The sequence below is a fragment of the Bubalus bubalis genome, chromosome 13 (genome assembly GCF_019923935.1).
Source record: "Bubalus bubalis isolate 160015118507 breed Murrah chromosome 13, NDDB_SH_1, whole genome shotgun sequence".
In the NCBI taxonomy this organism is placed as follows: domain Eukaryota; kingdom Metazoa; phylum Chordata; class Mammalia; order Artiodactyla; family Bovidae; genus Bubalus; species Bubalus bubalis.
The window spans coordinates 27,096,040-27,168,128 of record NC_059169.1 but is presented as its reverse complement, the minus strand read 5'-3'; positions in this window follow the sequence as shown (position 1 = coordinate 27,168,128).

Below are 72,089 nucleotides of genomic sequence, written 5' to 3'. Positions count from 1 at the left end.
TGACTCATTGGAAAAGACTCTGATGCTGGGAGGGATTGGGGGCAGGAGGAGAAGGGGACGACAGAGGATGAGATGGCTGGATGGCATCACTGACTCGATGGACATGAGTCTGAGTGAACTCTGGGTGTTGGTGATGGACAGGGAGGCCTGGCGTGCTTCGATTCATGGGGTCGCAAAGAGTCGGACACGACTGAGCTACTGAACTGAACTGAACTGATATTTTCTATCAGCATAATCTTAAAAAATGACAGAATTTTTTTCCATTGGGATTAGCATGCTTATATTCTTTCTTAATGTTAGGTCTGTATATAATAAATGTGTTTCTGTATCATAAATATGTTTGCTTGATGATAATTTTAAGAAAAAAATAGCTTCAGTGTCCTTTATTATAAACAAACAAAACAGGGAAAATCTTCTAGTAAATTCATTATGGCCAAACTCCATTATCTCATGAGTACAAAATTAGAAATTAACTCTGACAAGTATGAATATTTTTCCAAATAGTCTAGCACAAATGCATTGACACTATTTGCACTGCTGCAAGGAGGTTAAAAATTCAATACTCAGATTCTAACTATTTACAGACAGGGCTTCTACAGATTAACATATTAAAGAAAAAAGGGTGTTTAGTGACACACACCTGTGGCTTGATTCTCATACAGTCCAAAGATATCTTATAAGCATATGCTGGTCCTTCAGTTAAAATAGTTTATTACTTAATAACTATAAGAAAGAAATTTTGAATACTGTACATAATTTTCAAGAAGGAGAGTATGGCACATTTTAAATGTGGATAGACAGACTTCTAGCAAACGGTAATTTTTCAAGAATCATCTTTTTAAAAATTAAAATTCTTACTTTACATGTTTTTTCCACCAAGTCACATGGGAAAATTAACCCTTCAATTCTCATGTAACCAGTGAGGAGGATATACTCAGAACAACATGCATTTTTTTAAAGCTTTCTAAATTAAGGCACATTCAAATATTTCCATTTACATGTTTACAGCAGTTTTCAAGGTGATTGTCAGATAGAGCAGGTTCACAGATAAATTAGTCTCAAATTAACTGTATACAATAAACATTTGAGCTGTTGATACTTTTCCTTTTATATTTTGCAAAATAAAGCAGTGCAGTTTAACTATCACGCTCACAGTTCTTATCTTCTTAAGACAGTAGAAAACCATGGCACTTTCAGGATGATATAAAATTTGAACTTTATAATGATCCATATGAAGTAACCTTTTTCCCTTTCTACTATCAGTCTATCCATCCATCCATCCATCCATTTACCTACCATAGGACATTTTCTACAATGGTTCCACAGATTTGGCCCCTATACCTGCAGTACACAATCCTGTATAATTTTGAGTGTGGGCAGCACCTGGTCACTAGGAGTCTTGCAAAAGCAGCTCTGGAAAGAACTGTTCTGACAGTTTTTAAAATGGAATTGAACCAAGGTTCCCAAGCAAGAGGCATAAAAAATTGAACACTCTTCTGTCATGCCAACCACAAATTTTGTGGCAGCTCCAGATTAAAAAAATAGTGACCTGGATAGGACCATAAGGATCTGCACCCCTCTTCTCTCCTTACTTGTAAATCTTTAATTCTATTTTATCTTAGGGAGTTACCTGATGTTCAGATTTTTCCTGATGTGTATCAACTGAATAAAAACTCCTACCTCTGAGTTACTTTTGTTTTCACTGATAGGATCTATATAACTAATTCTTATACTGAACAGTATAAAATGTAGGTTTGTGTATGGAAAGAGAATAAAAAACTTAAGAGTAGCAGGAAAAGGTTTTACAACTGAGAATTTCCAGACTACTGTTTCCTAATGTTCCATGATGTTTTCTCGAGTTATGTTTGGGTTTTGTATTCTTCATAGATCCTCAGTGAATAAAGAATGGAAAGACAACATTCCTGAGTAATTGAGAAATTCTAAGTAATTTCTTCCTATTACCTATGTTTCACAGAGCTGTTCATATCATGACAAGTAACGCTAAGTGCTTCTCTTAAGTAGGTGTCAGATCAGTGCCTTGGTTTCCATTATGGAAATAAGAGCCTAGTTTATGATTTTGTCTACAGTTTAAGTTTCATGAAAGTAGGGACTTTCTGTATGATTAGTAAATATAACAGCAGTCAGCACACAAAATATATTCAATGCATGACTATAGGATAATGAACACATAAACATATTACACACCCATACACACACAGCCATTTTTTAAAGAACTCCACATTATCACTAGATGGCAGTTTAGATAAAACTGTAAAGAACATAAATTCTAGACTTCTTTCTACAGAGGGTTAAAAATAAATGCTTTATAGATAATGAGTCCTATTACTGGCTAACTAAGTAGAGGATTTCAGTTCAGTTCAGTGGCTCAGTCGTGTCCGACTCTTTGCCACCCCATGAACCGCAGCACACCAGGCCTCCCTGTTCATCTTCATCTCCTGAAGTCCACCCAAACCCATGTCCATTGAGTTGGTGATGCCATCCAACCATCATATCCACTGTCATCCCCTTCTTCTCCTGCCCTCAATCTTTCCCAGCATCAGGGATTTTTTAAATGAGTCAGCTCTTCACATCATGTGGCCAAAGTACTAGAGTTTCAGCTTCAACAACAGTCCTACCAATGAACACCCAGGACTGATCTCCTTTAGGATGAACTGGTTGGATCTCCTTGCAGTCCAAGGGACTCTCAAGAGTCTTCTCCAACACCACAGGTCAGAAGCATCAATTCTTCGGCACTAAGCACTCTTTATTATCCAACTCTCACATCCATACATGACTACTGGAAAAACCATTGCCTTAACTAGATGGACCTTTGTTGACAAAGTAATGTCTCTGCTTTTTAATATGCTGTCTAGGTTGATTATAACTTTCCTTCCAAGGAGTAAGTGTCTTTTAATTTCATGGCGGCAATCACCATCTGCAGTGATTTTGGAGCACAGAAAAATAAAGCCAGCCACTGTGTCCCCATCTATTTCCCATGAAGTGATGGGACCAGATGCCATGATCTTAGTTTTCTGAATGTTGAGTTTTAAGCCAACTTTTTCACTCTCCTCTTTCACTTTCATCAAGAGGCTCGTTAGTTCTTCACTTTCTGTCATAAGGGTGGTGTCATCTGCATATCTGAGGTTATTGATATTTCTCCTGGCAATCTTGATTCCAGCTTGTGCTTCCTCCAGCCCAGCGTTTCTCATGATGTACTCTGCATAGAAGTTAAATAAGCAGGTTGACAATATACAGCCTTGACATACTCCTTTTCCTATTTGGAACCAGTCTGTTGTTCCATGTCCAGTTCTAACTGTTGCTTCCTGACCTGCATACAGTTTTCTCAAGAGGTAGGTCAGGTGGTCTGGTATTCCCATCTCTTTTAGAATTTTCCACAGTTTATTGTGATCCACAATAAAGGCTTTGGCATAGTCAATAAAGCAGAAATAGATGTTTTTCTGGAACGCTCTTGCTTTTTTGATGACCCAGCAGATGTTGACAATTTGATCTCTGGTTCCTCTACCTTTTCTAAAACCAGCTTGAACGTCTGAAGTTCATGGTTCATGTATTGCTGAAGCCTGGCTTGGAGAATTTTAAGCATTACTTTACTCGTGTGTGAGATGACTGCAATTGTGGGGTGGTTTGAGCCTTCTTTGGTATTGCCTTTCTTTGGCATTTGAATGAAAACTAACCTTGATTTAAGTCAACTTAAAAAATAATCAGAATTATTTTTTTACACTGACTGAAGATTTAAGAAAAAAAAAAAAAATCTTGCTTGGTATCCAAGGAAGAGATTTTCCCTTTACAATAAATTTTACTTCTAAAGTCATTCTATATTATAAAGTTCAATAACATTTTCTTGTAGAGTTTATGAGGGTGACCGAAAATGAATCATCTCTTCTTCCAATGAAGCAATGCTAAAGGAAATTTTATTCACACACATACACATACCTCTCAAAGAAAAGGAGGAAAGAGAAGAGCCATGTGGAGGACAGACATTAGGGGGAGATAAAGTAGATGAGAGTATATAATATATAAACCACAGCAAGAAAAATAGAACAAAAACTAACATTCTTAGTGTACCAAAGAAAGAATGGCTGTGGTATTAAGAACACGTTAAGAACCACGGCCATTCTTTCTTTGGTACACTAAGAATATCCAGTCTTGGAAATTTAGGGATAGGTTAGCAAGTGAAACAGAAGTTAGGTTGATTGTTTCAAGGAATGTTTATAGCTTTCAAAGGCAGTATTCTACTTTTATGTGACAAGCAAAATTTTAGCCCAATGAAAATAAAGAAGAAATTCAAAATATCCTAAAAGGTGGGAAAAAGCCTACCTATAATAAAATTACGTTGACAATCCAGGTTGCTTATTACAAATATTTACTTGACTTTATTTTTTTTAATTTTATTTTATTTTTAAACTTTACATAATTGTATTAGTTTTGCCAAATATCAAAATGAATCCGCCACAGGTATACATGTGTTCCCCATCCTGAACCCTCCTCCCTCCTCCCTCCCCATACCATCCCTCTGGGTCGTCCCAGTGCACTAGCCCCAAGCATCTAGTATCGTGCATCGACCCTGGACTAGAAAAGTGATTGAGAAATACCTTTAAACTTTTCAAGGTAAAATCATTTTTAACATGATTTTATTTCCAGTAAAACTATCAACTAGGTGTGGAAGCAAAACTAAGGACTGAATTTTTTTTTTAAATGACTGATTGAATATATTCTCCTTGCATGCCCACACTAAATATATTAATATATAATATTTACTGGACTTCCCAGGTGGCACAGTGGTAAAGAATCTGCCTGCCAGTTCAGGAGACACAGAGACATGGGTTTGATCCCTTAGTTCTGGAAGATGCCCTGGAGAAGGGAATGGCAATCCATTCCAGCATTTCTTGCCTGGGAATCCCATGGACAGAGGAGCCTGGAAGGCTACAGTCCCTGGGGTTGGATTGGAGGAACTGTTGCTGAAGTTCAAATACTTTGGCCACTTGATGTGAAGAGCTAACTCATTGGAAAAGACACTGATGCTGGAAAAGACTGAATGCAAAAGGAGAAGGGTGTGGCAGAGGATGAGATGGTTAGATAGGATCACTGACTCAATGGACATGAATGTGAGCAAATTCCCAGAGACAGTGAAGGACAGGGGAGCCTGGTGTGCTGCAGTCCATGGAGTTGCAAAGAGTTGGACACAACTTAGCCACTGTACAACAACAACAAAGCTATTAAAAATATATTTAATTCCATAATAATATAAAAAATTCCAACAGAATATCCAATGTTGATGCTTAATGAATCCTGGATTGTAATAAAAATGCCTAATACACATGAGTTATCATAAGAATAATTGTATATATCAGAAAACATGATTTTAATTTACCCAAGGTTAAATTCATCAAACTGATACATTCAGGAGCCAAATCCCTCACAAAATGCTTCCATAGTCCATATTCCTAAACAATTATTAAAAGATAATTAAATAGCTCTTCTAAATATAAGAGCCATTTAAAAATATGGCTGCTATTTCTTAGAACTATATTGATATGAAGCTATGCAAAAAACAGGATAGATGTTTTATTAGAAATATAAGCCCATGCTGCCATCATTTTCCTCACTCGATGTGTCCTATACATTTACCCATCAAAATTTTTTTCATTTGTACAAAAGCATGAACTCATTGGATAAGTTGGATGCATGTAAAGACTCTGGAGTCTTCCTTCATATGTAAATTATGTAGAAATTCTTCTAGCTATCACTTATATGGAACAATATGAACAGAAATTAAGAAAGATCAGACAGAAATTTTACTTCCTGAACTATTTCTGCAATATCATGAAAATTCAGAAAAAAAATATTAACAGAACTCCACTAGTAAGTTCTGGGAAGGAGAAAAATTACTCCACTCAGCAGCTAAGGGCTCAACCAGCAGCAGGTTTGGTTTGGTCTGGTGTGATTTCACGCTGAGAACCAGCAGCATCCATCAGGGCTGAACCTGTCCGACATTCCCGACACAAACAGTTTCTCCACACCTCCTCATTCCTGTGAATGTGGAAAACCACTGAAATTTGGGACATCAGTGCAGTTCAGTTCAGTTGCTCAGTCATGTCCGACTCTTTGTGACCTCATGGAATGCAGCGCGTTAGACCTCCTTTTAGGATGGACTGGTTGGATCTCCTTGCAGTCCAAGAGACTCTCAAGAGTCTTCTCCAACACCACAGTTCAAAAGCATCAATTCTTTGGCACTCAGCTTTCTTTATAGCCCAACTCTCACATCCATACAGGACTACTGGAAAAACCATAGCCTTGACTAGACAGACCTTTGTTGGCAAAGTAACATCTCTGCTTGTTAATATGCTGTCTAGGTTGGTCATAACTTTTCTCCCACAAAGTAAGTGTCTTTTAATTTGATGGCTGCAGTTACCATCTGCAGTGATTTTGGAGCCCCCAAATTTGGGACCTAATTGAATGTAAATATCAAATTGGATAAATAATCTGTATTGGCATTTAATGGCATTCAAACATTTAATTAAATGAATATTAGTACAATTAATATAAGTGAAAATAAATGGGACTCTATTTTTATTTTCTAAGTGTTCACATTTACCTTGCCCTTTTGATCATTAATGAAACACTGATTTTTGGCTTTTGACTTGTTTATTTCTGTCTATCTGTCTATGCTCATACATGGAATGAACAGAGAAAAAGTGAAATAAGATGGTAGAGAGAGAAAGGTCACAAAGAGAAGGAAAACTTGTCATGAGGTGAGTTTAGATGTATGAAGTGCATTGGGGACAAGAAACTAGCTATAAATAATGCTCAGATAATGAACATTTATAAAGTGGTGTTAACAGAAATGCGCCAGGCTCAGTTATGGGATGGTACATATGCAGTCCTTATTTAGTGGAGGATCTGGGGCAGGATAGACAGACATATGTAGCTTTTTCTTATCTCTGTGGTTGTAGGGAACAGGTTGATGCCAGAGTGGAAGGGTAAAAGGAGAGGGAAGACAGAAAACAATTTAATTTCTATACTGAAATACATGTGGAGTGTGAGGGGAAAGAATAGTAAACACATGACAATTTTACATTTATCTAAATACCTGTGCTTACTGAAAAGATGTGGGAGGCTGAGAAAGGGAAACAAACATTTATGATATTTAAATCAAATGGTTTATAACTGAGGAAAGCTCATGAGCTTTACATATTGTGTACTTCTTTTATATATTTTATTTGCATAAAATTGAGCTAATCCTATAGAAACTAAAGAGAATATGTTTTAAATAAGAAATTTACTACCTTCTAAAAATAATCTTGATAGTTCATAATTTTCTTTTTCCATGAGTGTGTGTTCCTACATCCTAAGTCACTTCAGTCATCTATGATTCTTTGCGATCCCATGGACCATAGCCCAATGGGCTCCTCTGTCCATGGGATTCTCCAGACAAGAATACTACAGTGGGTTGCCATGCCCTCCTCTCCAGTAGTGTATTTTTCCTAATTAAATATTTTTCAGAAAATTTATAGCACAAATGATACCTTAAGATCTATTTACACGATCTCCTAGTTCCTCTGAATACACATTCAAAGCCAAATGTTAAAAAGGTAACAGATATTATCACATAGCTGGATTAGGACTTTTTGACATGAAACCTTTTAAAACACCAGTGTTTCCAAGTCTGAAATACTAGTAGGCTCAGTTGTATGATACAAAGCTAAAAAGAATACCTACCACAAGGAGAGTGTTTTGCAAACTGGAACTGCTAATGAAAGAATAGTTCACGTAGGTATTATATTAATAATACCATTTCTTTTCAGCTTGAAATCTACCATGTGTTGCTCATATTCTTTGATACATAGGTTTGAGTTCCAACAACTGGGTCTCTCTTATCCCTTTGAGACAGTTAAATTGAATAGCAGGCAGTTTTCTCAATGGGTGTCTTCAAATGAGACCTTAATAACTCAGGACCTGCATTTTGACCATAAAAGTAGAATCTGGATTTATACACTCACTACATGAAGCATGCCACTATGTTGAGATTTGTATAATACCAAATGAAATTTAACAGTGATCTTTTTTACCCCCGTAGTGTCAGAATTACCAAAGGGGCATTGTGATACTGTATAAACATTATCTTGAATACCTGCCTCAATCACTGGCACAGCATACTCAATATGCTTATAAATAAAAAATAGATGTTAGCTTCACTCCATTTTATAATCATATACTAATCAAAAACAATTTATTTATTTGACTCTACTCTGTAGGAATTTTAACCTAAAGGGCAAATTCTCATACAGCTAGAATATTTTTACTGAAGCAAAGGGTATTCATAAAACACCAGGTAATGAGGAAAACAAATTATGCTTTTTTGCTCCCCAACAATGTTAGGATGCTAGGAATTCAGTAAAGTCACACAGTTAAATTGGAGGGTTGGTATTAGAATTAAAGATGGAGGAAAGAGTTTTGCTTCTTCAAGAGCAAAACAAAATTAATTTAGAAGAAAGTAGATAAATATGCATTTATAAACATTTCAGTTCTTCTCAAGGGTTTGAAAATGACTTGCATAATTATCTTTAATAACATAAACTAAAAAACAAAACTAATAGAATTTGAATAAAACATGCCAAAGAATATAATATTGTACCAGATGCAAATAAGTAGCATACATTTGCTAGTCAAGTTGAGCCTGAGGTTTACATGTAAATAAAAAAATCTCAAATTTTAACTAATCGAATTAACATTTATTTTCATTTGAAATGAAATATAAACTATTCATTATATCTATTATAAAATAATAAACTATTTATTATTTCCTAATACAAGAATGTTATACAATTACCCAAATTTGGGGATTATAGATGGATGCTGGATAGGGGTAGCTAAGAAAGAGGACCAAAGATCTCACTCTCTCTCTTATAGAAGTAAATAATTCTTGGATGTAAGTTTTAATGTGCCAATCATCATGTAGTTATTTACTAATAAATCCTTTCAATTGTTGTTTTTTGCATTTTAAATCAAAACTACTGACTGACATATTTTTGAACCAGTGTGAGTAATTTTCCTTATTCCACATCACTTTGTTCTATTGTGGCCAAAGGGATATATTTGCAAGGTGAAGAGCCGATTATGAGACACCATCTGTTACTTTACATAATATTCCTTTTGTTTGATGTGCTGTGTAAGGATCACACCCTCAAAGCTGACCTCATCAGCATCATGATCTAGATAATGGATCTAGTTAGCACCAATAACTCATTCATATTCTATTGCTGAACACACTGCAGTTTCAACTCATATTTGATTAAATTTCCATTAATCATTATTAAAGATTCCTCTGTGCAAATGAAATGGCATTTAGTTCATTTAACATGTAATTGAGTTCTAATTGAGCAGCAACTGTTTCATAGAATTGTTAAGTACTTTGAATGTAAAATAATACAGGTACCAATTTTGTCAGTAAAGTGTTATGTACCGCTCATTCTGTTTGCTCATTAACTTCCATTTCTAGAGACTGGACCAATAGTTATTGGTTTATCATTATTAATATTCTCCTTGTCACTAAACTCATTCTTCATCCAGTTATGGGGTATCAAGCTTTGAGGAAAATAAATTACACCTTTGGATATCTTTTTAAAATCACATATTTTCAGTTCTGTATGGAGAGATAAATATCCTTATTTATTGTAAAATAAAAGTAGACACAGGCTTTTCTGTCAGGGAAAATCTTTTTCTTAGAAGATGTTATCTCTGACTTGTGAGACTGTGAGACATGTCTTCAAACAGAAGAAAAAGATTGTATTTAACTTGCTCAAAATCATAAATCAAATGTTTCCTGCTCAATTTTTTACTATCCTTTCCCAGTTTGAAAATGGAAATGCCTGTACAAACAAGGTTGGGTTTTTGTTCTCCTATTTTTGTTTTTACATTTATATTCTGTAGATTTAACTCAATTTTATTTTCCTTAATTTCATTATCAACTAACCCTCATTATTCATGGATTCTTTATCCGTGAATTCAGCCACTTGCTAAAACTATGTGTAACCTCAAAATCAACACAAGATGCACCTTCATGGTCACCCATGGACGTGTGTCTAGTTGCAAAAAACTGAGTCACCTGTTGCACACATTCCCAGCTGAAGTCAAACAAGGCAAAGACCTACTTTCTTGTTTCAGTTCACTGTAAACAAATGCCCCTTTCATGATTCACTTCATGTCATATTTCTTACAATTTTATATTTTTTTGGTGATTTCACTGCTTAAAGTGGTCCAAAGCAGAGTGTTGATAAATTGTTTAGCTTCCCCAGTTGCACAATGCTGTGATGTGCTCCGTGAAGAAAATTGCCTGGTTTAGATGAGTGTCATTCAGGCATGTGTTTTAGGGCTGTTGCCTGTGAGATCAATGCTAATCAATCAACATGTTTAATTTATATTAAATAATGTGTCTTAAAACACACATAAAACAAGGTTATGTATTGACTATTTGATGAAAATGTTGTGACTGGGATCTTCATCTCTATTTTCCCTAGGAGTACTGGTTCAGTAGTTTAAAATCAGTGATCGTGATGAATTTGTAGAACATAACTAACGGACATAGTGAAAATCAACTCTACCAATAAAGACACTGAGAAAGTCAGAGAAATGAAGAAAATAGTTTAGAAGATGATCCATTAGAATCAGCATCAATAACAAATCTTTTTCTAGTTGTTGTCTGTGAAGTGTTCCAGGCAGACTCTCTGGATTTGAATTCTGACATGACCACCTGCCAGCCCTGTGATCATGATCATGTGATAAAAGTTCTTATGCCTCAGTATCTTCATTTGACAAACAAGGATAATAATGATTCTTACCATATGGGAAAAGTGGTATTGATTAAAGGAAATGATGTTTGCAGTACCTTAAAATTGTGCCTGGTAAATGAGAAATATCATGCAGATATTTTTAAATGATCCAACATTACTAAGGGGAAAATGTATCTAACCAAATATAAATACTTTTCCCCCTAAGTACTTATGAAGAATAGTTTGTAATTTTAGAGACCATCTCAATCAAAATGAATTAAAAAAAAATGCATACATGAGAGTAGCTAAGAGTGCCTGGAACTTAACATTTTATCCCGTGACTTCTAGTGTGAATCATCTCAGAGATGAAGGGGCCACACTGTAGGGCTTCTTCAGCTCACATTTGAGGTATGCTAAGTGTTAGTTGCTCAGTCGTGTCTGACACTTTGTGACCCCATGGACTGTAGCACGCCAGGTTCCTCTGTCCATTGGATTATCCAGGCAAGGATACTGGAGTGATTTGCCATTTCCTTCTCCAGGGGATCTTCCTGACCCAGGGATTGAACCCAGGTCTCCTGTGCTGCAGGCAGACTCTTCACCAACTGAGCTACCAGGGAAGCCCCAGGGTACGAAAAGCTGATTTTAAAGCTGTAATGGAAGAGAGCAAACAGTAACCTATGATGGACCAAAAAAAGAGAAATTCGGGATGGGGGATCGGTATAGCATTTTTAATAGTCTCACTATTTCTAAATCTCAAAGGCTGAGTTATTTAACATAATAAGACTATATTTAAAAAATAAGTTAACTAAAACTAGACTTCGCTTGCTGGCTCAGCTGGTGAAGAATCCACCTGCAATGTGAGAGACCTGGGTTCGATCCCTGGGTTGGGAAGATACCCTGGAGAAGGGAATGGCTACTCACTCCAGTATTCTGGCCTGGAGAATTCCACAGACTGTATAGTCCTGGGGTCACAAACAGCTGGACAGGACTGAGCGACATTCACTTTCACTTTTCATATTTAAGCCAGTTTGAGTGCTCCCTGTGTCAATCTCATTTCCTGACTGCTCACTATATGAGCATAATAGCTTGTATATGCCTCTAACATTTTCTTCTTTTCTACTTCTCAGTTATTTTCAGATGTGTCTTGTATATTATATGACATGCCAGTTTACTGCCTGCAGGTTGCAGAAGATACAGGGTGAACCTGGAAAGAATTCTGTTGTCTTGCTGAATTGTGGAAATGAGGGTACACGGTTCAGGAAGGCAAAGGTGACTAGCATTGTTGGGCAGAGTACCTGACAAGGGGAAGTTACATAGGGAAAAAAAAGGCTCTAGGTGTTTCCTGAGGTGTGTCTAGGTGTGTCCTGCCCATTAAGTCCTGCCTGCACACAGAGTTTCTTTTTTTTTTTTTAATAAGAAATATTTTTTTAATTTTTTAAATTTATTTTTATTTTTAAACTTTACAAAATTGTATTAGTTTTGCCAAATATCAAAATGAATCCGCCACAGGTATACATGTGTTCTGAGCTTCCCACAGAGAACTGATCTGCATCTGTGTGAGTAGAGACTCCCCAAGACAAGGGAAAGACACACCATGAGGCAACAGAGACCAACAATTCCTAGCCCTTTCACATGGCTGGGAATCATTTTGTGTGTCCATCAGCTACAGTAAAGAGACCTTGCACTATACAAGGCATTGAGAAGAGTTCTAGGAGAGTCATCTCTTAGTAGTGGGGTGGATTAGTGCCAAATAAGACAAGGTTGTTCTGGATATACTAAGCAAAAGGCTGAAAAAAAAAATCATGGCAAGACAAAGCAAAAGTAATCTGAAGTAACAGACCAAAGCATATTTCTGGGAATAAAGAGAGACATTGCATAATAAAAAAAGGGATAAATTCATTAAGAGGGCATGTGTGTTAGTTGCTTAGTCGTGTTCAACTCTTTGCTACCCCATAGACTATAGCCCACAAGGCCCCTCCGTCCATGGGATTCTCCAGGCAAGAACACTGGAGCGGGTTGCAATTTCCCTCTCCAAAAGGAGCTATAGAAAGAAAGTGAAGTCGTTCAATCGTGTCCAACTCTCTGCGACCCCATGGACTGCAGCCTATCAGGCTCCTCCATCCATGGAATTCCCCAGGCAAGAGTACCAGAGTGAGGTGCCATTTCCTTCTCCAGAAGAGGGCATAATAATCCTAAATTGCATGTATCTAATAACAGACCATAGACAAATATGAAGTAAATACTCACAGAAATAAAAGGAAAAAAAGACCCCATTTATTACAATTAACTTAATTGTAAATTATATTATGCATAATTTTTATTACCTCCTTTCCTCACATCTTAAAATAAGCATTCTGAGTGCATATATTTTGTCTGTTTTGTTCTCAATACATATTTATGAATAAAAAGAAATAGAATAGTATTCAATATTTTGAAGCGAAGTTTCCCCTCCAAATTTACCATTTCATTTTTGTTCTATCCTTAAAATCTTACTTAGAGTTTTTCCATATTTTTCTCATCGTACATATTTATTATTATTCTAAACTATTTCTACATTTTCAAGAATACTTTCAAACTTCCTGAACTTTCTTTTTCCCAAGTATCTATCTCAGAATTGTTGTTTTTTCAATTGAAATACAGTTGATATACAGTAATGTTATATAAGCTACAAGTACCTAATATAATGATTCACAATTTTGAATGTTCTACTCCATTTACAGCTATTATAAGATACTGGCTATATTTCCCATGCTGTGTAATATATCCTTGCAGCTTATTTTATATATAATAATTTATACCTTTTCATCCACACCTTTATACTTTCGCTCCTTCTACCTCTGGTGACCCCTTGTTTGCTCTCTGTACATGTGAGTCTACTTCTTTTTTGCTATATTCACTAATTTGTTATATTTCTGGATTCCACATATAAGTGATAGCATACAGTATTTGTCGTTGTCTGACTTACTTCACTTAGCATAATGCCCTCTAAGTTCATCCATGTTGTTGCAAATGGCAAAATTTCATTTTTTTTTTTTTATGGTTGATGCCTAGTACATAATAGACACACAGCAAATATTGTTCCTGAACTGTGCCCCTCTGTAAACTTAAGAGCTGCCCTTATAGGCACCCTTGGTCACATCTACCTCTCTTTTGTGGAACCATGTACATTTTTAATTAATGAATTGTTTTTAGTGTTTGTTGAGTGTCTGTCTTGATCTCGGGTACCAGACGGTTCCGGATTTGAATCCCAGCTCTATAACTTCCTTACTAACTGTGTGACTTTTCAAAAGCCCTTCCTCCACCTCTCTGAACCACAGCTTCCTCTGCTGAAGAGAGCATAAAATAACAGTACCTAACACAGAGTTAGGAGAAACAGAAGAGAGATGTGTGTAAAGCACTTAGTGTAGCATCTGGAGCACAGGATATGCCCAGGGAATGTGTGGTGTTATGACTCCTGCTGGACAGCAGTAGACTCAGAGGGCTGAGACTCGGGTCTTGCCTCCTACCATATTCCCGCCACTCCATACAGGGCTTGTTCCGTGCCCCGGGCTAACGCAGGTGTTGAATGACTGATCACTGGGTGGGAGGCTGGATAGCTTTAAGGACTGGTAGAATCTCCCCTCGGAGCAGCCAGGAGAGCTAAAGCCCAGAGAGGAAAGAAGATTCCCTGGGTGGTTAAGGGTTGGGATTCTGGCCCATGGCCAGGCCTGCCCTGACCACTGCCTTCCCCAGCATGTTTGGGATGTACATTCCGTTCCTGCAGCTGAACTGTGACCTCCGCAAGACAAACCTCTTCAGCCACATGGCCTCCATGGGTCCCCGGGAGGCGGTCAGTGGCCTGGCGCGGAGCCGGGACTACCTACTGACACTGCGGGAGACGTGGAAGCAGCACATGAAGCAGCTGTTTGGCCCCGATGCCATGCCCACCCACGCCTGCTGCCTGTCGCCCAGCCTCATCCGCAGCGAGGTGGAGTTCCTCAAGATGGACTTCCTCAAGATGGACTTCAACTGGCGCATGAAGGAGGTGCTGGTCAGCGCCATGCTGAGCGCCTATTACGTGGCCTTTGTGCCGGTCTTTGTACCGTAGCTTAGCACAGGGAGAGGAGGGGTCTGCCCGGGACCCCACCTGCTGCCTGTGCTCCAGGAGCCCTTCTGCTTGCAGAAACGAGGCTGCTGCTCTTGATGAGATTCCCATCTGTTCTCTCGAGGGCCAGAGTGACTAATGCCTCCCTTTTATTTATTTATATATATATTTAGACTTTTTCTCTTGTATTAGGGAGAAGGAAATGGCAACCCACTCCAGTATTTTTGCCTAGAGAATCCTGCGGACAGAGGAGCCTGGTGGGCTGCTGTCCATGGGGTCGCACAGAGTCGGACACGACTGAAGGGACTTAGCATGCATGCATGCATTGGAGAAGAAAATGGCAACCCACTCCAGTGTTCTTGCCTGGAGAATCCCAGGGACGGAGGAGCCTGGTAGGCTGCCGTCTATGGGGTCGCACAGAGTCAGACACGACTGAAGTGACTTAGCAGCAGCAGCAGTATTCTGTACTGCCATCTTCTTTATCCTTTCATCTACTGATGGACACTTAGGTTGCTTCCATATCTTGGCAGTTGTAAATAATGCTGCTATGAATACTGGAGGGCATCTATCTTTATGAACCAGCATTCAGAACCTGGGCTTTTTGAGTGTCTGACACACAGAATGGCTTCCTTCTCACATGTTATAGCTAACAGAAGAAAGTCAAGCTGAGGCTTCTTCTTGCCTAAATTATCAGTTCCACTTTTGCATCTACGTTCCATCTTCCAAAATGTATTATTATCTCTTCTTTCTTGATTACCCTATTTTTGTACATGTGGTTGGTTTAGATCTTCAGGACCATACATTTAACACAGTATCTTAAAAATGAAGGGTTAATATATGTGGTGAGGCAGCCAACAGAATTAGGAACCTTGCAAATGTGAATATATTTTCTATGTCAGCCTTCATTTCACATTTGAAAGGAAAATATAGAGCATTTTATTGGAAATCAGCTTTGAGCAACAATTTCAAAATTTGATAAATGTGTTTCTCCTTTTCTTAACTTTTTCTGTTTTTAAGTAATTATATATTCAAAGGGCATTGTAAAAATAGTACACCAGGCACCATGTACCCTTCCTCAACTGAAGAGGGTAAAAGCCATGTCTTCCCAGGCAGCCTTTTAAAACACCATCTCAGAGGGAAGCAGAGGGGTGCTCATTAGTGCCAGGTGGTTGGGGTCCAGACACCTCTTGTGCCCCTGCTGGGAGGGGTGAGGGTGGAGCGATAGAGCGTAGGGTTGCACTGCCGAGTGTTGGTGAAAGCTCTGGCTTTCCCTCGGTGTACTCTCACACCACCCCTGTGGGGAGGGGAAGATGGAAGTCTCTGCTTCACAAACAGCCTTTGTGAAGGTGTGTATAGGTCGACCACAGGTCTTTCCCAAGTTGTTTATTTGGAGTAGGGAAATCATATCCAACAGCTTTCTGTTCTTCCAGGCTTCCCCTATCCTGGTTGTCTGGCTGGAGAAAAAGGGTTTTTCTTGGGGCTTTTATTTTTTGGTCTGATCCTGATGTTTTTAGGCTGTGGGCTTCTTCAGGAGACAATCCAGGATAAAGAAGACAAAAAGAAAACGCTGTGAACTCACTGCCTTGTCATTCCTCAGTTACAAAGTCTCTAGCTGGTCTGCCTTCTTCTCTCCAGTACAGTCTCAAGTGTATTTTTTTTTCCTTCATAGTTTTAGCTGTACTCAGCAGAAAGAATGCTCAGGGGTTTGGCTATTCTGTCTTGTTGAGGACTTGAAGTAGTCTGTTCCTCTTTAAGTAGTTTTAGTGCATGAAAATTAACTTTCAAAAACCTGTGGCAGATTCATTTTGATATTTGGCAAAACTAATACAATTATGTAAAGTTTAAAAATAAAATAAAATTAAAAAAAACTAAAAAAAAACACATTAGGTTATAAATATTTACTTAAAAATAAAATTGTTCACCTTGCAAAATACTTTGGAATTACAGTAACACCTCTCCTAAATAAATTTAATGTGCGATACAATTTCACTGAATGTAAAAATACACATGGCTTTTCAGAAATGCATCATTCTGTAAAATGATGCATATTTGTATTGAAAAGTCTAAGGATGGCATTAGGATGATGGTTTTAGACATTACTTTCTTAATTTTCTTAAAGAGAAAAACCATGGGTCTCAAATGGCATCACTTGTGCTAAAGTTCATGATACTGTTAGTTAGGAAGTTAGGCAATAGCAAGGGGTGGCCTAGCAAAAAGGATGCAAACTGATTTCTAAATCCCACCCCAGACATCAGCCCAGGAGAGCTCACAAATATGCTACAAAACTAACCACAGGGGCTTCTCCAGTTTCTGCATGCAAGTCCTTAATGCACAGCAGTGTCCTCAAGTAACCTTAGGCTGCTAGGAGTCTATTAAGGGTTTGTAAATTCTCTATACATACACATATATGATTATAACAGACTGAATTATGGGAAAGACATGCACACTAGAATCTGTTGCTAGGTAACTTGTAATTGTCAATAGGCCTGAGTATATACCCATTTGAATTCTCTTTCCTTATTGATAGTGGGTACAAACCCTATTTTGCACAGGGCAGAACCACGAGGAGGAGACAGGAAGTATAAAATGGGAAGCCAAGAGGAATCATGGCCACTCTTCTGGGGTTGGCCTACTCCTATGCTCAGGAGTGTACAATCCCCTGTCTGTTTAATAAAATATCTGTCTGAGCTGTTACTGTAAACAGTCCCTTGGTTTGAGTTATTGGTGTGATGAGACAGGAGCTGTGAAATCCTGCCTGCTTGAGCTGTAGTCAGTCCATCATTCCAAACCTTTATTATTGCGAGACAGGAACCGAGGGAGAGAACTAAACCACCAATACCAAACCTAGATATAATACCTAACCTAACTGTAATTCCAACCTTCACCAGAAATGCAGTTCTAGTCAATCAGTCCAAAATTTTCTAGTTAGCAGCAGTGAGGTAATCTGTCTCCATGCCTCAGAGGAAGAAAAGTAATTCCACATGGTAAAACCCTTGCTGTTCTCTCCCCATCATCAACCACAAGATGTCTTGTCCTAAAAATAATCTGTTTTTTTTTTGTTTGTTTTTTTTTTTTGCTAATAGTTCCCATGCCTGTTTCCTTCTTCCTATTAAAATCTTTCATTCTGCCCAATCTCTCTGAGTGCCCTTCTGGTTACTATATGGGAGCCTGTCTAATTCATGAATTTCAGAATTAGAATAAATTCATGAATAAAGCAAATTAAATGTTCAAATTTGCTGAGTTGAATTCTGTTTTTTGACAAATTGGTGGCAACAGTAGGATCTGAAGTGAACTTTAAATGGCATCAGGAACAGCAAGGAATACAGGTGTGGCACCCTGGGAACACTTTTGAGTTCACTATCTTTCTTACCATTTCCAAGGGTCAGTGTGAGTTCCTCTTGGTTAGGTTCCACTTTTTGTGTTAAAGTCCCTGATCTACTTGGCTTTCCTTTATGGCGGCAGATCAGGTTGAGCTGGCAGACAATTCTCCCCAGATTTCAGACAGCAACTCCACAGTGGAAAACCCCAGCCCTAAGCTCTGTCCCTGGATGGCCTGTTGGGACCTGCGGACAGGTCAGTCTGTGATTCCGCATTGGTCTGGAGTCTTCCTCTGTCTTCTATGGCGGGAACGGTCAGTGGCAACTGCAGCTCTGCATTTGTGTGGAATTGGTCCGCAGTCTCATTCTTTGAGGATTGTTGGTTCAATGGTTCAACTGTTTCTTCCAGTAAAATCTGGACTGGGTCTGATTTAAGAACTGGACTGGGTCCTGGATAAGACTGGGTTCAATTTGAGCTAGACAGGGCCCAGTGGGAAGCTTCCGACTGATATTAAATAAAGGCTAGTTGCTAATGAGAATTTCAGAAGTACCCAGATATTGCTAAGTGTGGCTCTGAGAAATCCAAAGTCCTAGCTAAAAGAAGAGAATCTTTATGTCTAAAGAGTTGAGTATGCCACCTTCTGGAGCACCTGCTTATATTATGTTTAAGAGCCTTGGTCCTGGAAGCTGCAGATATTGAGCAAAATGGCCAAGTTTTATCAACAGTCTTGAATTACAATGGCCATTATTGGGAACATTCCAAACAGATTTAAAAAGAAATAGAAAAAGCACATAAAAGGATTATGCAGAAACCTTCAAAGATTCTGAGATTTCAAAATAGCTTCATTGAAAAATTTATTACAAAAGAGTTATAAAAAATTAAAGAGATAAGATGTGCTTAAAACAGAAGACTATAAGACTGACCTATAAAACTGAGATAACTTCTACTGCTCCCTTCTATCCTCCTTTATCTGGCTAAAATTCATTTTAATATTAGACCACCCAAGGCTATAGGCAACACTCTTCAGATATCTTTCACTCCTCAGTCAAAGGCTAACCTATGGGTCATAGTTAAAGAATTTCTTAAACCCGAGGAGACTACTCAAGTTTTTGTAAATGAATTATCTCTTGAGATAAGTGGGTAAAAAAGGTGGAAAATAAAATAGAGGCCACCAGTCTGACTGAACTCCTATCCTAACTGATATCCAAAAGCCTGGCAGGAATTTTCTCAGGTCTTCTCTCCTAAAATAAATGTACCGAGAGGGAAAGAAACACTTAACAAATGGGTAGATGCGTGAGTTGGTCCTTTTTGCCAATCCAAAAACCTCCTCTATTTTCCCAAAATACCTGCAGATATTAAGACATTACAAACAGAACTGTCCTGAGAATATGTGCCATCCCTCAAAATTCCATCTTGGAGAAATCATGGATCCCTTCCTGAGGTAGGTGTTCCACCCCCATCTTTTCTAGAACTTAAAATCCATTGCTTGAAATGCAAATGCTTTTCATCAGAAGGAGAAAAGGGAGGGAGAGGCTATTTGGAAATCTGGCTAATTAAGAAATCTTACAAATCTTCTCCACGTATATTAGTAATTATAAGGTTTCTGTGTCTTGTCTGAACAACACACATATATGTTGAGGATGTGTTATATTTTTCTACCTTCAGATGGTATTATCTAAACTTAATCTGTAAATTGAGCTCTCTTAATTAAAGAGGGCTGAGGGTCAAGCACCTCTGAAGACTGGCTATTCTAAATCTCATCAGAAACAGAGAAGCTAATCAAATGATTCTTTCAAGTTCATGGGATATAAAATAATCTTTAATAAATAAAAGATAGTTTGCTTTTTGGTTTAATTAAAACAGACGTGTTTAGAGTGTGTGTGCTTAGTCGCTCAGTCATGTCCAACTCTTTGCAACACCATGGACTGTGGCCAGCCAGGCTCCACTGTTCATGGGGATTCTCCAGGCAAGAATACTGGAATGGGTTGTCATACCCTCCTCCAGAGGACCTTAGCAACCCAGAGATCAAACTGAGGTCTCCCCTGCATTGCAGGCGGACTCTTTATCAGCTGAGCTACCAGGGAAACCCCATTTTAGAGTTATCAGCATTAAGTGGAATACTTTTATTCTTCCTAGTTTCTTACAATTTATCAGCATAAAAAGTAACTGGATAGGAAGATGTTTTCTTAGGTAATCTAAACCACCTAATTGTTTAGGTAATCTGCTGCTGCTGCTGCGTCGTTTCAGTCGTGTCCGACTCTGTACAACCCCATGGACTGCAGCCTACCAGGCTCCCCCGTCCCTGGGATTCTCCAGGCAAGAACACTGGAGTGGGTTGCCGTTTCCTTCTCCAATGCAGGAAAGTGGAAAGTGAAAGTGAAGTCGCTCAGTCGTTTCCGACTCTTAGCGACCCCATGGACTGCAGCCTACCAGGCTCCTCCATCCATGGGATTCTCCAGGCAACAGTACTGGAGTGGGGTGCCATTGCCTTCTCCCTTACGTAATCTAAACCACCTAATTGTTGGTTTAGATTACTTAAGAAAACGTCTTCATATCCAGTTACTTTTTATGCTGACAAATTGTAAGAAACTAGGCAGAATAACTTAAATAGATGCAGCTGTTTTAAGAATTTATAAACTTTTTTAGTAACAATTATATTTTATGGTTTACACACTTAAAAATATCTTTCCAATTATTTTTGGTACCTTGAAACCTTAGTGTTTTGCTCAGTCAAGTTAAATGATGGAAATTCACAGAATAGCTATAGTATTTCAAAATAAGAATAAAAGTACTGAGACATCAATGAATGTAGGTTTATCTACTTTTGGTTTCTTATTATATAGAAAGTAAGATGTTCAATGTCATGCTGAGAAATTTTCCATGGATTATAAACTTGTCAACCTAAAGAACATTAATGTAAGAGACAGTTTATGATTGTTTAGCTTCTAAATGGAAATTACAGTTTCTAAGGGTTAAGGATTTTAATGTAACTAAAGCTACTAAAATCATGAAAGGAAACATTTTTGTATGCAAGAAAAGCAGAATGTGTTTTTGTCTAAGAAAAAGTATGAGGAGTGAAGATGCATTTTGGTTAAGGAAAATTAGAGTAATTTTATCTAAATTAGAACTTCAGGTGCTAAAGGACAAACTCAAAGTATACAAAAGGTTAAAAAGAAAAACAATTTTACTTTGTGCAATCAAGCTGGCTAAAACTGAATTGTTATTATAAAGATTATTAAAATTAAGCTTTACTATCAAAAGTGTAGTATGTAAAACAGGAACTTAATTTTCTTTCATATGCTAAATAGATAAATATCATTTCACATGGAGTTGTGATCCCATTTAGTCATGACCAAACCTGTTCATATCTTTGATAATTTTCCCAAAATAAAATTCTAAATATAAAGTGTTTTATGTTTTTTTTTTTTTTTAACTTGGAAGAAACTTTAGGATTTTTCCAGAGGGCCCCTGAAACATTCTAAAAGATTTGTTAAACTAATTAGACTTACTTGATACATTAACCTACATGGGAAGCATTGTCGAGTAAGAAGTAACATCAAGCGTTGTTTGGAGAAGACTCTTGAGAGTCCCTTGGATTGCAAGGAGATCCAACCAGTCCATCCTAAAGGAGATCAATCCTGGGTGTTCATTGGAAGGACTGATGTTGAAGCTGAAACTCCAGTACTTTGGCCATCTCATGTGAAGAGTTGACTCATTTGAAAAGAACTTGATGATGGGAAAGATTGAGGGCAGGAGGAGAAGGGGATGACAGAGGATGAGATGGTTGGATGGCATCACCGACTCAATTGACATGTGTTTGGGTAGGCTCTGGGAGTTGGTGATGGACAGGGAGGCCTAGCGTGCTGCAGTTCATGGGGTCACAAAAGAGTCGGACACGAGCAGCTGAACTGAACTGAACCGAACCTTACATCTCTATAGGCATGTGTCATAATGTTCCAGAAACTGTGTAAAATTCTTTGACTTCTGATGTGTCCTGGCATAAAATTTTGTCTGTCATCATAACTGAAGCTGAAGAACTGATGCTTTCAAACTGTGATGTTGGCAAAGACTCTTGAGAGTCCCTTGGACTGCAAGGAGATCAAACCAGTCAATCCTAAAGGAAATCAATCCTAAATATTCATTGGAAGGACTGTTGCTGAAGCTGAAGCTTCAATAATTTGGCCACCTGATATGAAGAGCTGACTCACTGGAAAAGACCCTGCTGCTGGGAAAGATAGAATGCAGGAAGAGAAGGGGATGACAGAGGATGAGATGGTTGGATGGCATCACTGACTCAATGCACATGAGTTTGAACAAGCTCTGGGAGACTGTGAAGGATGGGGAAGCCTGGCATGCTGCAGTCCATTGGAGTTGCAAAGAGTCGGACATGACTGAACAACTGAAGAACAGCAATAACTGAAGCTCACATTAAAAGGACTGAGCCCGAGCATCAAGGAAGTGTCCTAGCTGACTTTCATACAAAGGCAGTGATGACAGAATCTATAAAGATTGTGGCACATGTGGTGTGAAGTCCAATGAATGAAGTCCATTCTGCTTCTGCAAAAATGACTCCCTTACTGCCAGACTTTCACCATTCTGATAACGCATATGGCCTCTTGGTTCTTCTAAGCTACCTGTCAAATCCTGCTTATCTCTTTTTACATTCTTTCAGCCCCTACAGTGCAAATTTTATTTTTGTTCTTTAGGGCCTAGACCTCCTTCCTCTGGACTCCTGACATCTGCAACTGGACTTTCTTCAACTGCCACTTAGTATGGTGGTGGTTTAGTTGCTAAGTCATGTCTGACTCTTTTAACCACATGGACTGCAGCCCACCAGGCTCCTGTGTCCAGGGGATTTCCCAGGCAAGAAGACTGGAGTGGGTAGCCATTTCCTTTTCCCAAGGATCTTCTGATCCAGGGATCGAACCCACGTTTCACGCATTCCAGGAACATTCTTTACTGATGAGCAGCCGGGAAGCAACAAATCCGAATTAATTTTTTGGCCAACCCAATTTAGTCTTGCTGCTGTTTGTTTCCCATAGGGATTGAAGCCTTCCTCTGTTCCCTGAGGCATTCTCCTTACTTCTTTTCTAATGTTCCAGCCTTAGGGTGCCTGTAGTAGCTTTCCCTGCTTGTCAGCAGTTGTGAACATGCATTTAAACCTTTTGAGAGAACACAGTGCACCAGGGAATTATTGCTGTTAACTATAAGCAGGATATTTCCTAATATTTGGAGTGCATTTCATTGCCATATTCTCCAAGACCCAAACCAAAGAAAAACCCCACTGAAGAAGTCACTTGGTTAATCCAAGTGACTTACTAGGTGACCACATATAACTGAGTTTCAACTTCCCCAGAAGTGCCAATCCTTGCAGACCCAAGGAGAATAACTACCACAGACAAAGACAAGTCCTGTAAGAGCACAGGCCACTTCTGTTAATCATTTATGGATTTATTCACCAGGACCGACATGTTTACCCATTCAAGCCAGGGGTCAGTCAGCAAGTTGACTTGTAGGAGGTAATCCTAAATTTCAGAACTTAGCTTCCCATCTTCCCTGCACCCCTCTTAGCAATGGTCTGGGAGATACAGAAGTGGTGTGCTCGCTTTCCAGGCTCATACCAGACTGAAAGAAAGACAAGGAACAAAGGGTTTCATGTTTAGATACAGTAGGAAATCCACTCAGTGCTGTCTGCCTGACTTTGCAGGCTATATTAGAATCTGTTTTTCCATCACCTCCCTCTATCTTCTCTACTTTAGTCTTTATCTCCCAGAGTCCTAAACCCTATACCCTTGAGATCTTGGTCACTTTTCAGGCACATGCACAGTTATTAGTCTGCTTTATTTTGGAGAGCATCGTCATTTTGGCTTCGCCTCAGAAGACTGGCAGTAGTTTTTTTTTTACTAGTCCCACTGTGGTACTGCAACTTCCAGATTTTTTAAAACACACACACACACACAAACCATCCTCTTTATAATGTTGAGCACATTGACAACAGAACTTGAATGAACCATGCTCACAGAGTCTCTTCTTTACTCCTGCCCAGATCAAACAGAAACAAGGAAAGATGTTGAGGTAGAATGAAAATCTTGTTTTGCCCTATGTAGTTTAAAATTTTTAACTTAGTCTTAAATTTACTTCTATAAAAAATGGCCAAGAAGATTAGAAACAGGATTTGTAAAGTCAGCAGGAATTAAACATGTGTACAGTATATCTACTAATTACTTTTGTATATGAAAACACATAAATACAAATATTTGACATATATACATATTTATATCATATATAATTCAGTCAAATAAAAATTGAGCAAATGGGCTTCTCCTGAGAAATCAATGTCTTAAATAGAAAATATCCTTTATTAGTGACTTCTTTTATCAGGATCATAATGAAGTTGTGAAGGAGCCGAGCATAATTTGCTACCCTAAAATGTCTTCTTTGGTGGGAGGATTAATTTAGGCTGGTTATTTTTAATAAATACAAGACTTATGGAGGTCTTTCTTTTGTTTGTTGTTGTTCAGTCACTAAGTCATTTCCAACTCTTTGTATGGATTGCAGCATGCCAGGCTTCACTGTCCTTCACTATCTCTTGGAGTTTGCTCAAATTTATGTCCATTGAGTTGGTGATGCCATCCAACCATCCTCTGTTGTCCCCTTTTCCTCCTTCCTTCAATCTTTCCCAGTGTCAGTGTCTTTTCCAATGAGTTGGCTCTTAGTATCAGGTGGCCAAAATATTGGCACTTTAGCTTCAACATCAGTCCTTCCAAAGAATATTCAGGGTTGATTTCATTTAGGATTAACTGCTTTGATTTCCTGGTCTTTCTTTTTAACTTCCCCTTAGTTACCTAAGAATTTAGATAAAGGGCCTGTCCTTGAAAAGAGCTATTATTTATTTATTTTTTTTTTTGTCTGCCTGTGGTGCGGGAGACCTGGGTTCGATCCCTGGGTTGGGAGGATCCCCTGGAGATGGAGGTGGCAGCCCACTCCAGTATTCTTGCCTGGAGAATCCCATGGACAGATGACCCTCATAGGCTACAGTCCATGGGGTCGCAGAGAGTCAGACACGACTGAGCGACTTCACTTTCACTTCACTTTCTCTTGTACTACACCTTATATGTCCTTTCAATACATACATCTATATAGCTAGATAGCTAGATAGATATACACATGAAATGTTTAATTCATCTCTTGTACTATATCATAAAAGCATCTTATTCCCATTTGTATTCTCAACTCCTGCAAACCGTCACAGGTATAGTTGAAGTTGAAGCTCTCTTGAGTGGCTCATACCAGGGCATACTGCATGCAGCAGGCAGGTGGTAAACCTCCTGGACTTTATCCACTTTTCCCCTCTATATTTGTTTATGCACACTGAATATTTTATTATAATTAACAAATAAATAAAAGTGTGACAGCAAAAGTCATTGTAGTCATGCTTTGGAGAAACATGATAAACGTGAATCACTTAGAAAAAAATTGTTGTGTAGCTCATTGTAAGCCAAGCAAATATAAATGTCAGGGGAATAATAAAGATTTCTGCACTCAAAAAAGAAAAAAGAAAAGAGCTATTAACAGAGATATCTGCAAGTTATAGGAGTTGTATTTGTTGCAGGGGGTTGGGGGAAACCTCTGCAAAGCCTAAACAGCAGAGTCTACTCTGTGTCCTGCTGTCTCTGTATGGCCCAGTAAATGTTTGTTTGCCAAACAATTGCTTCTGCAGCTCCCTGTGAATTTCCTTCTTCCCCTCTGAAGTCCTAAACCACTACCCCAGACAGAAGATAAAGACTTCTGTCTTTATCAAGCATTATTTAACACAAGGGTATCAATTATTTTCGTGAGTTACTCAGTTTTCCTGGGTCTCTCCCACATATAAATGTTGCTAAATTTTTAGTTTAATTTTCTCTGGTTAATCTGTCATTATGTCAATTTAACTCTTAAGCCAGAAGAACCTAGAAATGTAGAGGAAGATTTCTTTCCCTCTGACAAAGTCCATAATGAGGCCTACTGTTCTACTTTATACTGCACATTAAGGAAGATGTGGGGAGGGGAGCTGATAGGGAGAAGACACCTAGAGATGGGAAAAGTATAGTTTTGTCACCCAGAGGAAGTGTAGCCATTTGCCTACTCATATCCCTATTTCCTTGTTTTATGTGTTATTTTTCAATTGACTAAGTAGACAAGGGTTGAAGACAGTTATGTAGATCCAGCAATCCATTATCTACTTCTTTCAGGAAAACTGAATATATGAGTTCAAAGGTCTGTATTTTACAACAGGAGATAGGTCAGTATTTTGGACTATGAGGCTAAGAAACACATTTTCTAAGCTAGCTTTACCTTTGGCCTAAAAATTTGCTCTTTCTTTCTGTATACTTTTCTTTGGGAGACATCCTATTTGGCACATAAATCCCAAACTGTAGTAATCTTTAGTAATCTGTATAAAATACAGAGCAAAACTCCAGGACTGATGGTAATAGTATTCAGCAGGAACAAATTCACAGTGTGTATACATTTTCATTAAAGGGCATTCCAGGTGACAGAAAAGTGAAAGTCTTGGTCACTCAGTGGTATCTGACTCTTTTGCCAGGCTCCTCTTTCCATGGAATTTTCCAGGCAAGAATACTGGAGAGGGTTTCAATTCTCTTTTCTAGGAGATCTTCCCAATCCAGGGATCAAACCCAGTCTCCTGCAAATGCAGAAGACCCAGGAGATGCTAGTTTGATCCCTGCCTTGGGAAGATTGCCTGGAGTAGGAAAATGGCAACCCACTCCAGTATTCTTGCCTGGAGAATCCCATGGATAATAGTACTTAGCAAGTACAAATTAAGAATGTGTATATTTAGTATCAGAAATGCTAGTATTGAGGCTGATGTTCTAGATAGAAAAACTGATTGAAATCCAAGTTTCTCACTTGTTTCAGTGATTTAAATTTCTGAGAAAAGCTGGACACTTGAACTGGGGAGACATAAAATACTCATGACTAAACTTTGCAGCTTAAACATAATCAAGCTATAAGGATAAGATATAGAGTGGATTAGAAACATACATTTTACAATTTTATAAAATTACAAAAAATTATAAAATTTCAGGAAAGGAAGAGGTATAATTGTTTGTATTATTTTTCATACCTTTCATAAGTGCTGACTTGAGATAAATTTTAAATAATCCTACTCCAAATTAGGGAAAAAGCACTGTCACAAGAAAAAACAAACGTTACTCAATATTTATCAGTATGTATGTGTAAGTGCAGGAAGTGAAAATTCTAAAAATCATTGCTCTTGACCTATGGTCTTCCAAATTTACTAGAGAAAAGAAAGAAGACAGGAGGTAGAAGAGAGGAGAGCGTTCAATGAAAATGATGTAGAAGTGGAAGAAAACACAAGACAAAAATGCATAATAAGGAAAACATAGCATAGTGATGAGAAAGAAAAGCAAAGCAGCCAACTGGTAGACACTGACAAGACGATACTACAAAGAAGGATAAATAAAGGCAACAGGAAGGCAGACAAGAATAACACAGAAAGCATCAGAGGCAAATGAGACTGAAGAGTAGGACCAAGGGGAACAAGAATACAACTAAATGTTCTTATATCCGCTGTAATTAATTCAGTGAAGTAGATGATATGTGCTTTTACTCTGATAAAACTCTTCAAGTCAGTAGTAACTAACTTGAAATTAAGATATGTAATTATGAGATTTATTTTCAAAATGTTAAATTGGTGGCACTGATGCTTTTGTACTGTGGTGTTGGAGAAGACTCCTGAGAGCCCCTTGGACTGCAAGGAGATCCAGTCCATTCTGAAGGAGATCAGTCCTGGGTGTTCACTGGAAGGACTGATGCTAAAGCTGAAACTCTAGTACTTTGGCCACCTCATGCGAAGAGTTGACTCATTGGAAGAGACTCTGATGCTGGGAGGGATTGGGGGCAGGAGGAGAAGGGGACAACAGAGGATGAGATGGCTGGATGGCATCACTGACTCGATGGATGTGAGTCTGAGTGAACTCGGAGTTGCTGATGGACAGGGAGGCCTGGCGTGCTGCGATTCATGGGGTCGCAAAGAGTCGGACACAAATGAGCGACTGAACTGAACTGAGGTAAAACAGTAATGACCAGAATTTAGAAAATAAATACTTGACAGAAACCTGCTGTAATAACGATTGCTATCTTATGTAACAAATACAAAATTACTATTTGTTCCAATTTAAATCAAACTGACAGTTCTCACTAGGAATTTGCTATCAACACTAAGTATTTTTATAAAATTATGTAAGAAATAAAGCTTCCATTACAAAATAGGAAACATACAAATTAAATAAAACATAGATGCTAGTTACCTTTGGCATTAGGGGTTTATAATCAGCCATAATGTATGTATATATATATACATATATGTAATAATGCAATTTGTTCCAAAAGGCATTCTCTCTCTCTCTCACACACACACACGCGCACACAAGTCTTCTATCTGGATGATTTTCATCGCTGTTGACGCTCTTTTTAAGTGTCATTATGATCCTCATTTACTTTTCTCTGTGACTAATTGCTCCCCACTATTGGAATGTAATGAGATCTGATAATAAAGACAAAAGACATCCACTGGTTTCTCTCCGCTGGTCTCTACATCCCTTACCAAAATTCATCCGCAGCTTTTTTATGCTAATGAAAAAAAAAACCTGATTAGAGACAGCCTCTGTCTCCTGACTGCAACAATATATACTCACCATCATTGCACCATAAACAATATGAGATTGGACAAGCCACCGGTATTGCTTATTTGTACAGCCCACGCCTCCAGCACTGGGTATGAACTAGCTCCAGGTATGATCTTGCCCTGGGTGGATCTAAGTACATCTACTATACTTTCAGAAATTCTAAAATCTAAAACTGACTAGTGAAAATAAAACACATGCAATCTGGTTATTACCTTTAGCAGATTGTTATTTCAGAATATGCTAAAGAGTTGTGGAATGAGTTGCTTGTTAATATGTGGGATTGACAATGTCTGGAAATGTGCCTAGAAATCAAAATCTAACCTAATGCCATTATAAAAATGAGAATGAGTAAATAATTGCTACTGTGTTGATAAAAAATAAATGTTTATTATCATTTGCTAAATCTTCATCTGAAATACTTTATTACTGTACAATGACTGACATGCAAATAATTCTCATCATTGTGGGGTAAAAAGACAATTAATATATATGATTACGATCTGAATAAAGACAATGAACTAAGCCAGAAAGTATTCATAAAAAAATAGTTTGAGAAAAGTGTAATTTTTTGTTTCTGAAGATTTAACTGAGTTTCCTAAACAGTCAGTGTATTATTTTAGATTGGGAAGGAGAAAGAATCCGGGAGGGTTTCACCAAGTGGCAACCCATATCAGTATCCTATTTCACATAAATATGTACAGCCTATGTGGGTTAACCATTGCCATAGATTTAGAATTTAATGTTAAGAAGAATCATTCTAAAGCATGCTTCTATGTTTAAAAATTAACTTAGCCCTTCTCTGATATTTCGGCTCTACTACAATATGATAAAAATACTTCTCCGCATTTTCTCCCTGTTGTGCTCCTCTGTTACCTGGGTTGTGTTAAATCGCTGTTGTATCTGACTCTTTGCGACCCCATGGACTGTAGCCCGCCAGGCTCTTCTGTCCATGGGATTCTCCAGGCAAGAATATTGGAGTGGGTTGCCATTTCCTTCTCACTGCATCTTCCCAACCCAGGGATGGGGTCTGCATCTGACTGGCAGTTTCCTTTCCACTAGCGCCACCTGGGAAGTCCTTCTGTTACCTACTGTTTTCAAATAAATTACTTTGTCTTCTGAGTATGCCACAACTTTCTACCACTTTTACCCTGGAGTTCCAGAACCCTTAGAATCACTCATCAGTTTCCATGATATCTGGGCATTTCTTACTTCTCCAATCTCCTCAGCATCGCTTGAGTCATTTTCAAAAACTCCATTTGCTTAAAATCTTTTTTTTTTTTTTAAAGGATTTTTGTACTTTCATTTTTATTTTTTTTTTATTTTATTTTATTTTTAAACTTTACATAACTGGTGCATTTGCTTAAAATCTTAATAGATTCAGTTCAGTTCAGTTCAGTTCAGTCACTCAGTCGTGTCCTACTCTTTGCGACCATTAGATCATGCATTCCCAAAGGGGTGATATTTCCCGCTAAGGGTTTAAAATCGCTGAGTAGGCAAACCATTCTTGGCTATCACATTTGTTGTGAGTTGCTGAAGCTTAAATGTATGTATCCAAATCTTCACTCTTACTGTTTAATTTCATGGGGTGGGGAGGTTATTAAGAAAAAAATTCTTAAAAATCTCCTTCTGGGGAGAGGAGTGTTAATAAAAACAAGACTGAGGAAACCCTGGACTAGACTATCTTTCCCAAAATCCCCATGTGTTTGTAAAGCTCTACATCAATATTCACATTGATTTCTCTGTCTGAAACAACTTGAATTACCACTTGGTTAGCTCTCCTTAGGAAATCATTCCATTTTTCTAGATACAGCTCAAATGATAACAGCTTTTATGTGTACACTCATTCAGTTCACCTTTTCTAGGAAGAATTTTTTTTTCACTTATGTTCTTATATTTTACAGGTATCTTTGCATCACTATATATATAAATATTTATTTATATATTGCTTTTCTCTCATGGGAATATAAGTCCATTAATCTTAGGGGTTGTATGTTTTCATCTTTGGAAATTCTAGCTCTAAAGATCACATCTGATACTTGGCATGAATTTAACAACTGATAATTGTATTGTTTTCCTACATCCAAATAGGACATTTAGCTTAGTGTTTATACATATAAGTGATGAGCAAACACATATATATTTAGTTTTAAAATGCATGATAATTGGATAAAATACCTCTTTCTTCCATAATTTCTCCTTGTCAATCTGTAATTCATCTTTCAGCTCTTTCCAAAGTGAAGTTCTCAATTCAGTGTTTTTTCACATTTTCTTTTATTGCATTTAGATCTTATACATACATCAATTATATATGTAACTATTTTATCATGTTTAATACAGCTTTGCATATCTTTCTCATGATTTTTGATTCACAGAATTTTTAAGCATTGTATCATACCCACATCATTTACTCTTCCTCAACACAAAATGCTCTGGAGGTTCATTATTCATGATATCACATTTAATATGTTATATTACATAATGACTAAAACAGCCAGCTTATAAATGAATAAAAGTATGTAGAAACACCTACCTTTTGAAAATGGAATGATAGCTCTTTAAACAAGCATGTAGATACCATGTTCGTGGAAAGGAGTTTTGCTTTTATAGAGAAGAGCTTATGAGAAGGCATGTATGTGAGTAAGAAAGAAGTAAACAGGTATACTAAGGATATTTTTAGCACAGTAGACAAGATGGGAGAAAAAATTATGAAAAGAGGGTACTTTTAATAGAAAAATACAAACTGAAATATGATGATTTTGATATGAGAAACAGGTAAATATATAGGTTTGCTTAATTCTAGATAAATTACAGCCCATTCTGCTCACCAAGTATGACAAAGAGTATCAAAGTCAAATGTACCTTTCCAGAACAGAGAGGTAAACTGATCATGTGCTTTACAAACCATACTGGCATCCTAGTGCTCTGTATAATGAGCATAACTATGAGACTGTAGATGACAATACAAAGTCTTACAGCAAAGAAAAACGTGTAACTTATATGTATATACATCTGTATCTGTCTATGTATATCTCTATCAGTTGATCAATAAATATAAATTAACTGTCCAACCAGTCTATTCTGAAGGAGATCAGCCCTGGGATTTCTTTGGAAGGAATGATACTAAAGCTGAAACTCCAGTACTTTGGCCACCTCATGCGAAGAGTTGACTCATTGGAAAAGACTCGGATGCTGGGAGGGATTGGGGGCAGGAGGAGAAGGGGACGACAGAGGATGAGATGGCTGGATGGCATCACTGACTCAATGGACGTGAGTCTGAGTGAACTCTGGGAGTTGGTGATGGACAGGGAGGCCTGGCATGCTGCGATTCATGGGGTCACAAAGAGTCAGACACGACTGAGCAACTGAACTGAACTAATAGTGTATATATTATACTTATTATATATTTACACAGTATATATTTATATGTATATCTTTAATAATGAATATAAAGCATTATGATAGCTTTATAATTATTAAAATATGTCTTCTAAGTATAAAATAAATTTGACTTAAGGTAAATATTTCTTTATTTTCAAGGGTTAATGAAAACATGAAGTGAACATATTAATAATGAAAGTCAGATTATAAATATAGTCTTTCTTTCAGCTAACTTATAAATGGCATTTTAAAGAAAAATCAAATATATTAACTAGATTATTGAGGGTAGTCAAAGGGAAAGTTTAAGATACCAACAAAAAAGAAAAACTTTGCAAGGTTTTCTTTGTCTATCACAAAGATAGACAAATGTAGTTATAAAAGCCAATGGAGAAATTTAGTAACAGAACAAAATAATGCAAAAGATTAAAAGTAATTAAAATCCAAACTGAATGTTAGAGAAATCTAGGAACTTTATAAACACCTTCATATTGGCTTATTTTTCAGACTGGAAGAGATTATAAAACTACAAGGAACCAATGTGTCTGAAGAAAACAGGAAATAATGAAAAGAAAAGATTGCAATTAAGATTTGTATCTGATCCCATGGTATTGAACATTTCTAGAGATGGTAATGTAAATCCTCCTATATTTCAAAATGTTCTTCAATGTATGTGCTGTGCTATATAGCATAAGCATAAATTAACATTCACACTTCTTAAATAACAAACTTCTAAAACATTTATTTAGTTGAAAGTAATGTAAATGCCCCTTCTAGGCTGAAATAAAAAAAGTCCATTGCACACATTAGCAGAGTGGAATTCTAAGTAAACTGGGGTTAGAGATCAAATAAATATACTTAAAACAGTTAGTTCAATCAGCATTCTCAGTAGGTTGCAAACTTCCTTGTTGAATAAAAATTGGAAAGATCACCTCCAATCTTTTCATTTGTTAAGAACTTCACTTATCACATACACAAAATGTTCTCCTATCTTGGTAATTAACACATTTCTTGGTAGAAGCCCAGTAAGTAGAAACAGTTTCCTTCTTTACTGTGCAGTGGTCTTAATCTCAACAGGACGCCCCTCTCTGCCCACCCTAATTAAGAAAACTGGCATATGAAACTTTCTGCAGATGGATTAACAGCAGGGGCTGCATAGATTTCCTTCATAGGCTTAATAGTTCTATCAGCAGCCCACATCAAGTTAAAACTCAGAGTTCTATCTACAGTTCAGAGGCTTTCTTGAACCCCATAGCTTCCTGCCAATGCTTCCTCTACAATGACTATTCAAATTCCTCTCAGGGTTCTCCAGAATACTCTTCTATGTGTCACTTTTTTTCTGGCACCATTCTATCTTTATTTTCTTTTCCCTTGGCTCCCACACACTGGTGTTGATCTGGCCAAGAGATGCTTTATGCCGTCTTAACAGTCATACTTCAGAAGTACAAGCCACTGGTTTGAAGAAGATAATGAGCAAAACGGAGTAACTTTTAGCTAAAAGAGTTCACTTGGTTCATTTTATTTTTTTAATCTTGGAGAGCAACTAGAATGTGTCTCTCTCTTTCTGTGTTATATATATATTTTTTATTTTGCAAGTTTCATCTATAGAAGCAGATATCCTGGCTTAGTTCTACCCAATTTATATTTGTATCCTATGGACAAACTGCAAAACAAAAAACAAGTATCATAATTTCATCCCAGCTTCTCCCATAGGATAGCTCATCCACTTTCCTTTTTGTGAAACATGATTAGCGCAGACCCACTCTAGTTTTCTTACCTCCTCTTAGTGCTGGCCAAAGATGGAGCCTGTTGTAGAATGAGTAGAGCTTCCAGGGGTTCTATGCTTTGACCAAGCTCGCATCATCTCCGTGGCACCTAGTCTTCACTTATAAACTCTAATATAAAGAGAGACAGAGAGAAACTTACATGTACAGGCTGATTTTTGTTATTCTTATCAGCAACATTTGGAAAATCTTGATAAGACTTCTGCATGTATGATGAGGTATTTTAATTTTCAATCAAGTCAACACTGGGGAAATGTCTCACGTAAGAGTTTAGAATAATTAAAGAAATAAATGTTTTATCAGTCAGAATTATTACTTGCATAAAGCATACCTATTTTATTTACTAAAGTAAAAGGCATGTAATTAGGCCTCTTAATGTGCACAATCTCCAGGAGGACCAGAAAGCTGGGTTTGGAGTTTACACAACCAGGAAGGACATCCAAATCATACAAGTAAAGATGGTACCATGGTGCATCACTTACATAACCCCTCCTCTGGCCAAGAGGCCAGCACTGTTGAATGCTGAAGGCTCAAAGATGAGTCTGTCTCAAGGCATCACCCTACACCAAGGGTAGCCTCACCTAAGATTGTACCCCACCTTAAGACTAACCTAACTCCAATGACTGATTTTGAAGGATACAAAACCTGCCCCATCCATTCATTATCCTCATTTAGAAAAACTCTAAATTGCTATTTCAGCTGTGGAGTGTCCTGTGGAATAGGCTGAGCACTCTGATTCACCTTCGTGGCAGTTCTTTTTCTCTCCACTTTCCTGTAGCCTTCACTCTTTTAAAACTATGGTACTTGAAAGCACTCAGTAGTAATCTTTGGCTGGATTATCTTGTATCATAATTTGTTTCCCAGGGAATTCTACCTAAGACATGGAAAGATTTTATACCAATCTGACCTCACAGATGTTGCCCAGGTCACAGACTGGAACCACTTCAGTGAGCAATGCATTCCAGAAATTGCCACTGGCATACAAGAAAGCCACAATCCTGAATACCAAATGTACCTGCATGTCATCTGCATCCTCAGATTGCTAACTTCCAAGTGAAAGTATTAATATTTTCGAGATTGCTCAGTCAATTTCCTTGGGTAGGCTTTATTAGCTGCCATGCCTCGTGACGGGTCAGCATTTTTAATTACACTTCCTTTATGAAGAAACCGACTACAGTACAAGTTCTTCTTCTTCAAAGTGTAGGCAAAGAACTTCATATCCCAACCTCCTTTGCTGCAAAACGCACAGAATTACAATCTCCGCAATGCTGGTTACCTATGTTCAAAGAGACCTTTCTTCTAACGGGAAAAACAGTGAAAGTTCTAAACTCCTAACAATTTTTTTTCTATCTCATTCATAAGTTTAAGTTTCCACATTTTCTATCTTGCATTATATTACTAATAATTTTGATAAAATAATATCTAATCATTATGTGGAATTCTATATTCAGTGAATCCTAAATAAGGAAATATCTACCAGTGTTTTATTCTTTAATGAAATTATTATAGAAGTGAAAGTCATATAGAAGCAGGGAAGGGAAAATGGAGTTGCTGGGGGCTCTGATTCAATTTATTTTTTGAAATTCATCTCCCTTGTTAAGGCAATGTAGATGTCAAATTCCTGCTAGTTAATTTTAGAGATGAACAGATAATATTAATTTAGCCAATTTTACCAGTACTTTAGCTTTTGTTTAATTTTTATTGTGGTTGAGTAACAATATCATATTTGTTTCAGGTGTACAACACAGTAATTTGGAATTTTTATAGATTAGACTCCATATAAAGTTATCATAAATATTGGCTATATTCGGTTTTGTACATTATATCCTCGTAGCTTCTTTATTTAACACCTAGTAGTTTGTGCCTCTTAATTCCCTTCACCTATCTTGTCCCTTTCCTTCCCACTTTCCCCAATGGTTATCACTTGTTTGTTCTGTGAGTGTCCTTCCATTTTTTGTTATGGTTGTTCATTTATTTTTTAGATTCCACATGTAAGTAAAACATACAGAATTTGTCTTTCTCTGTCTGATAATACCTTCCAGGTTCAACCATTATTTGCAATTGTTTGCCATTATTGCAAATGGCAAAATTTCATTCTTTTTAATGACTGAGTAATAGCCATTGTATACATATCACATCTTCTTTACCCATCCATCTGTTGTTGGGCCTGGAGGTTGTTTCCATATATTTGCTATTTTAAATAATACTGCTATCAATACTGGGGTGTTTTCATCTTTTCAAATTCATACTTTTGTTTTCTTTGAATATGTACCTAGAAGTATGACTGCTGAATGATATGGTAGCTCTAAGTTTAGGTTTTCTGAGGGACCTCCATACTATTTTTCATAGTGGCTACACCAACGTACATTCCTACTAAGAGTGTGCTAGGTTCTGTCTTCTCCACATAGCTACCAACCTTGTTATTTCTTGTCTTTTTGAGGAGCTATTCTGACAGTTATGAGGTGATATCTCATCGTGGTTGCAATCTGCATTTCCTTGATGATTAGTGATGAAAAGCATATTTCCATGTGCCTCTTGGCCATCACTGTGTCTTATACGGAAAACCTTTTATTTTCTGAATAAAAAGTATTGTCAAAACCACACATATTTCTCACAGGCACTCCTCGCATGTATTACTTATTTTATGATTTAATATAAGATACACATTAAGACATTAGATTTGAGTGAAAGATTCTACGTAAGCTGTTAACCAACTACAAGTAAAATAAAGATCCTTTATTTTTTCATATAATGCAAATATTTTATTGCATAATGTCTGTGGATATTTCTGTTTCTAATATGCTACCATTCTGTGATTTCAGATAATGCTGTTGAAATTAATTATGATAAAGTTCAGTTGGAGTACTGATGTAAGTAAGTCTTCAGTTTGGCAGCCAACATTAAATATGGTTCTTTTAAGACAGTAGGAGAAACCAGCACTCTTTACAGGATAAATGTTGATGAATTTAGTAAGCAACAAGACTGGCTGGAGGCAATGTTAGAAGACTCCAAGATCTGTGTGTGGCTTGTCTCCAATTCTTCAGTTTTCTCTCATCAGCACCAGCCATCTTGGTCAAAAGAATCTTTCTAGCTTCAGGCTTAATTGTGTTCATGTTTCTGAGTACATTCTGACTGCAGGGAACCATAATTTTATCCAAGAAACTCTTATGACTTTGCATCTTGTCCAAATGCCCAGACCCAAGATTTGTTATCCACTATGGGTTCCTGGATTCCAACATTGTTTCTTTATTGCCATAAACCAAAATTGATAGCTGTGCCCCAATTTTATCCTATAACTCAGTACCCCTTCTCTTCAAGTTATCTCATTTCTCAAAAACGGGCTTCTGTGTATATTCCCTTATTTCCCTTGCTCTTGCTTTCCCCATCGCAAACAGATAATTAATTCTCTATTATTTTGTTCCCAAGTAATTCTTCTCTATTGAGAAAAATTAGTGAGTACCTAAAATACAGTATACATAAAATCATCACTTTGGTAGTTCAAACGGTAAAGCATTTGCCTGCAATGCGGGAGAACTAGGTTCGATCCCTGGGTTGAGAACAGCCCCTGGAGAAGGGCATGGAAACCCACTCCAGTATTCTTGCCTAGAGAATTTCATGGACAGAGGAACCTCGTGGGCTACAGTCCATGGGGTTGGAAAGAGTCGTACATGACTAGCACACACACAACTCTACTATGATGTATGAATTTTGTTCTCATAGACAGAGGAAAAAAGTATCTTCAGAGAAGCCAAATAAGGCTATACTTCTTAATAATGTTGGGAATTTAAATGTATATTTTATTCTGGAATTCACTCTTGAAACATCCAGCTGTGGGACAATTACCTAATCTTATCTTTCTCTTCCACTGAGATAAAATGCTTTAATTTTGACTGAGGTTACTAAGTGACTCTGATGGGTAACTACCATATTTCTAGGTATTCAGTCTGCTCCCTCATTAATTCTGCCACCTAAATTTTGGTGGGCTTCAGCATTCCTACATCATAACCCAGAACAAAGTTCCTATTAATCAGTGTTAAAAATAAGCTATCATTTAATCCCAATCTATTTCATTTCATTCATTAGCCTCTACACCAGTGTTGTTAGCCTTCAGACAACATTAGAGACACATGTTTTTGTCAGCTACTCCAAACCCATGTTATTTAACATTCCTTTCTGCAAGATGAAGGGCTTCCCTGGTGGCTCAGCTGGCTAAGAATCCACCTGCAATGCGAGAGACCTGGGTTTGATCCCTGAGTTGGGAAGATACCCTGGAGAAGGGAAAGGCTACCCACTCCAGTATTTTGGCATGGAGAATTCCATTAACTGTTTAGTCTATGGGGCCGCAAAGAGTCGGACACGACTGAGCAACCTTCATTTCACTTCACTTCACTTCACTTCTGCAAGACAATATACTTTCTCTTGGTATTTCTTGTCTCTCTTATCAGTAAAGAAAGAAACAATTGCTTTATGCTAACTTTTAATGAGGGCTTCCCTGGTGGCCCAGTGGTAAAGAATGCACTTGCAATGCAGGAGACACAGGTTCAATCCCTGAGTCCGGAAGATCCCTGGAGTATGAAATGGCAAGCCACCTCAGTATTCTTGCTAGGGAAGTCCCCTGGACAGAGGAGCCTGGTGGGCTACAATCCATGGGGACGCAAGAGTCAGACACGGCTGAGTGACTAAGCACCACATCACAACTCTGAGTGAAATTTTGCTTCACAAAGGATTAAGTTGAATTTAAAGCAAATTTAAAGGTATTTAAAAATTGTACTTTGGAAACTTTAAAGCATATGAAGATGTGAAAAAAATAGTATAGTAGCTCTAATCTACCAAGAAGCCAGCTTCAAAAGTTAATTCATTAACACTATTGTTCCATCTTTACCTCCTTGGAGTATATGGAAGCAAGTGTCCAAAAATTATATAATTCATCTACAAATAATTCAATGCATATTTCTAAATTATTAAAAAATATAATGTCATTCATCACACCATCACATTAAGAATAATGTCTTAACACCATAATCCTCTAGTCAGTATTCACATTGCCCTATACTTTCTTTCTTTCTTTCCTTTTTTAAGTTGGTTAGTTTACATGAGTACCCAAACAAGTCCACATAATGCTTTATATTGACATGTTTCTGAATATTATTTTAATATACAGGTCTTCTGTATATTACACTGTCTTCTTTTATTTTTCTTGTAATAAAAATTGTTATTTCTGAAAAAACTAGGTAATTTTCCTGTACATGTCTCATATTCTGAATTTTGTATCCCTTGGTACCATTTAATCTTTCCTCGCATTTCCTGTGTTTCAAATAAATTGATATTTTTGGTTTGATCCAACTCAGATTTTGTATTTTGGACCACAGGTGTCACAGGTAGTATTCAATACTTCCTGTCACAGAAATTTTGCATGTAGTCTTCTTTTTTTCTCTTTTTCTGTTAATATTAATCAATGGGTTCAAGTGTAGTTAGCTTAATCCTCTTGAGCCTCTTTCCTAATAACTGGGCAGTCATTGATAACAATTTTCTATGTCAATAATTTCAATAGCTGTTGCAATATGATGATATTCCAATTCCCACATACTCTTTACCCTTTATTAACTGGAATGCTCAATGTAAAAAATAACTTCAATTAGCTACCTTTAATTTGTTCAAAAATGTTCAGATGATTGCTTGGATGCTACCCTTTATTTCTCAGCTTTCAGAACACTCTGGTTTCCTAGAATCCACCAAATGTGACTGAATTTTTCATTAAGTAACATTATCAATTAATTAACATATTTTATTATTAATTTCAATCATTTTATTTATTTGGTTCCACTTGCTTCACTGCTCAAACTGTGTCATCCCATTAATAGAAGCCTCTTTAAATTGGACCATGAATCATTTTGATATGCTCCTAGCTTTCGATAGATTCTTTGATTTGGGGGATGTTTAACCAAATTTTTACATTTTTTGTACTATATCCTGATTTAGCCGTTTCTTTGAAGACCTTTGATTCATTTCAATGGGAAAGCACAGTCTGTTTGCCAAGGTGCACATTGCTACTGGGCTGGCCATTGTTTCTAGGCTATGAGCTTGGAAATGTGAATGTATACAAAGGAAAAAATGTATATGTGTTATTGTTATCACTGAAAATAATTTTCCATTGCTAAATCTAAAGTAATAAAATGTCATAACCAGCATAAATATTCTAGTGATTGAAATATTATTATGTGAGGGTGGGCTATTCTGTTTCCTTTTGAACTAAGCACTTTCACACCAACTTCTTACAAATCAGTCTTTCGGATTTTAGCCCATTCATTTGTAAAATGAAAAAGGTGTATTTCTTTTTGTCTATATGACAGCATTATGATGACATATTTATAAAAATGTGGCAATGTTCCAAAAATGAAAATGCTGCAGTCAGCTTTCAATCATCTGTATGCAGCATGCTCTTTGGTACAACTTAGCTTTCAAGATTATTGACAAGGAATGGCTAAATGATTTATTTTATTGGCAAAATTTTCTGAAAATGACCCATAAAGAAAAAAAAAGAATAAATCACATCTGTAAGACTAGATAATAGCCGAGGAGTGTGGTTATAATAATCAAAGAGGACTCAATCACTGACACGCTTTTTGCCCAAGTATAAAGGTAATAATTAAGGTACCTAATGAATTCCATTGCAAAAAGCAGGATGCTATTTTGTGCATCAGACTGCAGCATAAGACTCAGTACCTATAAAGACGATTTTGAACAATGGGAACATCTGTAGAGGAGTGTTTGATGACATTTTTGAAGCATCTGTGATGAGATGGGTCACTCACCCAGACTTCAACTATCTCACCCTCACTGGGGTTCGGTGGAAGAACTTTGAAGCAACCCAATGAATAGCTGCTATTGACATTTTCTAAAAATAAGACGTAAGAAAGAAAAGTTTCAACAAACTTCTTCAATTCATTTCAACTCAATAAACATTTTTGAAGGCTCACTAATGTGCACTGTCTTTCCTGCTCTTTGCATCTTTCGTGTCTATTAAAGGTTCTTCATGCTTCAGATCCCTGTCGGATCCATCCTTCATGCTGCTGACATAATAATCTTTTTCAAACATACCCCTGATAGGGTCACTTTTCCATCTCAAATCCCCAGGATAAAATCCAATACCTTTACAAGACACAAAATGTCATTAATGATTCGTCTCCTCCATCTCCTCTTATATCTCTTATCCCCATGCCCTCGACATGCAAAGCTATTTATATGTCTTCTGGTGTTATGCTCTTTTGAGTCTTTTGTATAATCCTTATGCTATATCCTCTTCCTGAAATGGTCATCCATCTTCACAGGACTATATACTAATTGGCCTTGAGATAACCACATGTTGTCTTTTACGCAGAGTCTTACATGGTTTTTCAACTTTGCTTAAATATTTGAGCATTCTCTTCATTGGAATATGAGCAATTATAATGTAGGATGCTGGGTAATGTTTCTTTATATAAAGAACCTTCTTCAGCAGTACCAGTAAAAACTGTTTTTCAGATGGTGATTTAATTATTTAATCAGTCCTACAATATATTAAACAGTTGCTCTTCCATCAGAGAAGTCCTTGGTGTCACAAAGACTTATACAGAATCTCTATTTCATGGGGATTTGACAGAGAAAGTTTCTTAGTAGAAAGCTCTATAACTGACTGAAAAGCAAACTATGAATGTGAAGCATGAAATACATTATACAGAGAAGTTTTATACTTGTCAGGAAAGAGATTGATTAGCTTTCCGAATCTTTAGAGTGGCAGTTCATTATTTTATTGGTTTCTAGCATAAAGGAGACACCCAAATTTAAATCCAAGTAACAAAAGGATTCCATAAGCAGGTACAAGTTGCATTTGCATTGACAGACATCATTGCTTCATTGTCTTTGAAGGGTGCCAAGATATTGTCCAGGCTATCTTGCCGCTCATGTCACTGAAAAAGCAGAAGACTTGGGGATTAGGTGACTTCAAATATTTGGGTAGTGGAAGGAACTGAAACATGCCTCAGATTCTGAAGTCTTAACACACTGCACATTTTACCATAAAGAAAAGGATCACATTATGAAGAATATATATCACTGTAAATCACATTCATTAGGTATTATTAGCTCCAAAGGTTAAAAAAAATTAGTGACTAGCTTTTAGTTTTAGATTCAAAAATTAATAAACATTATTGTTTTACCTTTTTCTGTTTTACATATGTATTTAAAAGCCTCCTCTTAATATGTCATTTTTTTTCCTCAAATTGATTTCTGTTGTAGACCTTTATATAAGCAGCTTTACAGACCTTTACAAGAGGTAATATGTTGGATAGACACATGAAAGAAATGCACTCCATAGGTCCGCAAAGTGTTGGACACAACTGAGCGACTAGCACACACATAGAGTGCTGAGTAAGGATAATATGTTACAAAAACAATGACCAGAGAAACCAACTTTGTATATAAGAAGGCAGACATTATTTGAAGGGAAGTGAATGAAATATCAAGAAAAAAGAATATCAGAAGAAGAAAGACTTGCAAAAGGTAAAAGTAAATAGAAACAAATGAGGCATTATAATGTTTAATACTGTTAATAAATATTAAGTAGAGGGTATAGAAATGAAGGTAATACTGATATAAGAAAATATTTTTATATCTGAAGGCACAGTAAGAAGGAATAATTCAGTGATATGTCAAGGCTGACAGTTTCAAACAATATCAAATAACACTAAATGTTATCACTGTGCACAAGAAGTGGTTGTAGAATCTCTAAAAGATTTTAATAAGTTTTAGATTAACACTTATCTGCTTGAAAGGGAGAGATTCAAAGTCAGTTGCTGGAAGCAGACAAAACTGAAAAAATATTTCAAAAATACTTTTACTATGCAAGCACAGGGGCTTCGCTGGTGGATCAGATGGTAAAGAATCTGCCTGCCAATTCAGGGGACAAGGGTTTGATCCCTGGGTAAGGAAGACCCCCTGTAGGAGGGCATGGCAACCCACTCCAGTATTCTCACCTGGGGAATTCTATGGACTGAGGAGGTTGGCAGGCTACAGTCGGACATAACAGAGCGCTGCACGTACATACAGGCACAGGTTAAGGAAAGAAGGTAGTGTATTAGTTTAGTATAGTATGCTGCTGCTATGTCGCTTCAGTCGTGTCAGACTCTGTGTGACCCCATAGACGGCAGCCCACCAGGCTTCCCCGTCCCGGGGATTCTCCAGGCAAGAACACTGGAGTGGGTTGCCATTTCCTTCTCCAATGCATGAAAGTGAAAAGTGAAAGCGAAGTCGCTCTGTTGTGTCCGACTCTAGCGACCACATGGACTGCAGCCTACCAGGCTCCTTTGTCCATGGAATTCTCCAGGTAAGAATACTGGAGTGAATAATGCTGCACAGAACATTGGGGAACATGTGTTTCTTTCAATTCTGGTTTCCTGGGTGTGTATGGCCAGCAGTGGGATTGCTGAGTCATATGGCAGTTCCATGTCCAGTTTTAGCAATCTCACTGCTGGTCAAACACACTGAAGAAACCAGAATTGAAAGAGACACATGTACTCCAATGCTCATTGCAGCACTGTTTACAATAACCAGGACAAGGAAGCAACCTAGATGTCCATAAGCAGATGGATGGATAAGGAAGTAGTGGTACATGTACACAATGGAATATTACTCAGCTATAACAAAAGAACACATTTGAGTCAGTTCAAATGAGGTGGATGAAACTGGAGCCTATTATACAGAGTGAAGTAATTCAGAAGGAGAAACACCAATACAGTATATTAACGTATATATATAGAATTTAGAAAGATGGTAATGATGATCCTATATGCAAGGCAGCAAAAGAGACACAGATGTAAACAATAGACTTTAGGACTCCGTGGGAGAAGGCGAGGATGGGATGATTTGAGGAAATAGCACTGAAACATGTATATTACCATATGTAAAATAGATGACCAGTGCAAGTTTGATGCATGAAGCAGAGTACTCAAAGCTGGTGCTCTGGGACAACGTACAGGGATGGGGTGAAGAGGAAGGTAATTTTAGGATGTGGGGACACATGTGCACTGGTGGCTGATTCATGTTGATGTATGGAAAAAACCACCCCAATATTGTAAAATAATTAGTCTCCAATTAAAATAAACAAATAGAAAAAAGAAAAAAGAGTACTGGAGTAATCATTCCCTTCTTCAGGGGATCTGCCTGACTGAGGGATCAAACCCATGTTTCTTGCATTGGCAGGCTGATTCTTTTTTTTTTTTAATTTTATTTTATTTTTAAACTTTACATAATTGTATTAGTTTTGCCAAATATCAAAATGAATCCACCACAGGTATACATGTGTTCCCCATCCTGAACCCTCCTCCCTCCTCCCTCCCAGTACCATCCCTCTGGGTCGTCCCAGTGCAGGCTGATTCTTTACCACTGAGATACTAAAGGAGACTAATACAGTATGTGCTCATTCAATCATTGTGTCTAATTCTTTGTAACCCCATGCACTAAAGCCTGCCAAGCTTCTCTGTCCATGGCATTTTCCAGGCAAGAAGGCTGGCGTGGGTTGCCATTTCCAGGGGATCTTCGCGACGCAGGGTCTGAACCCATGTCTCTTGCATCTCCTGTTTTGTCAGGTGGATTCTTTACCATTGTGCCGTCTGGGAAGCCCATGATATAATATATAATAACCATCATGTAGTGAAAGTGATTGTTCAAATTTATACAGTACATACTTGGTGATATAGATAATTTGATATGACACAAGAATAAAACAAACAAATAACATACCCTGAGGATGTCTGTAAATGTTAGCACTCTCTTTTTTTTAAATTGGTTAATAGGTATATATTTATGGCTTTTTTCTTTGTAATTATGCTACATTTACCTTTTAACTCTATCATGAAAATGGCCTGTAAAATTAATATATTGTATATTGTTTCCTGCTTAGGATATTACTCTTATGACTCTCCTGTTCCTTGACCCTGCAAAATAGTAAACTTAAAATCATTGTATTCCATCATAGAATATTCCTCATCTGGAAGCACCCAATGGATTCATTTTGATATTTGGCAAAACTAATACAATTTTATAAAGTTTAAAAATAAAATAAAATTAAAAACAAACAAACAAACAAAAAAAACAGTCTTAAAGTAGCAATTCTCCCAAGATTCCAATGACTGCTGGTTTGTTACAGAGGCTGCTAATTTATCTTTGCTTTCTTCCACTGATGTTTAATAATGTCTCTTATGGGAAGCAATTTCTTCTAATAATAAAATGTTTACTCACTGTACTCTACTACTGGGGAATATTAAAAATCTTATTCATTTGAACTAATAATTTCTCTTTCTTTAATATATATTGAAAAATTAATGAGAACTAGATTTTTAAATTTTAGAGTCAATGTCATATATCTCAGAATAAATTTCCCCAAATTTAATGCGTATTATATTGAGAGTCTCAGGTATACTTTAGTTTTCTAAATTTCTCTTCACAAGGTCAGCTTCACTTTTAAGACAGGTTTATAGGCTTAGCAGACATACATATCAGAATTTTCAAATGTTTAAGGTAAACTATGCAGTCTATATGAAAATAAGCTTGCATTAGACTTTTTTAAAGCAATACAAAGTGCTAAAATTTTTTTCCATATAGACAGAAAAGTTACTCTATTTTTTGATAGTAGGATCCAGTACTAGTTGTATAATTAAATTATTTTTTATTTTTTCTTATTCTTACTTATCTGTATTTAAATTAATGAATACATTATGTATAATACATCTACCAAGGCCATCATAAGAAATTAGATCTTTTTGGAGAGAGATGTTTATCACTTTCACTGGAACTGGAATACAAATTGACTTGTCTGCAAGGTGGTAAACACCTACAGTTTTTCCAAAATATGAATATAATAGAGATATAAATGAGATGGACTTATAATGCATATTACAAATGAAATGCAATTATAAATGCATTTTAGTATAAATAAGATAACCTAATACAAAATCTGAACATACTCATGAATGATAGCTAAGAAAAATTTTCCACTCTTTTTTATATTGAATTTAAGGGTATGACAGAGGCTGAAATGGTTGGATGGCATCACTGACTCAATGGACATGACTTTGAGCAAGCTCTGGGGATGGTGACAGATGGGGAAGCCTGGTGTGCTGCAGTCCATGGGGTCGCAAAGAGTCATACACAACTGAGCAACAACACTTTCATATTTATATCAAGAGATTGTTTCAGAAGCATATTGATATCTCATTGGATGTGCAAACATCTCTCAGATCTACTACAAACTCTGGCATCTGCTCTATCAGGACAGGGGTTTAGGACAGATTCATTCACTGCCATTATCACCAGCCACAGAAGTGTACCTAGCACCTTATGGGAACTCAATACGTATTTGTAGAATGAATTTAAAAGTCAATAAGTAGATACTAATTCATAAGCGAATTAAGTGCTACATAGAGTTCAATTTTTAAAATTACATTTTTCTGTGATAACATGTGATGACTGCTGTACCTTACACTATGCATGCATACACATGACCCTGATTTCACTAATAGTTAGCAACAGTCAGTTGAAAGGTCTAATCAAAAGGTGAAGTGACACGCATCCAGGCCATGGAATATAAACAATTAGAGTTCAGATATACTCTACTTCCAAGGCTGCATTTAACAGAACCTTAAAGCAAGGCCACAACCCTCTTAGTTTGAGTCTCCACTCTACAGGGTGTTTATTTCATTAGAGATGGTCTATCTAGCTTGACAAGTTATTCTAGTTTCCTCTCAAAATGATTTAATCACCATTTTAGCCACTGTACTTAAGTCTGACACCAAAATAAGGTTCTCGTAATTCGTTACCTTGTGAAACTCTACCTACCACATAAAAAGCAATAAATCCATAAAACAAATCTGTTAAACTTAAAACTATGGATCAACATGTCTTTACTGAGATGAGTGAGATATACTTAGGTTCTGCTATATGAAAGTTTATGCTCTAATTTGAAAACAGTTACAATAATAAAAGGTACCATTGTGTTTTGGAATACTTTTCAACTACCACACATATGTCCAACTTGGGGAGAAACTCTTTTTTTACGAGTCTTAGTGGGAGGCAAGGAGGTTAGATCTCTCTTCTTAGCCCCTTGCTGGCAACAATGGCTTGAGCTCTTGGCAGGGATTCACTGGATACTTCTATCCAGAACTTTGATATTGAGCAAACACCTCCTGAGAACTCAGAGTGCTTGAAGAGGCAGGCACTGACCCCTGCACAACCACCATTAAGTCAGAGCAGAAAACTGTTCATTGCCAAAGCGGTGATACAGGAAATGTGACCTGAATGCAGAGTAGATTCCAAAAAAAAATCTTTGGTGGAGTGGATGGTTAAACAAATATTCTTCCCTTGGTTTGTACACTTTCTGCTGGACTTCTGCCTGCTAAGTCTGGACTTGTCTTAAAAAATAGTCCATTCTTCTGGTGTCAAAGATCACAGGTGATCTTCTCAAACTGGTAACAATTATTTTTGTTTCCCTTTAATGTATTTCAAAGCATTATTCACTTTCTTAAAGACTTCTTACAGAGTTACATTTTGCTTTTTTGACATCACTCACTACCAAGACAGAGCCAACTTCATGTAGACCTTCACTTCAGCAGCATTCACTCTTTCCTCCATATGATATTTGGAATTCCTATTTTTATTCTTAACACTTATTTTGTAGAAGACACTTGTTTTTCCTGGATAAGCCTTAATAGTGGTTGATGAATTTTATTACTAATTTCAAAGAACCAACCTTTGGCTTTGCTAATCCTCTTCATTTGTCTGTTTTCCATTCGATTCATTTATGTCCCTTATAATCACGGGGGATTTTGTGTTTTTCTAAACTCATTAGAGCTGAATGTGCTTTTCTAAAGTATGCACTTAAAGCTACACATTTTCCTTCATATAAAAATTTGTTGCATCTCTCAAGTTTTGATAGTTACTGTTTCATTATCTTCTGGTGCTAAGAAGTTTGTATATTTTCATTATACAGGGCTGTCTAATATATATCATACAAAGATGGTAGTATATAATCAGTACTGCCCAGTATGTTAGTCACTAGCCATATGCGGTTATTGAACACTTGAATGAATGTGTTCAGTGCAACTTAGAAATTGAATTCTCATTGTATTTTATTTATGTAATTCAAAAGGTAACACCCACCTGATCGGACAGCTTGGCCTAAGAGAGATATTGGCATTAGATGGCAGAGGATGGTTATATAACAAAAGTTTTATTTATTTATTTTTTAAAACTATAAATTTATTTATTTTAATTGGAGGCTAATTACAAAAGTTTTAAAACACACATTCTTTCATAAGGGTTGTGGGTGTAAAAGCTGTTGTAAATAACTGAGTAGAGAGGCAAATCTTGACGATCCAAAAGAGGGCAAGTCACACAAGTGATGTCCTAACAGCCAACTGTGAATGAGTATATAATAAACAATGGGAAGATTATGCATCAGATAGACTTCTAACATACTTTTCAATTTTTATAAAGATCCTAAATATTCATCCAAAGTAGCGGAGATGAAGTGAAATGTGCAGTACATGTGGAGATGTGATGATGGAAGTATTCAGTCTCTTCTGTATCCAACCTCCCTTTCCTTATTATTGAATAACACTTGTATTACAGCAGTTGTACAATATTTCCAGTTGGAATGCCATAGCCACCCTTGTAATAGCTTTGGCCAGTGAGAATAAGTATGATTCACTCTCTGTGATCAATGAAACAAGCAATTTCTCCCTGACCCCTTTTCTGTCTTCTTCTCTACAATGAGGAAGAGTAGACTGAAACTCCGTCAGGAATCTCCTATAGACATACCTTGGAGATAATGTGGCTTTGGTTCCAGACCACCACAATAAAGCATATATCACAATAAAGTGAGTCACACAAAAATTTTCCCCAGTCCAGTCCATACAAAAGTTATGTTTATACTATTCTGTAGTGTACTAGTGTACAATATTATTCAAGTGTACAATAATAGTATTATGTCTAAAATACAAAGTGCATACCTTAATGAAAAAAAAAAAAACTTTACTTTTTATTTTTAGCTAAAAAAATGCTAACCATCAGCTGAGCCTTCACTGAGTTCTATCTCTTTGTCGGTGGAGGGTACTCTCTTGATATTGATGAGTGCTGACTGAGCATAGAGGAGGATACTGATACAATTTCTTAAAATAAGACAACAATGAATTTTGCCACACTGATTGATTAATTTCTTTTATGAAAAATTTCTCTGCAACATGCAATGCTGTTGTTTGATAGCATTTTAGCCACAGTAGAACCTTCAACATTGGAAATTCTGTTCAAACTCATTGATGCTTGCCAACTATGTTCAAGCAATATTCTAAATTGCTGGTTGTCGTTTCAATGATCTTCTCAGGATTTTCACCTGGGTACATTCCATCTCAAGAAACTGCTTTCTTTGCTCATTTATAAGAAGCAACTCCTCATCTGCAAAAGTTTTACCATGAGACTGGAGCATTTCAGTCACATTTTTAGGCTCCACTTCTAATTCTGGTTTTTGCAATTTTCACCACATCCGTAATTACTTCCTCCACTGAAATCTTGGACTCCTCAAAATAATCCATGAAAGCTGGAATCAACTTTTTCTGAACTCCTGTTAAGGTTGACATTTTGATCTCTTCCCATGAATCACGAAAGTTTTTAATGGCATCTAGAATGTTAAATCCTTTCCAGAAGATGTTCAATTTACTTTTGCCCAGATTCATCAGAGAAATCACTATCTGTGGCAGTTATAGCCTTAGGAAAAGTATTTCTTAGGTAAGATGACTTGAAATTTGAAATTACTCCTTGATTCATGGTTTGCAGAACAGATGTTGTGTTCAGATCAGTTCAGTTCAGTCACTCATTTGTGTCCGACTCTTTGTGACCCCATGAACCGCAACACACCAGGCCTCCCTGTTCCTCACCAACTCCCAGAGTCCACCCAAACCCATGTCCATTGAGTCGGTGATGCCATCCAACCATCTCATCCTCTGTCGTCCCCTTCTCCTCCTGCCCTCAATATTTCCCAGCTTCAGGGTATTTTCAAATGAGTCAGCTCTTCGCATCAGGTGGCCAAAGTACTGGAGTTTCAGCTTCAACATCAGTCATTCCAATGAACAACCAGGACTGATCTCCTTTAGGATTGACTGGTTGAATCTCCTTGCAGTCCAAGGGACTCTCAAGATTCTTCTCCAACACCACAGTTCAAAAGCATCATTCTTCAGTGCTCAGATTTCTTTATAGTCCAACTCTCACATCCACACATGACCACTGGAAAAACCATAGCCTTGACTAGATGGACCTTTGTTGGCAAAGTATTGTTGTGTTAGCAGGCATGAAAACAATATTAATCTTATACATCTCAATCAGACTCTTGGGTGACCAGGTGCATTTCTGATGAGCAGTAATGTTTTGAAAGGAATATTTTTCTGAGCAATGGATATCAACAGTGGCGTTAATGGGTATCAACAGTGGCCTTAAAATATTCAGTAAACCATGTTCTAAACAGATGTGCTGTTTGTTATCCAGGCTTCATTGCTCCATTTACAGACCATAGACAGAGCACACTTAGCATAATTCTTAAAGACCCTAGGGTTTTGGGAATGGTAAATAAGCTTTGGCTTCAACTTAGAAGTCACCAGCTGCATTAGTCCCTAGCAGGAGAGTAAGCCTGTCTTTTCAAACTTTGAAGCTAGGCATTGACTCCTCCTCTTTAGCGATGAAAGTCCTAGATGGCATCTTCTTCCAATATATGGCTGCTTTGTCTACACTGTAAATCTGTACTTCTATGATTTGGAGACAGCATTTTTCCTCAAATCTCATGAGGCAACCTCCGCTAGCTCATTCAAACTTTTCTTCTGCAGCTTTTGCCGATCTACCAGCCTTCACAGAACTGCAGAGAGTTACTTTGTTCTGGATTAGGCTTTGGCTTAAGGGAATGTTGTGGATGGTTTGATCTTCTATCCAACCACTAAAAGTCTGAATCAGTTACAAGGCTCTTTAATTTCTGATAATTCATGTTTTCTCTGGAATAGCACCTTCAATTTCCTTCAAGAACTTTGCCTTTTCATTCACAATTTGGCTGTTTGGTGAAAGTCAGTTTTTGTCCTCTCTTGGCTTCTGACATGCCTTCCTAGCTAAGCTTAATCATTTCTAACTTTTGATTTAATATGTTCCCTTCACTTGAACACTTACAGGTAATTAGAGGGTTAGTCATTGGTCTAATTTCAACATGCTGTTTCTCAGGATATAGGGAGGTCTGAGGAGAGGGAGAGAGACCGGGGACCAGCCAATCAGTAGAGTAGTCAGAACGCACATAATATTTACTAAATTCACCACCTTAGGATTAGTTTGTGGCACCCCGAAACAGTTACAATAGTGACGTTGAATGTCACTGATCACAGGTCACTGTAACAAGTATACTAATGACGAAAAATTTTGAACTACTGCAAGAGTAACCAAAATGTCACACAGAGATAGGAAATGAGGACATGCTTTGGAAAAAAGGCTCTACTAGACTTTCTAGAGGCAGGGTTGCCACAAACCTTCAATTTGTAAAAAAAAAACAATGTAGCATCTGTGAAGTGCAATAAAGTGAAGTACTGTAAAAGGTCTGCCTGTATCTCTGATGTACTGAGAATGGAAGATAATCATTGCATGCATGCTCAGCTGTGTTCAGCTCTTTGAGATCCCATGGACTGTAGCCCGCTAGACTTCCGTGTCATGGAATTTTCCAGGTAAGTATACCGGAGTGGGTTGCTATTTCCTACTACAAAGACACTCATTGCTGCTGCTGCTGCTGCTGCTGCTAAGTCGCTTCAGTTGTGTCCAACTATGTGCGACCCCATAGACGTCAGCCCACCAGGCTCTGCCATCCCTGGGAGTCTCCAGGCAGGAACACTGGAGTGGGTTGCCATTTCCTTCTCCAATGCATGAAAGTGAAAAGTGAAAGGGAAGTCGCTCAGTCATGTCCAACTCTTCGAGATCCCATGGACTGCAGCCCACCAGGCTCCTCCATCCATGGGATTTTCTAGGCAAAAGTACTGGAGTGGGGTGCCATTGCCTTCTCCAAAGACACTCATTACTAGTCTCTAATTAAAGCTGCCACAAGAAGACATGCACTGTCTTACTCCATATATGTTTTATCTAAAGGAAAAATAAGCCTCTAACTTGCTTACACCTTTTAAAAATATTTACTAAACATGTTTCTTGAAATAGATACAATTTGGAAGTGTTGGTAGTTAACACAACCTAAAATGTGGCTGAACAAAAGTGATGAGGAGATATTACATGAGTTTCATATGGTTCAAAATAGAGTGGGTATTAAAATAATACTAATGAACATTTGACCTAATGAGTTAGATGAACCTAGAGCCTATTAAACGGAGTGCAATAGGTGAGAAAGAGCAAGACAAATGTATATGAACGCATGCATATAGAATCTAGTAAGATGGTACTGATGGACCTATTTGCAGGGCAGCAGGGGAGACACAGACATAGAGAACAGTGGGGGACTGTTGTGGACACAGTGGGGGAAGGAGAGGGTGGCATGGATTGAGAGAACAGTACAGAAACATATACATTACCATACGTAAAACAGATAGAAAATGGGATATGCTGTGTGACACAGGGAGCTCAACTCATTTCTCTGTGACAACCTAGTGGGGTAGGATATGGTGGAGGTGGAAGGGAGGTTCAGGAGGGAGGGGATATATGTATACTTGTGACTGATTCATGTTGATGTATGGCAAAAGCCAACACAGTATTGTAAAGCAATTATCCTCCAATTTGAAAAAAAGGAAAAAAAATAAACATTTGATCAAACCATTACTTGATGTATTTTTGAGAATAGACTACACACTTATTGAGACTGTAAAACCAAAGAAAATGGTAGGAAATGTTTAGGATATTCCATACGATGACTCCTTCTTGCTGGTGTTAGCAAAGTTCATGAAGAAAAATATGAAGTAAGGACAAAGTTATCACAGCTGTAAGCAAGAATCAAAGGAAATCCCATTACGGTAGTGGGGGTGCTCTCTGCCTGTGCAGACATCACCGAGAGGACCATGATTCAGAGCCCTGCACAGGGGAAAAGCCAACAGTCACTGCTCTGCAGCCCAAATAGAAATTCTTAAAGCAGTTATTGCAGGCAGGTAATCTGATCTGATCTGAATCTTAGCAGGAGTATCACTGCTGTATCCACCAGACTTGCTTTGCTTTATTTTTTGTTTTATTGTTAGCTTTATTCTTTTATATTTCTTTTTTAAATTTTATTTACTTATTTTAATTGGAATTCTCCAACTACTTTACAATATTGTGAAGCTTTTTGCCATATATTAGTATGAATCGGCCATAGGTACATGTGCCCTCTGTCCTGAATACCCCCCTCCACCTCCACCAGACTTTTTAAAACATCTTCCACTGGTAATCCCTGACATATATTGACATTAAGTGCACTGATGATGACCATATAAAACATGTTATCTTCTTAATTATACTTTTCTTTGGTTGCATGGTAACTGCCAATTTCAGGCTTGGGAAGACAAATGGAACATAGTAGGTAAAACACAAGAATCTTTTTGTGCTTGAAAATTATATCCAGACAATTTCTTGGTGATAATGAGTCATCCAAGGAACTTCACAGAAGTAAACAAATAGGTAACTTCCCAGGGACTTGAAAGTGTTAACTACATTAACAATGGAAACCTGGGTAGCCATACATACACTCACACACGTGACTATACAGCTCTTTGAAAAATCCTACATACCACCCACCCCTAGCTATACTAGTCTGTGTTCTGTGAAACCTCTTTTTCCTCAGTGCTCACCTCAGAATGAGTCACAGACATAATGAAGAAACACTCGAATTATGGAGAGACACAGGGACGGAGGAGAACCAGAAAGTGGAGGCCTCATTTCACTGCCAGGTTCAGTAGTGTCAGGGAGTGTTCAGGACTAAGTTTTGATAACTGTTCTGAGCCAGTGCCTGGTGTGTGTTTTCTCTTCTTTTCTGATTGGGAAGGGTGTGTCTCTCTGTGTGTGTGTCTGTGTGTACACGTACCAGAGCAAGAGATTCGTCTCTACATTCTCTACTATGGTATATTGGGTGTGATGGGGCCCAGTATATTGTGCTGCATATTATATATTCCTTCTCCTCAGAAAAAAAAAAAAAAATTCAGAATGCCAATTTACTTTTCTCACTGGTGGAATGTAGTTATCATCTAAGAACTTCTATTTTAGTGTAACAATGAATGAACTCTTCAGCTAAGAGTCACCAGGATATTGAAGGGATGGGGGTTTGAAAAGAGGGAAGATGTGAAACAGAATTTTGGGATAATGAGAGAACAGACTAATTCATCTGTTCCTATTATTTTTATTTAATATTATTTATTAAACACTACATGTATGTAGTAGGAATATCAGGCAGGACTAAAAACCATCTAAGTCATGAATTTAAACTGAAACCAAATATTAAATTTGTATGTTTTATACCTGCCATCATTCTAGAGTAAACAGAGAGCTGGATTAAACTCTTATGGCTTTGCCAGGGAGATAGAGGCAAAATTATCACTTATTGCTAATTGTCCATGTTCCATATGTACCAACTTCAAACATTATAAAAGGTGATAATCGCTGGATAGTCACTGCTATGCTGAAGAGCAAAGCTACCGTGCAGCTCTCTTAAAACCTTGCTTTGCCTCATGATCTGGCCTTTCCAAGTCCAAATAACTTTGCTTAGAGTAATAAAATAACAATGAATATTGGTTTATGTATTTATTCCCAAGGAAAAGTAGATATGGAAGGTTCTTGTGGCATAATCACAATCCATCTATTCAAACATATATTATGTCCCATAAAATGCAGAAGTAGCAACTATACTTATTGATTGAAACTGTTATATAAGCTGCCTTTACTAAATCAGTGAGAACTAGCTTTATTGAAATTTAATTTAGAAATAATAAAAGCTTTCAGTGAAAACAACGGTTTATCTACTTTCCCTCTCCCAATTTGCCTTGTTTGGTAGGGAGCGTTTACCTTTTACATTCAAAACTACAAAAAGTTCTAACTTGCATACTGCTCATCAATTCTCATATCAAAATTAGCTTCATACTGTTGAAATTAAAAGAATATGTTTAAGTTCTCCTATAAGGAAAAAAATAAAAAGTTTTCTTTAGTTCAGAGTAAAGCAGAATTGTACTTTTTAAGAAAGACATGTTAGCCCATTCTGATTACAGCATTTAACTAGATTGAAGATATATTTTAAAAATAACAAGAACGGAATTTTTAGTATTTTTATTGAATGAGTAAGTGAATGTCACTATATAGCAATCTTGATTACTGTACTTGATAAGTTGCTAAAACATAAACAGGAAAACAGACCAATGAAACTCTACAAGGAAAAAAAGTCATATATTGCATATACATTTTGGTCATATATATTTTTAATCATGTGACCAAAATTCAAAATTTATTAATAAAAGTATAGCAAATACTTTTATTTAATAAAGGTATAATAAAAGACTGCTGCTCAGACGTTCAGTCATGTTTGACTCTTTGAAACTGCATGAACTGTAGACCACCAGGCTCCTCTTTTCATGGGATTCTCCCAGCAAGAGTACTAAAGTGAGGTGCATTTTCCTCCCCCAGGGAATCTTTCTGACCCAGGAATAAAACCTGCATCTCTTACTACTTCTGTATTGGCAGGCGTATTCTTTACCACCATTGCCACCTTTCTAATATAAACAGGAGCTCTGAAAATAATCCTCAAAAATCAGGTTTTGAAAAATATCCTAAAATTATTGAACATATTTTTAAATAGCTCTCCAAAGCAGAAGTCTATATCTTTATGTACTTAGTTGAAAATGTTTTCTAAATAGATGATTGAAAATTAAAAAAAAAAGATCAAAATGTGATTTAGTTTTACTGACACTAGCTAATAAGGCTATAAGAATATCTGACTCTCTGTATTGTATGAATGAAGTAGTATCTATAAATAGTAGGATATTTTTGGCTAAAAACTCCTTTAAGTGAGCAAGAGGGAATTAAATTAATATCTGAGATGGTATTCATTAGCAATGATTGTTTTAATTATCATTGCTTCTTATTACTTAAAATTTAAGATGACTGAAAATTAAGGACATCATCAAATCAAATATGTTCCAGATTCTGATAGTATTTCTTGACTTATTAGATAAATATTATGCATGAAAGTTTACATCATGAGCAGAGTAAGGCTAAGTCAAATGCTTACATATTATTTTAGTGAAGAGGAGAGAGAAAAGCAGACTTAGTAATAACTCAGGCTGATGGTAACTGAATGAATCTTAGGTATCTGTAGTGTAGAAGATAATCCTTAGAATTCAAAGTTTTGTAAATTACAAAATAAACTGAGGCTCAAGTTTAAAGTTGACAACATTGCATTTTGTCATTAAAATAAGCTAAATGGTACTTTTATACATATATACGCAAAAGGCAACATGTTAAAATACAGGACACTTCTGAAAACGTATACCTTTACTTAATAAAACTTCTATTCTGTTTGCTTTTCTCTCTGTACTGTGGTTATGTAAAATCATACAGTCAGGTGTTGGTGAAAAGATTAGCACCAAGATCCACTGGTAGAGTGGATAGAATTTAGGAAACAGTCAGAAGACCAAATTTTAGTTAAGCCTCTAATGATATCCTTGTTGGTGCAGTTACATAAAGCCATCATTTCCTTTTTTTGTTAGAGAAAGAAAAGCAAACAATAAGAAAAATAAAATCTTTCTTATTCAAAAATATGTGTGAAATAAAATGTCCTTGTGAAAGCATATTTTGAATAGAATAATATAAAAGATTACTTATTAATTTTCCCTAAATAGTATTTATAAAGAATGACTGCTAAACTAGAAAAAAACTCTCTAGGGTTAAAGTTTCATAGAGTGCTACATTTGACTTGGAAAGACCTACAAGACCTCTTAGAACTAACACCCCAAAAAGATGTCCTTATCATTATGGGGGACTGGAATGCAAAAGCAGGTAGTCAAGAAACACCTGGAGTAACAGGCAAATTTGGCCTTGGAATACAGAATGAAGCAGGGCAAAGACTAATAGAGTTTTGCCAAGAAAATGCACTGGTCATAGCAAACACCCTCTTCCAACAACACAAGAGAAGATGCTACACATGGACATCACCAGATGGTCAACACCGAAATCATATTGATTATATTCTTTGCAGCCAAAGATGGAGAAGCTCTATACAGTCAGCAAAAACAAGACCAGGAGCTGACTGTGGCTCAGATCATGAACTCCTTATCACCAAATTCAGACTTAAATTGAAGAAAGTAGGGAAAACCACTAGACCATTCAGGTATGACCTAAATCAAATCCCTTATGATTATACAGTGGAAGTGAGAAATAGATTTAAGGGCCTAGAGCTGACAGATAGAGTGCCTGATGAACTATGGAATGAGGTTCGTGACATTGTACAGGAGACAGGGATCAAGACCATCCCCATGGAAAAGAAATGCAAAAAAGCAAAATGGCTGTCTGGGGAGGCCTTACAAATAGCTGAGAAAAGAAGAGAAGTGAAAAGCAAAGGAGAAAAGGAAAGATATAAGCATCTGAATGCAGAGTTCCAAAGAATAGCAAGAAGAGATAAGAAAGCCTTCTTCAGCGATCAATGCAAAGATATAGAGGAAAACAACAGAATGGGAAAGACTAGGAATCTCTTCAAGAAAATCAGAAATACCAGGGGAACATTTCATGCAAAGATGGGCTCGATAAAGGACAGATATGGTATGGACCTAACAGAAGCAGAAGATATTAAGAAGAGGTGGCAAGAATACACAGAAGAACTGTACAAAAAAGAGCTTCACGACCCAGATAATCACGATGGTGTGATCACTGACCTAGAGCCAGACATCCTGGACTCTGAAGTCAAGTAGGCCTTAGAAAACATCACTACAAACAAAGCTAGTGGAGGTGATAGAATTCAAATTGAGCTATTTCAAGTCCTGAAAGATGATGCTGTGAAAGTGCTGCACTCACTATGTCAGCAAATTTGGAAACCTCAGCAGTGGTCACAGGACTGGAAAAGGTCAGTTTTCATTCCAATCCCAAAGAAAGGCAATGCCAAAAAATGTTCAAACTACCTCACCATTGCACTCATCTCACATGCTAGTAAAGTTATGCTCAAAATTCTCCAAGCCAGGCTTCAGCAATACGTGAACCGTGAACTTCCTGATGTTCAAGCTGGTTTTAGAAAAGACAGAGGAACCAGAGATCAAACTGCCAACATCCGCTGGATCATGGAAAAAGCAAGAGAATTCCATAAAAACATCTATTTCTGCTTTATTGACTATGCCAAAGCCTTTGACTGTGTGGATCACAATAAATCGTGGAAAATTCTGAAAGAGATGGGAATACCAGACCACCTGATCTGCCTCTTGAGAAATCTATAAGCAGGTCAGGAAACAATAGTTAGAACTAAAAAGCCTCTGGATGAAAGTGAAAGAGGAGAGTGAAAAAGTTGGCTTAAAGTACAACATTCAGAAAACCAAGATCATGGCATCTGGTCCCATCATTTCATGGGAAATAGATGGGGAAACAGTGCAAACAGTGGCTGACTTTATTTTTGGGGCTCCAAAATCACTGTAGATGGTGACTGCAGCCATGAAATTAAAAGACCCTTACTCCTGGGAAGGAAAGTTATGACCAACCTAGATAGCATATTGAAAAGCAGAGACATTACTTTGCCAACAAAGGTCCGTCTAGTCAAGGCTATGGTTTTTCCAGTAGTCATGTATGGATGTGAGAGTTGGACTGTGAAGACAGCTTAGTGCCAAAGAATTGATGCTTTTGAACTGGAGAAGACTCTTGAGAGTCCCTTGGACTGCAAGGAGATCCAACCAGTCCATCCAAAAGGAGATCAGTCCTGAATATTCATTGGAAGGACTGATGCTAAAGCTGAAACTCTAATACTTTGGTCACCTCATGCGATGAGTTGACTCATTGGAAAAGACTCTTATGCTGGGAGGGACTGGGGGCAGGAGAAGAAGGGATGACAGAGGATGACATGGTTGGATGGCATCACTGACTTGATGGACATGAGTTTGAGTGATCTCTGGGAGTTGGTGATGGACAGGAAGGCCTGGCATGCTGTGTTTCATGGGGTCACAAAGAGTCGGACACGACTGAGCGACTGAAATGAACTGAACTGAACAGGGTATATGGCCAGTAGTGGGATTGTTGGTAGTTCTTTCCTAGTTTTTTTAAGGAATTTCCATAGTGTTCCCCATAGGGGCTGTATCAATTTACATTCCCACCAATAGTGCAAGAGGATTCCCTTTTTTCCACACTCTCCACCATTTATTGTTTATAGATTTTTTGATGATGGTTATTCTGGCTGGTGTGAGGTGATAACCTCATTGTAGTTTTGATTTACATTTCTCTAATAATGAGTGATATTGAGAATATTTTCATATGTTTATTGGCCATCTGTATGTCTTCTTTGAGAAATGTTTGGGTCTTCTGCCCATTTTTTGATTGGGTTGTATGTTTTCCTCATGTTGAGCTGTATGAGCTGCTTATATATTCTGGAGATGAATCCTTTCTTGGTTGTATAATTGACAATTATTTTCTCTCATTCTGAGGTTTGTGTTTTAATCCTGTTTATTTCCTTTGCTATGCAAAAGTTTTTAAATTTAATTAAATCCCATTTCCATTACTCTAAGGCCACTACTCCATTTTTAAATGCCGCTACATTTTCATGATACTTGATCATCAGTGTGTCAAGTTCTGTCTTGGCTATTTGCTACTTAAAAGACACTCAGCCATTCTCAGCATACCTCCATTCAATAAAAATTCACCTCAGTCATGATGATGCCATCTGAAGAGACTTTTTTATAAAGTTGTATTCAGTATATTTAAACTTGAAATATATATATATACACACATATGTATATAAAATATATAATATAAATGATAAAATATATTTTAAATTATGTAATGTTTATCATATTATATACAATTCTAAAATGATGCATCACATGTTACCACATTAGATGTGCCACCCAATAAGAATCAGAATAATTAATTGAATATTACATCATATTGGTTTAGCAGTTTAAGAATAATTTCCTTTTATTGGTAAGGGCATACATTTTTTTCTGCTAGCATGCAATAAAACTGTTCCTTTGAGCCAGGTGTATTACTAAGTATTACTTTAAAATGTCAGTTTATATTGCCTTAGTAAGCAGTGAACTGATAGTATGACCAAGCTCACTGAATTACAACTGTTTCTGAGATGATATTAAATTATTTGTGAATGAACAATTCCTTGAAATTTAGGTCACTCATGAAAACGGTTACATTTATTTAAATGTTTGGGAAAGTAAAACTTTAATTCTTCATGCTTTCCGCACATATACTGAAACTTTTGAGAAAGGATTCACACAGTATTAATATAATAGTTATATACAGAATATTTTTAAAAAGTCAAATGTAGATAAATGGATAGAAATTAGAATTGACTACCATCAATCTTCTGAAAAAGAATTATATTCTAATTTTAGAAAATTATAAAAATACACATAGAGGAAGAATAGCAATTGCTATTCTATGAATATTTCATACATCTATACAAACAAAGTATATTCAAATCTATCCAACTATTTTTCTTCAAGGTAAAAAGCATCTTATGTCTTCCTAAACATAGAAATAAGAGTATACAATATGTGTCAGTTTGTTTTCTAAAAAAAAAAAAGAAACATTGGGTTCAACAAATATGAGTATTAGAATAAAACCTGAACACTAGAAAAAAGCCCAGGTTATAAAAAGCCTAGGTTTAGAATGTAAAGAAATATAAATATTTCACAAAGACAATGTATACTGAGAATCAAGCTTTAAAAATAATATGTTTAACAGCTAATGATAGTGAAATGATGGTGTAATTATTGAAAATGTAAGGATTGGTGAAGATCAGTTAGCAGAAGGGCTAAAAATGCCAATTTTATTGACTATTAAGATAAATGATGCCAGCAATATAAAATTGGTATATGTACTAAAAAGATTATTACTTAAGATGTTAGTGTTTTTCATGTTATTTTGCTTAATTATTATAAATTAATGAATTGGAATTACTCTACACATTCAAGGAAATCTCAAATAAAATACCAGCAGTAGTGTGCATGCATGTGTTTGTGTAAATAGACAAGGTAATCCTAAGTTTTCATGAAAATGAAAAGAGCTAATATGTATTTTATTTAGCCATAAATAAAATATAAATTTATGTGTATATTCTCAGTGAACTCTGGGAGTTGGTGATGGACAGGGAGGCCTGGCGTGCTGCGATTCATGGGGTCGCAAAGAGTTGGACACGACTGAGCGACTGATCTGATCTGATCTGATATATATACATAATTTTAAAATGTTTCAAATGTTTATTATCAAGTACTAAAATATTTATGTTCTTGTAATGATTTGAAACTTTTAAGTTAATGATATTTAGATGAAATTTGTATTTCGAGTTAATGCTGTAATGGGTTAAGGCTTCTGGAATGTTTGAAGGCAGTAAGTGTATTTTGCATGTAGGACAAAGGTGAATTTTGGGATACAGAGAGCAAACTATATTGGGTTAAACAGTCTCTCTCCAAAATTCACATCCATGCTGAATCTCAGAATGTGACCTTATCTGGAAATAAAAGCTTTACAGATGTGATTGCAACTAAGCAGAATCCTATGGGCCTTCATGGAATAGACTCTCCTCACTACCATGTACTCTACCTTCCACTCTCCTCTGAGTCACAAAACCTTGGCTCAAGAATCAACTATTCAAAGAATGTGAACATCTAGTAACAACAACAAAAAAACAGTGTGGCCTGGAGAAGTGGTCACAATTTGACCAGTAAATATGCCACATGATGGTCAGAGCATCATTGGTTCCACCTTGAAAGTACACAAGTATCTGATGAACATTACTGAGTTGTTTTACAGATACTAAAACACGCATCAAATGGAAGAAGTAAACAAGATGGTCATGGACATCCCCTACCCTTCACCTTGCCTTTAAAAATGCTTTGCTGATATGCATCAGAGTCTGGGTTTACTTGAGTGTGAGCTGTCTGATCTCCTTATTTGAAACTTACAATAAACATTATTGCACTTTGCTTCACCAAAACCCTATGTCAGTAGATTGGCTTTCACTGAAGAATATGAGCAAGTTCGGTTTAGTAAAGTGTGGGCCCAACTTTGGTTTGGTAACTTAATTAGTTCAGATGAAGTCATATGCGATTTGAGACTGACCAAAATCTGCTGGCTGATTTCCTTATAACAGGGTCACATGAATACAGACACTCAGAGAAAAACGATGACCAGGAAAACAGACATATAAATTGAAGTGATGCAGTTACAAGCTAAGGAAAGCCAAAGATTGCTGGCCATCACCAGAAGTTAAGAAAAAGCAAAAAAGAAATCTTGCATAGAGCCTTCAAAGAGAGCATGGGCCTACTGAGAGTTTGATTTTCAATGTCTAGCTATCAGAAATGTGAGAAAATACATTTCTTTTATTTTAAGCCACTCAGTTTGTGGTACTTAGTTAAAGAAGCCCCAGGACAGTGATACACTGAGCTTAATATTTGCAAGGTTTTTCTTTCTGTATTTCAAGAGCTAAAGACTTGGAACTCAGCTTTACTATGTTCCTGAGGAAATAAACTTGGAAAGAGGGAAAGGGAAATGCTCTCTTTGCCTTAATGAATGGAAAAAAGTAATTTTTCAGGTACTCCTAAAGTTCAGTTCAGTGGCTTAGTCATGTCTGACTCTGCGACCCCATGGAATGCAGCATGCCAGGCCTCTCTGTCCATCACCAACTCACAGATTACACCCAAACTCATGTTCATTGAGTTGGTGATGCCAACCAACCACCTCATCCTCTGTTGTCCCCTTCTCCTCCTGCCCTCAATCTTTCCAAGCATCAGGGTCTTTTCAAATGAGTCAGCTCTTTGCATCAGGTGGCCAAAGTATTGGAGTTTCAGCTTCAACATCAGTCCTTCCAATGAATACCCAGGACTGATCTCCTTTAGGATGGACTGGTTGGATCTCTTTGCAGTCCAAGGGACTCTCAAGAGTCTTCTCCAACACCACAGTTCAAAAGCATCAATTTTTCAGTGCTCAGCTTTCTTTACAGTCCAACTCTCATCCATACACGACTACTGGATGAACCATAGCCTTGACTAGATGGACCTTTGTTGGCAAAGTCATGTCTCTGTTTTTTAATATGCTATCTAGGTTGGTCATAACTTTCCTTCCAAGGAGTAAGCATCTTTTAATATCATGGCTGCAGTCACCATCTGCAGTGATTTTAGAGCTCCCCAAAATAAAGTCAGCCACTGTTTCTACTGTTTCCCCATCTATTTGCCATGAAGTGATGGGACCAGTTGCCATGATCTCAGTTTTCTGAATGTTGAGCTTTAAGTCAACTTTTTCACTCTCCTCTTTCACTTTCATCAAGAGGCTCTTTAGTTGTTCTTCACTTTCTGCCATAAAGGAGGTGTCTTCTGCATATCTGAGGTTATTAATATTTCTCCTGGCAATCTTGATTCCAGCTTGTGTTTCATCCAGCCCAGCATGTCTCATGATGTACGCTGCATATAAGTTAAATAAGCAGGGTGACAATATACAGCCTTGACGTACTCCTTTTCCTACTTGGAACCAGTCAGTTGTTCCATGTCCAATTCTAACTGTTGCTTCCTGACTTGCATACAGATTTCTCAAGAGGCAGGTCAGATGGTATTGTATTCCAACCTCTTTCAGAATTTTCCACAGTTTATTGTGATCCACACAGTCAAAGGCTTTGGCATAGTCAGTAAAGCAGAAATAGATGTTTTTCTGGAACTCTCTTGCTTTTTCCATGATCCAGCAGATGTTGGCAATTTGATCTGTTTCCTCTGCCTTTTCTAAAACCAGCTTGAACATCTTGAAGTTCATGGTTCATGTATTGCTGAAGCCTGGCTTGGAGAATTTTGAGAATTACTTTGCTAGAGTGTGAGATGAGTGCAACTGTGCGGTAGTTTGAACATTCTTTGGCATTGCCTTTCTTTGGGATTAGAATGAAAACTGACCTTTTCCAGTCCTGTGGCCACTGCTGAGTTTTCCAAATTTGCTGACATAGTGAGTGCAGCACTTTCACAGCATCATCTTTTAGGATTTGGAATAGCTCAACTGGAATTCCATCACCTCCACTAGCTTTGTTTGTAGTGATGTTTTCTAAGGCCTACTTGACTTCAGAGTCCAGGATGTCTGGCTCTAGGTGAGTGAGTTTTAAAATATTTGAAGATTTCAAATTATTTTGGTTATATGCATTATATATATTTTTATGTATTGTGCAGGAAATCTAACCAAACTTTTTGTAAACATTTATTTACAAAGTGCTTGAAATATTAAATGTTAATAGAAGTAATGTTTTATCCAGAATTTTATATATTTATCTACTTTTGTAAATGCAAATACTGCTCACAGTAATCACTTTGCATAATGAATATCAGACAACCGAACAATCAAAACTAAGTTATTACTGAGTGCTTACAGTGTTTCCCAATGGTGCCAGTGGTAAAGAACCCAGCTGCCAATGCAGGGTTGGGAAGATTCCATGGAGGAGGGCATGGCAACCTACTCCAGTATTCTTGCCTGGAGAATCCCATGGACAGAGGAACCTGGGGGGTTATGGGGTCATAAAGAAACAAGTATAAAACAGATAGCTTGATGCGTAGCTTAACAAAATAAAATTCAATTCACAGATTACATTTAGTGAATATCGCTAACTCTTAGAGCCATTAGTTTGCTATTAGTCAATAGGTTTTCTCAATTGGTAATTTATTTTCCACTGTGAGTCTTGAGATAACATAAATTTTTGATAGGTAATATATTAATTAAATTTGTTAGGTATCTATTGGTCTTCACAGGCGGCACAGTGGTAAAGAATCTGCTTCCAATTCTTGAGATCCAAGAAACATGTGTTTGATTCCTGGGTCAGGAAGATCCCCTGGAGGAGGAAATGTCAACCACTCCAGTATTCTTGTTTGGAAGAATCCATGGATAGAGGAGCCTGGCAGGCTGCAGTCTCTGGGGTTGCAAAGAGTGGACACAACTGAGTGACAGAGCACACACACTCACACAAACAGTCATCTCCTGTGTGATATGCATGATACTTATTGATTTTTACAAAAACATAAAAAGCAAGATATTATCTCCATTTTGCTGATGAGACACTGAACCTTAGTGTAGTTACCAATGATTTCAAGTTCACCAAATGTTAAAAGTAAACAGAGGATCTAAGTTTCTCCAAATTAATTTTTTTCCAATATATTATTCAGTATTACACTCATGTAGAATCTTGAATTCCTGTCCCAGCCGTTCTGCTCTATGATTATATTAAGTAGGGCTACGAAGTCGGACACGACTGAGCGACTTCACTTTCACTTTTCACTTTCATGCACTGGAGGAGGAAATGGCAACCCACTCCAGAATTCCTGCCTGGAGAATCCCAGGGACTGGGGAGCCTGGTGGGCTGCCATCTATGGGGTTGCACAGAGTCGGACATGACTGAATCGACTTAGCGGCAGCAGCAGCAGCAGCAAATCAAAAGCACTGAACTTCACTTTTGATTAATGAAGCTGAGGTGGATTTTATTGGCTATATGTTGTCAACAATACAATTAGAGTTGAGCTATGCACTCTTCTTCCTTCTACAAGCCAAATGGAGAAAGAAGAAAAAAGAATAAATTTAAGGAGGACATTTTACAAACATTTTGTGATCCCAAATCACATATTTTATGTCTTCACTCCTACAAATACTTCCATTGCCATGGAAACCCATATAACCACAGGGACATCAAGAAAGATTTAGACTGAAATCTAGTCAAGGTACTTGTCTTTTCCTTTGATATCTGGAGATTAACACTTTAACAATACATCTGTCTTTGTGATTTGAAGATCACAAATTACCAAATGTTACACATCCCTAAGGAAGATCACATCAAAGGATGATATTAAATAACAAGATTTCTTAAACAATTATTTGGAGCATCTAGAAAAAAGGAAACCATGGGAATGCTATTATGTAAATTTATGGCAACTTAAAGCAATCTAATGTCTTTATGCATTAAAAGGAAAGGTTCTAACCTAAATGGAATGTGTCTCCTTAGCATATCCAGGTTGATTTTACCTTCTAATCTTCAATATTCTTCATTAAGTAAGTAAGTGTTAGTTGCCCAGTAGTGCCCGACTCTTTGTGACCCCACGGACTGCAGCCCACCAGGCTCTTCTGTCCATGAGATTTTCCAGGCAAGAATACTGGAGTGAGTTGCCATTTCCTTCTCCAGAGGATCTTCCTGACCCAGAGATCGAACCCAGGTTTCCTGCACTGCAGGCAGATTCTTTACTGACTGAGCTACAAGGGAAGCCCCAATCCTTCATTATCTCTGTTCTAAATAAAATTTTCTTTATTTTTTCACCTTACTGAATTTTCATCATTTACATTAAAAAAAAATGTGACTGGTCAAATCGTGAAAGAAACTGAAACAAGCAGCTCCTATAAGTTTGCAAAAGATCAGGTTCCCTCAATCTCAGGTCAGTACAATTATACAGTAAACTGGCTCTCAAGTTTACTTTGAACAGAGATTATTAACCTCTGTGTGATTAATTTGATAATAGGAGATCCATTTAGTTACTTCAGTTAATCTGGATTTCAATCCTCTTCCCAGGAAGTCAGGCCAAATGATGGTCTATTATGGGAGCCAAATATTACCAGTTTTCACTACCTAGCAGCAGCAGCCTTTTTATATTTTAACAAATAGAATGACACAATTAAAAGTATGAGATTGAATTTATTTTTGAAATATAATTAAAGACAAAAATTTTGTCCAACCCAGAAATTCTTTCCACATAAGGTAGTAAAGAAAGACAAACTTTTATTACTGAACAAACTGTTGGGAGGGGAAATTTCCCCCTCCACTGATTTTGGGTTCTTGTGGATAGACTGCAAATAAAATTTATGCAAGACAAATTAACAGAAGAGAAAAAAAAAAGTTTAATTTCTGTGCACAAAGGTATCATAAAAATGCGACTTAAACAGTGACCAAAGCAGGAAGGTTTTATACTTTTAGACAAAGAAACAATAAATTTGTAAGCAACTGACAGGGTGAAAAAATTTAGGCTTTATGTGCTTAATTAGCAAGGAATCTAAACAGAGGTTGGGCTTGAGACAGTAAATTAAGGAAGCAGCCAGGTTTGTTAATACAGGTTTCTAGGTCCTGAATCCTTATTTTCTGGCAATAAGGGTGTCCTTCTACCTCCAGATGCAGGGAGGGCACCTTCAGAGGGACAGAGTAGGGTCAGGGTGTATCTTACATGGACTGTTTCTCAAGTAATTTCAATTCAAAGTAATCAAATAGGCCATTATCACATAGTTTGTGGTTCTCCTCCTGAGGCTCCACAAAGTATTAAAATCAGAATGTGATGAGCATCACAGACAATTCACCAAGACATGGGAAAGACAGAAAGAAAGCTCAGTCTTTGTAGATTCAAGCAGATACATCCCATTACATACACCTTCTCAAGATAATAACCTGTCCTTGTCAGATGTACGGACACCACAACTGCTCACACATAGTGCATTCCAACTTCACCTGTTTGGGGAGACCATCTGTATTAGCTACGCAGCTTCATCCAGAGGAAAAACACATTTCTCAGCTCTTGAAGACAGGATGTATTTTTGTAACTTGGAGCATGGAGCCAGCCAAAAAAACAGAAGTGGAAGATGGGGTGAGACCTCCCCTGATTTTTACATTTCAATGAGGTGGTTCTCATATTATTAAGGGAAAAAAAAATAAAACAAGTTTGAGTCCTAACGTTAGTAAAAGCCTGCAAAATACAATTCATATTTTATGGCAAGACAAAAATTTAAGCATAAAAACAGAATGGGGAACACGTGTACACCTGTGGCGGATTCATGTTGATGTATGGCAAAACCAATACAATATTGTAAAGTAATTAGCCTCCAATTAAAATAAATAAATTTAAATTTTAAAAAAAAAGAAAAAAAAAAAAACAACAAACCCTGTATTTGCCTTTAGTGTCCACACTCCCCTCTACTGAGCATTGTACCTGCATTATGCCTGGACCAGATCTCTCCACTGGCAGAAATAACTGCTCAGCCATGAAGAGCAGCATTCTCTTACCACCACCAAGACAGTTCCTTAAAAGATATGATTACCAAACAGGAAAGTGGGGTGTTGTGACAGATACATTATGAGGTTGGGAATAACATATACACACTGCTGCTACTGCTGCTAAGTCGCTTCAGTCGTGTCCGACTCTGTGTGACCCCATAGATGGCAGCCCACCAGGCTCCCCCATCCCTGGGATTCTCCAGGCAAGAACACTGGAGTGGGTTGCCATTTCCTTCTCCAATGCATGAAAGTGAAAAGTGAAAGTGAAGTCGCTCTACTTTATATAAAATAAATAACCAGGAAGCATCCACTGTATAGCACAGGGAATTATACTCAATATTTTCTAATAAGCTATAGGTGAAAAGAATGTGAAAAGTGATAAATATTAATATGTACATTAATATATATGTACCATATATATATATATATAATTTATATATAAAATTGAATCACTCTGCTGGACACCTGAAACTAACACAGTATTGGAAATCAACTATACTTCAGATAATATCAGGTGTGTTCAGGGTGTATGGCTGTAGACTCAACTATAATAAAAAATAAAATAATAAAAAGTAAAGCAAGAAAAAGAAAAGCTATTTTTGAGATATTCAAACTTTATTATAAAATAGACTTTGTACTAGATGATTTTGCCTAACTGTAGACTAATATAAACGTCCTGGGCATGTGTAAAGTAGGTGAGGCTAAGCCACAGTGTTCAGTAAGTAAGGGGTATTAAACACATTTTTGACATGCTATTTTCAACTTACAATGTGTTTATTGGAATGCAATTTCATCATAAGCTAATGAAGATCTGTAATTAAAAATCAATAAATTATTTAAAAAGATAACATTTCTCCTTTATCCTGTAAGGTGTTATGATGACCCACTACTTTGTACTTACAGATCTGGACTTTGCAAATTTTGTCATATAGTGGACAGCCCTCTTTCTCAAAAGCCTATATAACTGTGCTTTGACCTCTAATCAGAGGAATAGTTCCCAGAGCTTTCTAAGAGGCTGTTCCCAGGTTATAATCCTCAATTTGGCTTGAACAAAATTTTCCATTTTTTTCTTAAATCAACTGATTATTTTTCACTAATAGGTCTATCTAGTTTTCAAAAGTACACACACACACACACACACAGACATACATTTCAAAGAGAGAACAACTTACAATTTCAAGTTTTCTAAGGAAAATGAGAAAAAGGAGGGAGGGAACTCTTTCAACATAGATAATTAAGTCTCCTATTTTTAAGGTATTCTGGCCATTAATGATTTTATCATTTCTAAGAAATCTAATATTTTGTATCTCTGATATAGCTTTCCTTTATATATATAGGGCATGGACAGAAGAGCCTGGGGGGCTACAGTCCATGGAGTCACAAAGAGTTGGACTCAACTGAGCAACTAAGCACAGCAAGCACAAGATAACCAAGGAGAAACAAATATAAAATATGTAGTTAAAAGCTTAAATAATGTTTTGGGAAAGGGCAAGTATTAATACCATTTTAAATTTATCTAAAAACAAAGAAAAACATTAATTTCAGAATAGGAACATAGAGTTACCCTGGAGTATTTTCTGTGTGTACTTATTCATTATTAAGTTTGAAAATAAGTATAAGCATCTTTAGAGAATGTTTAATCAAGGATATAATTTGCTATATAGGAGTCAGTCAGTTTAGTTCAAAGTATTTTAGGTTAAAAAATACTTTTAACACCCAAAGTATATAAGTGAACATATAATCCCATGTAAAATATAACTGCAGAGCAACTGGACCAATGTGCCACAACGACTGAGCCTGTGCAGCCACAGTGGCTGAGCCCGTGTTCTGCAGCCCATGTTCTGAAGTCCGTGCACTAGAGCCTGTGCTCTGCAACAAGAGAAGCCACTGCAAAGAGAAGCCCCCGCAGTGCAACTTAGGGAGCGGCCCCTGCTCACCACAACTAGAGAAGAGCCCAGGCAGCAGTGAAGACTCAGCACAGCAAAAAATAAGCAAATACAATTATTTTTTGAAAGATTTAGAATGTTAAATGTGTGTGTTAGTCGCTCAGTAATGCCTGACTCTTTGGAACCCCGTGGACTGCAGCGCACCAGGCTCCTCTGTCCATGAGATTTTCCAGGCAAGGATACTGGAGTGGGTTGCCATTTTCTTCTCCAGGGGATCATCCCAACCCATGGATCAAACCTGGGTCTCTGGCACTGAAGGCAGATTCTTTACCAACTGAGCTACAAGGGAAGCCCCCTAATACATCTGAATAAATACCGAAAAGTAATTTCAATACACCTGCTTGATAAAAAATGTTAAATTATGGTTATAAACAACTTTGGATTAAAAGATAAATTTATTAAAATTGATACCAAATTTAGATATAGTTACTGAAATATAAGAAGTGTTTTCATTTTAGACTCATTTAGAATTCATATTATGTATTAATTAATCACAGGCACAATGGACTTCTTTATTGATTATATAAAGTGGTTTCACACAGTATCACATATAAAGATTCAAAAAAAAAAATGTGGTGTTCTCAATAAATGAGACAAAACTTCACCATCCATCTTCAAGTTTTGTTGATGGGGAACCATTTTTGAATATTTTGGAATTTCCTTATTTCCATGTATTCCCTTATTTCCATTTTCATGTTGGTTTCCATACTACAGGGGCTTCGCTGGTAGCTCAGACTGTAAAGAATTCGCCTGCCTTGCAGGAGACCTGGTTCAATCCCTTGGTCAGGAAGATACCCTGGAGAAGAGAATGGCTACCCCCTCCAGTATTCTTGCCTGGAGAACCTCCATGGACAGAGGATCCTGGCGGGCTACAGTCCATGGGATTGCAAAGAGTCGGACACAACTGAGAAATTTCATTTTCAAATATAGGTATATAGTGAATGTATGATTAGAAAAAAAATCTAAAGTTTATACAGACAAGCACCTACATTTTTAAGCACAAAGTGGAACGTAAAATTAAAATTTCACATTGTTGAAGGAAAATTGGTTTAATCACAGGCTTCTATTTCTTATTTACAAAGCTCTTGAGGAAACATTTGTTACAACAATACTATTAATAATTCCTAAAAGAATGATGTATTATTGCATCAAAGCCTACCTTTAAAAAATACATAGTTTGTATAAACTCACAGAAACTAAACGTTTTCCAACCTGAGAATTTCTTTAGTTATTGAAACACATCATCACCAGATAAGATGGCAGACTTTTTGGATGGTGCTATGAGCCAAATACTTATGCCCCTTGCTAAATTCATATGCTGAAGTCCCAACACACAATGTGAAGATACCTGGATGTAGAGCCTTTGAGGGGTAATTATGTCAAGAAGGCAGAGCCCTGGTTTGATATTATTAATGCTTTTATAAGAAGAGACATCAGAAAATTCTCTCTCCCTCTCTCTTTCTCCTTCTCCCTCTCTCTCTGTCAGGTGAAGATACAGTGAGAGGGTGGCCAGGTGCAAAAGAGCTCATGTCAGAAACTCTCCATGTGGAAACTCTATCTCAGAATCAGATCAGATCAGATCAGTCTCTGAGTCGTGTCCGACTCTTTGTGACCCCATGAATCGCAGCAGCCAGGCCTCCCTGTCCATCACCAACTCCCGGAGTTCACTCAGATTCACATCCATCGAGTCGGTGATGCCATCCAGCCATCTCATCTTCTGTCGTCCCTTTCTCCTCTGGCCCCCAATCCCTCCAAGCATCAGAGTCTTTTCCAATGAGTCAACTCTTCACATGAGGTGGCCAAAGTACTGGAGTTTCAGCTTCAGCATCATTCCTTCCAAAGAAAT